This window comes from Danio aesculapii, chromosome 19 (assembly GCF_903798145.1).
Source record: "Danio aesculapii chromosome 19, fDanAes4.1, whole genome shotgun sequence".
In the NCBI taxonomy this organism is placed as follows: domain Eukaryota; kingdom Metazoa; phylum Chordata; class Actinopteri; order Cypriniformes; family Danionidae; genus Danio; species Danio aesculapii.
The window spans coordinates 40,883,777-40,955,865 of record NC_079453.1 but is presented as its reverse complement, the minus strand read 5'-3'; positions in this window follow the sequence as shown (position 1 = coordinate 40,955,865).

Here is a 72,089-nt window from a genome sequence, read left to right as displayed (position 1 = left end):
ATGTTTGGCACTTCTTTTGTGTGTAGGGGTGGGACAACTACATAATTGAGGATGATTAGTGATTAATCACATCTAAAAAAAAAGCAGTAAGTTTTGATATATCTATGTGTATTATAGACAAAACATACATTAATAATTTTTTACATATATATTTATATTAATATATAATTTGTATCATATACAAATATATTTTAGATCTTAAAATAATTATGCATTTGCTCAAATATTTGCATCCATGTGTGTATTTGTACATACATAATGAATATACACAGCATACAGAATATAAAAACAAACTTTTATTTTGGATGTGATTAATCGTGATGAATCTTTTCCCAGCACTACTATTTACTTTTTTAAGTAACATGGCCAGCTCTGTGTGTGTGTTTATGTATAACCTACTTTAAGTGCTAAGCTTGAGCTAACATTTTGAACACTATGTAATTAAAACTGATTTACTGCAGTAGGCTGTAAGAACCTGATGCTTCGACAAATAAGAGCTACAACTACAGTATTTGTTTCTCATTACTTTAAGCCCTCACACTCAATTCTTAGGTCCAAATGACAAAGCGTTTACATGATTTGCATTTTTAGTATTATGTCGGGGTGGGGAGGAATTGCTTAGAAAATGTGTTTGGCTAATTATGAGTGCGAGGGGACAGTTAAAATGAAACGTCTCCATTTAATGGAGTTGCTCCCAGTGTTAAAAGATCTGCGAGTGAGGGCGAACTCTGCTAATATGACTGCGTTTAATGACTGTTGCTTCATTATCTGTTCAAGAAGCAATTAAAAATAACTTCAAAGTGCATTTTCTTTTAAATTGGGAAAAAAACGAGAGAAAATGAAAAATGTTCACGAGGATAAAGTGGTATAAAACGAATCCCACATTACGCAGATTGCATCCAGGAATACAGCCCTGTGTAGATGCACATACCAGAATGAGGAATATTCTGTATAATTTTCCTCATTATAGTGTCTCTTCTCCAAAATAGATCTAAAGTTAAGCCCGATAAATTATAAGCAAGCTAATTTTCCTTTGCATCTGGCATTGCTGGTGCTTGATTGCTTTGTGAGCGCTGTTAATTGGCAATTAGGAAAGACCTAGTGCACCAATCACAACTGAGAGAAAATGACTCTCCAGTAGTAAACAAAAGCACACCGCAAGGACAAAATAAACAGAGACAGATCGACAGTGCAGATCACATTTGACAGTTCAGCCTAAAGAAACAGCACCACATTACTTACTACAGCGGTCAAACTGGAGGTAATGAATTTAACATTGCATCAATCACATCCTACATTATAGTTTTATGGTAATGTCTGCATACAGATATATTTAGCTTTTTCTTTACAAAAACATTCAATTAAATTAAATGATTTAAATAAATTATTAAAGTTGCATTAAATGAAATTAAAATAAAATAAATTTAAATAAAATAAAATTTAAATTAGATTATTATTTAAATTAAATTATTTAATTATTTAAATTAAAACAAAATAAAATGAAATACTAAGTTCTTTAAATTAAACTACTAAATTATTAAAATATTTCAATTAAAATAAAATAAAATAAAAATATTTAAATTCTAATATTAAAATAAATCAATTAAAATAAAACTAAATAAAATGAAATTATTTACATTAAATTAATAAATTATTTAAACTAAATTAAATTCAAATAAAATAAATTTAAAATAAATTAATTAATTACTAAATTATTTAGATTAAATTAGTGAATTGTTAAATTGTTTGAATTAAAATAAGACAAATTAAATAAATATTTAAATAAATTAATTAAATTAAATTAGTAAATTATTTGTTTAATTAAAATAAAATAAAATGCAAAAGTATTTAAATTAAATTTCTAAATTGTTTAAATTTAAATAAAACAAATTTAAATTCAATTAATTTATTGAGATTTAAATAAAAAAATATTTAAATTTAATAAATAAATTATCTCAATTAAAACAAAATTAAATCAAATTATTTAAATGAAATGTCTAAATTATAAAAAAATTAATTAAAGTATAAATAAAACATAAATTTCAAATAAAACTAATTTAATTTAATTACTAAACTATTTAAATTAACTTACTAAAAATAAATTATTTGAAATAAAATTAGCCAAAAAAAAAATAAAGTTTAAATTTATTTATTTCAATTAAATTACTAAAGTATTTATTTATTTATTTATTTTAAATATTTAAATATTTAAATAAAATAAAATAAAATAAAATAAAATAAAATAAAATAAAATAAAATAAAATAGTATTTAAATTAAATTAATTTACAAAATTATAAAACTTTAACTAAAACAAATTTAAATGAAAATTTAATTTATTTAAATTAAATTATTTAAACTTAAAACTAAATTAAATTAAATTAGGCTTCACATTTGCTCAACTGTTTACACCATCTTTTATAGATTTAAAAAACTTCAGAACCCAGTCCTAAGATTCATTTCCACTATATGTATTGATTTGGAGTATGGATGTGTTTGGCTTGTTTCCAAAGTCAGAATTGTCTTGTCAACACTCTACCATCAAATAACAACAAACAAAATCCTTTAAACTATATCAACGTTGTCAATAACGTATTGATTTGCTACCTTTTACCTAATACGCTTAGATACACATTCAATTCAAGTGAACAAATGACATTACTCTAAACTCCTCAGAGAAATACACTAACACTTAGAAGTGTGCAGATTTACCAGCATGTGTTCGTTGATTTCCCTCTCCACCAATCACTGTCAGCTTTCCTGTAGCATAGACCTGCTCTCATTCACTTTCATTCATTTCTGACTATGTGTCAGCTCTGCTACAGGTCTGAGGATCTTTAGGTACGAGAATAATAACAGTGTTGATGAATGTTTTATATTTACACTGTAAAAAAGCGATTAGTTAACATTTAATTTAATTATCTGCATTATGGTCCAGATGTACTAACAGCTTACATAAAAAAAGGTGATGCAAAGGCATTTAGGCAGTTATTTTTAGACACTAATTGAATATGTATTTGTAGGAGTTTTCTTTCACCATGCAGTATTTATGGGTGGAGAACGTTTAAATTATTCAAATGAGATTTACTAATGTTCACAGTAATTAATGTTGTTGTATTTGCATAATTATTTATTGTCCCCCCAAAAAACAGAATGCCCCATCTTTCATCTGTGTTGTTAGTAAATTACTCACATTATCATTGGATCTGCTTATTTTTGACACTGTGTTAATTTGCAAAAGAGCACCTCTGCTGTAGATGATCAACGCCCACTTTTACATCATTGACTCTTTAGCCCCACCCACTAGTTTGTGCATGTAGTTGGAGATAAATATGAGAGAGAGACATACAAACTCAGGATTATAAACAGAACCCACTGATAGAGATGCCTCTGAGGATCACAACACACTGTGCAGGGCAGCGTTGTGGAAAAATACAGTCTTTAAATCGATGCGTTGATGCGTCACATCACATCCAGCTGCACTACAGAAGGAGTTTCCTTTACTAGAAGTAACAAAGTGAGCATTGCAAATCAATTGCCTCATGTCAGAGGTAGTATATAAAATATATTAATTTATTATTTTATTTTATAATTAAGAAAATATTTTATATATTTTAATAATTAAATTTTATATTGTTTTTAACGGTACATTCCAACATTTTTATTTTTAATTTATTTTAATTTAGTTATTTTTATTTTATAATTAATTAGCTTGTGTTTTTATTTTATTTTATTTTATTTTATTTTATTTTATTTTATTTTATTTTATTTTATTTTATTTTATTTTATTTTATTTTATTTTATTTTATTTTATTTTATATCTGTCTGTTTTTTGTTTGTTCGTTTATTATACTATTATTTTTTATTTTATTTTTATTTTTTTGAATTAATTAAATTTAATTTAGTTTTTTTATGGCATATTCCAACATTTTATTTAATATTTTAATTTTATTTATTTTTTTTTTTTTGTATATTTTTAATTAATGAAATAAAAGTTTATTAGTTAATTAAATTTTATGTTTTTATTATTTTTATTTATGATTAAAAAGCTTGTATACGTTTGTTTGCTTATTTATTATTTATTTATTTTATTTTATGCTATTTTATTATATACTATTATTTTTTATTTTATATATTTTTATTTACATTAAATTGAGTTTTTTATGGCATACTCCAATATTTTTTATTTTATTTTATTTTATTTTATTTATGATACATTCATCATTATTATTATTATTTTTTTATTTTATGATTAATTAGTTTCTGTGTTTATTTGTTTGTTCATTTATTATTTATTTTATTTATTTTATTAAAAATTATTTTATTATATACTATTATTTTTTATTTGAACATTTTAATTAATTAAATTTAATTTGAAAATAATGTAACGGTATATTCCAAAATTTTTATTTTATTTTATTATTATTTCATTATTTTATATATTTTTTAATGAATTAAATGTAATTGAGTTTTTTCAAAGGCATATTCCAATATTTTTATTTTTATTTATTTTATTTATTTATTTTTATTTATGGTACATTTCATCACTATTTTTTTATGATTAATACGTTTGTGTTTTGTTTGTTTGTTTGTTTGTTTGCTTATTTATCATTTATTTATTTTATTTTATGTTATTTTATTTTATATTATTATTTTTGTATTATTTTATTTATCTTTAATTAATTTATTAAATTATTTTTTTGTTTATTTTGTTTTATTTATTTATTTATTTATTTTTATTTATGGTAAATTCATCATTTTTTTTTATTTTAGAAATAATTGGTTTGTGTGTATGTTTGCTTATTTATTATTTATTTTATTTATTTGTTTTATTTTATACACTATTATTTTTCTATTTTATGTATTTTAATTAATTTAATTTAATTTAATTTTAATTATATATTCCATAATGCTTATTTTATTTTGTATTATTATTATAATTATTATGATTTATTATTTTATCTATTTTTAATTAATTAAATTTTATTTTGTTTTTTAATGGTATATCCCAACATTTATTTTATTTTTAATCTTTCATTGCAACATTATTTATTTAATTAAACTTTATTTATTTTATTTTATTATTAGTTAGTGTGTGTTTATTATATTGTATTATCTATCTTTAATCCCATAGTTCAGCATATACAGTTAAAGAGTGACTTTTTTTAATGAATCTTTATTTATTTATTTATTTATTTATTTTTACAGTGCATGTTTGCAGCATCATAGATCATGTTCACAATCATTTAACATTACTTCCCAGAAGAAAGCTTTAAATACGATAGTATACTTCCACCTGTCAAACGTTCTGCCCTCATCGCTACATCCCGTAATCCGTGCATCACTTTTGCCAAGCCACAGACACTAGTGGAGATCTCTCTGGAGAAAATATATTGCACAAAGTCTGGAGACACTGTTATTTTTTTTTCTTTCTCGACACTCCTCCAGCTCACAAGGGACTGAAGCTTTGGTAGAAAAGCTCATGTGGGAGGTTAGAAATATGATAAAAACGACAGATCAAGAAAGCTGAAAGATGGCTCTCGGAATCTGCTGATATATTTTTAATAACATTAATAGACTGCTGGCTTTGAGGATGATGACCCAGAATGAGGCCAAATGAAGGATGTGTGTGTGTGTGTGAGAGAGAGAAAGAGAGACGGAGTGTATAAGACAACAGCAAGCTTTGACAAGAAGAAGGAAGAGTGTATTGGAGTGTGTTAGAGCTTGCTTGTGTACTCTAGGAGAATGAATGGATGACCGAGTGGACTTGCAGAGCGTGAATGAAGCCAGAAAAAAAGAGACGTTTGTGGCATCTAACTAAACCATCTCAACTGCAGGATTCACGCCGGACGCATTTTAATCGCAGTCCGCCAGAAAAGAGCTGAATATTACATGAGCACGCACATTCGCACACAGAGAGCTTCTACTCAAATTTGAGGGGAAATGTTTCACCCCGGTTCAGTTCATTAAACAGATCCTTTTATGATCTGTGAGTCTGTGATGACTGACCACAGACAGCCTGCAGCCAAATGAGCTTGTCGCTCTCCTTCTGAGTGCTTAATTCTTCACAAAGTTTTCTTGTAAAAGACAATGGCAAGCGTATTTTTTTGCTCTGTAGGGATTTCACAAATGTTCATTAAATCTATGTGGCTTGCGTATACTTGTATTACTGAAATGTACAGCTATTCATTAAGTAAAATGATTTAATTAGAAACATGACAAAGGTTTAAAGGTGCAATTAGTCTATTTATCTCATTAAAAAGTTGATTAGAATGCTGTAAAAGTGTTCAAAAGTTTTCTCTGAAGAAAAGAATAATCAACACAATCTCACGGCAATTCGTAACTTTTTGCTTTAGTGGCTAATTCGTACGAATTTGTACGATCTAATTCGTACAATTTAGTACGATTTGCTCATTCGCCAATGACGGTTGGGTTTAGGGGTGGGGTTAGGTGCCACACCTCCTTTTTAAAATCGTACAATTTTGTACGACTGAATTCGTACGAATTCGTACGAATTAGCCACTAAACTGTCAAAACGTAAAATACTTACGTTTTCTCGTGAGATCAGGCTGGAATAATATACTACAGTGTTTTCTCTAGGATTTTTTCCAGCTGTGACGGCAGGCCTTTTTTACACAGATCTACTAACTACCTACGGCGTTATTTCAATGACAAATGTCGTGAGGGCAGTATTACGAGTTGAAATCACATTCGTGTAATAGCCTACAGCATGTGAATCTCTTTGCTTGCGCGCGATTTCCTCTGCTCGTGCACAAAGCTTCTTGCGCGCCCTCAAATACGCGCTGCTCAAGCGCAGACAGTGTTGCTAGATTGGGCGGTTTTGAATTTATTTTTGCGGGTAAAAAGTGACATAGGCGGGAAGTGAAAATTTGGGCGGTTTTGTGAAAATTTGCCCCGGTCTGCCCTCATAAACCTGTTTTAATCTCCCAAAGAGATGGCGTAGCCCCCATTCTTTGCATACATATGCTTAGAGCAGTGTATAAATGCTTGTGATCTCAACAGCTTTTGGGCTGGAAACAGCATCTGGAAACACTGAGCGCAGATCTTCTTGTGCGCTCTCAAATAAACGCTGCTGAAGTGTGATTTAGTGCGTTTATGTAACGAGTAGGTCTCCAACATTTATTAGATTTGCTAGGAATATTTATGAATGTCTCCAATAGACCTACAGAGCGGTATTAATGCATCCTGAAGTCAATTAAAACAGCTATAGGTCTTAATAAAATGAAAAAATCTTAATAAAATGTTGATGAACTCATTAAACTTCGACAATAGACAGCTGTAGACAGACAAATTAATAAAAACTGTGTTCTGTTGTCGCTGGTTAGGACAAAATGTTGTATCAAAAATCGATGTTTTATTGCATTTCACGATGTAAGATAAGGTGTTCAAGACTTATTATGCTGTTTTTGTAATGTTATACTATATTTACATATTGAATAGATGTTAGAGCATTACATTATGAAAAAACTCTGCTTTATGGTTTAAGGGGGTTTTCCATTTATTTACAATTTCCGATTGCATTATGGGACATATATGGTATAAATTTAAAAGTTGACACTAGAGATTGAGATTTTAGTGCAATTCAAAGGCATAAATAATCAGAAAATACACTTGAATCACAAGCTACTCTATTAATTAACATATTTTTCTTGTCTTACAACATCTTGTTTAGACCATATCTTTCTAAGAATGCAGCTCTCGAATTTAAAGAACATCAATGTGTACTGTAGCTAAAACAGTTTACTTCATTTAAAGAGTTCACACTTAGCTATTGCTTGATACTAATTGCAGGTTTGGCAGTCTCAGTAGAGAACCCTGAGCTCAGAGATAGCCTATTAGCATGAAAGGGGGTCCAAGATCAGGAAGGTCTCAAAAGCTCCACCTGGTAAAGGAAGAAAAAGGGGAGATGGGGTGGACGGGAGATTCTTCAGAAAATGAAGATAAGGAAAGAAAGACGAAATGGGCATTGTAGGCTTGGATTCATCTGATTGGTTAGTCGATGATTGCAAATGAGAGACCAGCCGGAGACCATCAATCGTAGCATGTGCTCTTAAAATTAGTTTATAAAACTTCACTTCATTAATACATTTCAATTTCTTCTTGGTAACATTGAGTTGTTTGACAGTCACAGCTGAAAACAAATAAACAAAAACAACATGCTGGTTGGCTAGTTTTTACTGATTTCCTGCAGGCTAGTCTATTGACTGGTTTTAAAGTTGAGCCCTGAAAAGCTGAAGACCAGCCAGGGAATAAAATAAAAAAAGCTTAATAAAAACCAGCATTTACATGTCATTTTAATCACTTTATTCATATGCTTCTGTTAAATCACTGATGACAGGCACACAATAATTGCTGAGTGAGTTCTTCCCACAGGAGCAACCAGTAAAGTCTTACAACTTTAGTTCAAATAGGACTTCGCATATTAAAGTCACAGTTTATCTTTGTTTTAGAAATAATGATCAATAATAATATGCAAATGGAAATGGAAAATGCAAACATGAGTGGGATTTGATGCCAGATACTTTTTACTCTGTGGTGAAAGAGTCAACTGCACCTTTGATCCTTAGAAACGGAGAAAAAGCAATTAGTCAGAGAAAGTGTTGCACGATGATCAACTGCTGTGTGAAATGACCCATTGATCACAATGAGGGTGTAATGTTCCGTCAGTTCCCAAAGGACCTGAGAAATGCAGAAACTGTACTTTACAGATATGATTTCTTCTTTCTTTTTGTAATCTTTCCATATACACTGCAAAAAAAAAAAAAAAAAGTGTGTATATTAAGGAAGTTTTCTTACTTAAAGTTTTAAGTTGTTTCGGGTCCAAATATCAAAAAGTTAAAGAGCATTGTTATCAAAAAGCATTTTCTTGACAAGAAAAAAAAAAGTCTTGTCAAAATCTGATTTAGAAGCGAAATCAAGATTATTTTACTCACCCCACTGGCCGATTATTTTTCTTGTTTTGAAGAAAAACTCAATTAATTTTGTATTATTTCTAAAAACAAGACAATATTATGTTGACTTGTCTAGACAATGCTTCCCAGCGATGGCTTGCAGCTGGAATGGCATCCGCTGCGTAAAAACGTGCTGGATAAGTTAGCGGTTCATTCCGCTGTGGCGACCCCGGATTAATAAAGGGACCAAGCCGAAAAGAAAATGAATGAATGAATGAAAGTGCATCTTGATTTTAGAATTAGTAGTTACCTGGACTAGAAATGACAGAAAAGCATTTTCGTACTGTGCAATTATAAAAAAAATTCTGCTAAATTATTCTTTTTATTTATAGTGTGCTACTACTTTCTTTTCTGTTTTGATATAAAGATAGGTCTAATTCCTTGGTCTTTTCTTGATTTTGGTAAAATTCTCTTTTTTTACATAAATATCATAAAAACTAACCTAGAAATTAAACCTAATGAGCTAGCTATTGATGCCATATTCAATGTGATTTTAAAGTGATGCCTACTAATGTTCTTTTAAATGGCACAATTTGTAAAAAAGGACATTTTATGTACTGCTTCTGTGAATTGGTAATGTTTTGAGTAAATCAATATTGACTTACAATATACTCTCAGCCTAATTTGCTCTTCACAGAGCCATGAACTGATCAGATTATTTTAGCCCAGATGGTGAGGATAAACCTCACAAACAACCAAACACTCACACTTCCAATCATTCACAGCTTCTCGCAGACAAACAACTGAACACATACAGTGACATGCAGCTCATTATATAAAACTGTACACACAGAACACCCCCCAACAAAATACAATTCTCCTACAATGGTGAAAAGAACTTTCTGGCCCAAATAAAAAGAAAATGACTCTAAAAAAAATTAAATTCACTCCCCAAAATAAATAAATCCCCCAAGACAGTCAAAAAAAGTTCCCCTTTAAACAGAGAAAATAATAATTGCCCCCAAAATAAAGATACATGTCACCCTAAAATAGAGAAGACATTTTTTCAATTGTCAAAGAAAATCCCCCATTTGCTTTCCAAAACAAAAATGTATTTCACCCAACAACAGAAAACAGAAAATCCACCTTCAACAAATAAAATAATAGTTTTTAAATCAAACAAACTCAAAAAAGAAATAAAATTTCCCCCTAAAAATAGAGATAATAAAAGTACCCCTTAAACTAGTGGTTTCTAAAGTGGGGGTCGGGACCCCCCAGATGGTTGCTGGACAATGATCAAAAATCAATAATTTATTCATTCATTTTCTTTTTGCCTTAGTCTTTTTATTAATCCGAGGTCGCCACAGTGGAATGAACCGCCAACTTATCCAGGACATGTTTTATGCAGTGTATGCCCTTCCAGCTGCAACCCATCTCTGGGAAACATCCATACACACTCAGTCACACTCATACACTACGATGAATTTAGCCTACCCAATTCACCTGTACTGCATTTCTTTGGACTTTGGGGGAAACCGGAGCACCCGGAGGAAACTCCACACAGAAATGCCAACTGACAAAGTCAAGGCTTGAACTAGCAACCTTCTTGCTGTGAGATGACAGCACTACCTACTGCGCCACTGCGTCGCCTGATCAAAAATCAAATAAATTTGATTAAACTATTAGAATTACCATATTTTATTCATAACCTACTGATGCACAAAATAGTAGTTAATACACTGAAAATAAATTGTTCAAAGATGATTCCTTGGATTTACTCAATTTTTTTACATTTAGTGGTTGTAAACTATTTATTTGGGCTGAATTTAAACAAACAAAATAAGTTGAACATTATTATATTTAATTTGTTTGTTTAAATTCAACAAATTTTTCTTTACTTTTTTTTTTGCAACCTCTGGGGTGATTACGTTATATTAAAGACAGCAATAACATCAGATGCAGAAGATTGATTTTATGGCACCAGGTTAAACTTTCTAACACCTTAACGGAACATACATTAAAAATAAATACATTTTGTGCGTTTCATTTTTAATTTGTGGAAACTGCAGTTTGGTACTTTCATTCAGGAACACTTCATGCGTGCCCTCCATGATAAACGAGGTATTAGATGCAAGTATGAACTCCTGGAAGAGTGTTGTTGTAATGGAATTTGATACAGCATGTCGTATGGGAAAAAAATCCCACCGCATTTCGCGATGCAGGTGTCTGTGGTCCTTCCCTGACTCGGTAGGTCCAAAACATACTGTCAAACAGCCGTGTGTGTAAAGACCAGGGCTATTCAATTAGTTTGTCATGGGGGCCAGTTCATAAAAAGCATCCCAAACGGGGGAGAGATATGACTTGCAATAAAAGTGATGACACAACAGCAATATAAGAGCCCATATGCTGTATTTGTGCTCATAAAGACACCCACATTGACTTTTTCTACATTAAAATGTTAATATGTTGAATTTTGAAACTGCATAACATCACTGCATTGTACAATGTGGCTCTTTTTACAAGCATATCCAAATGTTGTATTTCGAGGCTTTTACATTCAGTAGGCTTCTACATTCAGACACATGCATATGTTATGTTTTAAACTGCGTAACAATTAAGGATGCAACGATTATAGATTTTGGTTGTACGATTATATAATCATGATTTCACAGTTATCACCATTATTATGCATTTATTAAATTCAAAACACTACTAGTTTAGAAAATAACAAGAAAACTGCTTATGTTTTAAAGTGTTGTTTATTGCTGCTCAGTAACCAAATACAGCACATAATATTAATAATAAAATGAACAATAGTCCATTTCTCTCTTTGGACTTAAAAATAAATGAAAAAGTTTGAAAACGGCTTGCTGCTATAGTTATTGCGTGCATATTGGCATAACTTTGTTTAGTTGCAGCAGCTTTTTTCTCAGTTGAACAGAAATGTGGCGTTGAGAAGCCTTTAATGAGTAAAAGCGAGGTTAATAGTGAAATTGGCTAATCATTGCATCCCTATTAACGATATCAGTGCATTGTACAAAAGGCCTTTTCTACAAACATATCCAAATGTTTTCGGCTGCTCGTACCACTCGCTTAATGTCAGGTGACTCACTCTCTGCGCAGCCTTCAACTGAAGCTTGTGCTGTACTGAACAGACGCACGTCGCTTCATAACTATAGCGACCGTTTTTTTGACTGAACTAAATTTATTTTTGATGTCTTGGTCGCACTATTTGGAGGGCCGGAACAAATTGCCTTGGGGGCCGGGTATGGCCCACGAGCTGCCAGTTGAATAGCCCTGGTGTAGACTATCCTGTCGCAAAACACATGACAGTAATAGTTTGATTAAGGTTTTACATGTCTGTACTGCACTTCAATAATGCGACTAAAATCGGCATACTCCACTTCTTAATTTGATTGATGTTTAGCTCTATTATGACCTTAATTAAATGAATCAAAATTGCTGTTTAGACTCATCAGAGTATTGTCTTAATTGGATTAAAATCAGATCAGACTCAGTGTCAAAGAGGTTTAATATGTATTAATTAGATTAAAAGACTTTACCATTTCATAGTGTATTGGCTGATATTTAAATGTTTCTGTCATGTCACATCATTTTTGATCCAGACAGACACATTTCTTGTCACTTGAATCTTGTCACATCATTTTCAGGAAAGAGATTTTTTCATTTTTCAGGAAAAAAAAAGGGAGTGAGCAGGTATGGAATAGGTTGTGTTTTGGGTGAGCTCTGCTAAATTTGGTTAACTTTGCATCGCAACTGTATTTTGAGCCTCTTTTGTTTGAAATCCGCGTTAAAACATCATTTAATACTTTGTTTACATAACTTTTCTTTCTGTTTTGGTTACGGTGATACGTAAATGGTGAAAAGTCTGCGACAATATACCTTCATCGGAAAGACTATTGCGAGTAGACCTGGCGCCTCGTGTACTGATCAGAAATCGCCAGAGAAGCTAACTGAGATGGCGGATACAAAAGCTGAAATCCTGTCGCTCTTGAAAAATTACATCCCCACGCTGCTTAGGGTCGAACTGAAAGCTGTTCTTTCTGACGCATTTAACAACATGAAATCGGAACTACAGGCTGTCAAAACTGAAGTTGTCTGCAACATCACCCTGCTGCGATCGGACCTTGAAACTATGAAAAAGACGGTAACTGAAATGGAACATGGGCTGTCTACATGTTCGGATGATGTGACTTCATTACAAAGGTCAGTGAGCAAACTTGAAACGGCTGTTTCGGCGTTGCAGGAGAAATGCACAGATATGGAGGGTAGGATGAGGAGGTCGAACAAACGTATACTGAACGTGGCGGAAGGACCAGGCTCCAGCTCTCCAGATTCAGTCTCTAAATTGTTAAAGGAGGTCCTAGAAATTAACAGAGAGATACTCGTGGATCGCTCGCACCGTGGCCTCCAGCCAAAACAGCCTGGTGGCAAACCTCGGGTAATTGTGGCCAAACTACACTACTACAGGGACTGTGTGGAGATTCTCCGCAGAGCTAGAGAGACGGGACCCCTCAGATTTAAAGAATCTACAATCCTCATATTTCCTGACTACCCTCCAAGCGTGGCTCGCATACGATCAGCGTTTAATGATGTCAAGATGTTGCTTCGAGGACGAGGCGGAGTGCGCTATGGTATTCTCCACCCAGCAAAACTCAGGATCACTTACAATGGCAACGAGAAGGATTTCTGTGACCCATTAGAAGCCATGACGTTTGTGAAGAGAAACAGGAAAAAAAGAGGACATTTGCCACACAAAAATAAAATAAAATTCCCTCAAAACAGGAATTCTTTTTGAAGAGAGAAAAACTTATTTGCCCCCCAAAACAACTGGAAAGTCCCCTTTAGACAGAGAAATAACAAATAAAAATTTTCCCCTGAAGAAGAAACGCAGATAATTGAAAAGTGGGTCACAACACGTTTGCATCGGAATCTGTAATTTATAGTGGTGAAAAAGGTCTGCGCTGAACAACTGCGTGTTACTGACTCATGAGCTCCACACTCAGCAGGAGGAGGGATGTAAATCACGCACATTAGCATGCCATGCCGGACGTGTAAATTATTTTTCCTGTGAAAGTGTGAGTAATACTATACGACTGCCTACCTGATTACGTCCTCGCAGCGCTCTGGCACTGTCATTGCGCTTAACTTATTCATCACAGACCAAGTAAAAAGGAGCCGTTGAGCTATAACCAAACCGAAAAAAAAATATGAAGAAAAAATATGCAGGCCACCCATTGTAAGAGAGACTCACAGAGTATAAGAATGTACGCATGGACATGTATTATTTAAGGTGTAATTATATGCAGGGTCGCTGTGTCAGCCTTGCTACTGTGACTGAGACTTTTCATTAGGTTGGCTTGTCATACACTCCAGGCCTCGGGCCCGTCAAACGGGCTCCATCCAAGCCGATTCGCTCCGAAATGTGAGTCCTAATGAAAAGAGTCTGCTGCGGATGAAAGGGAAAGAGCGTTATCCTCCTTTCAGTGGCTTTTCCACAGTTCTCTCTCTCGTCTTTTTCCTCTGAGACTCGATTTTAATGTCAAATGATTCTGATTGGATTTTAGCGGAATTAAATTAGTGGAGGAATGGAGGGAAGGAAGTTGGAGGGGAATGACATTAAGGCGGAAAGACACACGTATAGACCTCTTTTAATTCATTTTCCTCCACCAGGCCTGGGAGCTACTTTTCATTCAGTCACATTCAGCCGCTAATTTATCGATGGAGCCAGAACCTGGAGGCCAAATCTGAGGGAATTCCCCCTTTTTGAGCTCATCATTATTTTGTGTCGGAGTGATTAGTGGCCATAAAGCTCAATTCAATTAATCCACCAAACTCAATTCATTACACATCAAACCTTTCCGGGCCTTTCTAGGAGAAAAAAAAAGAAGCCTTAAAGAGAAGTCAGTCCATCAGTTGGGTTTGCTTCATTTGCGACAAAATCATCCCCGATCGCTGGGAAGTTTTCATTTTACATGTCTCCTCTTCTCAAATTAGCCCCCTGTAGTCCATTCAGTCCATTTTTTTTTTTTTTTTGCTGTGAGTAGCGTTTAAATAATGACTTGTCTTAAGTGAGGGGATAATTATTGAGGGGAGGTTAAGTGGTTTACTCAAAGGCACAAAAAGGCCAATCCCCAACAGAGATTCTCCAATGAATTTGACTGAATTTTTCGCAAAACTGTAGGGAAGCATGAATGAACCATCAGCTGAAAGAATCAAGTCTTTATTTTATGTGATCCTGGACCACAAAATGAGTTTTAAGCTGCACAGATATACATATACAGTTAAAGTCAGAATTATTACCCCCCCTTTGAATTTTTCTTCTGGTGAAAGTCATAATTGTTTTATTTTGGCTAGAATAAAAGCAGTTTTTAATTTTTTAAAATCCATTTTAAGGTCAAAATTATTAGCCCCTTTAAGTTATATTTTTTTCGATAGTCTACAGAACAAACCATTGTTATACAATAACTTGCCTAATTACCCTAACTTGCCTAGTTAACCTAATTAACCTAGTTAAGAATTTAAATGTCACTTTAAGCTGTATAGAAGTGTCATGGCAAAGTTAAAAGAAATTAGTTATTAGAAATTAGTTATTAAAACTATTATGTTTAGAAATGTGTTGAAAAAAATCTTCGCTCTGTTAAACAAAAATTGGGGAAAAATAAACGGGGGCTAATATTTCAGGGGGGATAATAATTCTGACTTCAAATATATATATATAAATATATATATATATATATATATATATATATATATATATATATATATATATATATATATATATATATATATATATATATATATATAAAAGCTATTTTTGATTTTAAAATCGAAGCAACTTAAATCCAAGTCAATCATATATTATTTATCAATAAAACTGTCAATAAAACTGTTATCAATTATTTACTGCAAATAATATGCTGTACCAAACAGAAACAAATTATATTATATAACAGCAAAAACAAAAAAAAATCCAACAAAACCTGGTGTTACACTTTTAAAGTACTTTAGTAATTTATAGTAAAGGGAAATATTTATGAATAAGCATTATATTTTATATTTTTTTACAACTTTCATTAATAAATTACACTACATAATGTAGTATCATTAGTAACTATTATGAACTGATAGTAATTACCATAGTATACTTTAGCCTTTACTACAGTAAACTGTACAGTACTATATTACTGTAAACTGTAATTATATATATCTTCTTCCTCAGTCATCTTTCCACCAAGCAAATTTCCCGTGGTAGCCTAATTGGTTGGTGACGTCACCGACCAGAGTGAGAGGTGGCAGTAACAAACCAAAAAGTTTGTTGTCGACCACCAAAAAACAGGAAGAAACAAATAAGGTTCTCGCCTTTATTTGGATTTACTTTCATTGGCTAGACACTGTTCTCACAGCTCCGTGAATTTCGGTGCCGTCACTTATTGATTGTGTTGACGCTACTGCGCTACTTCTAATAAAATTGCTTCGCTACTGAAAAGCTATTTAATTTAATTTAATTTAATTTAATTTAATTTAATTTAATTTAATTTAATTTAATTTAATTTAATTTAATTTAATTTAATTTAATTTAATTTAATTTAATTTAATTTAATTATTGGTAGGGTCAAAATAAATAGCAAAAAATATATAATTTTTCTTTCATGAAATCTTATACTTTCTCACTTTCCTTCGGCTTATTCCCTGATTTATCAGGGGCCGCCACAACAGAATGAACCGGCAATTACTCTGGCATATTTTTTATGCGGCGGACTATATATATACAGGCACATCAAAAAAATACAAGCAGTTTAGCGCTTGTGTTCCTATGCAGTCTTATATCACACTTTATATAGCACTACTGGGTTGTCTAATGCTTGATTCTGATTGGTTGATGAATGTTCTAAGGTGTTGCCAGATAAACACAATCAAATCTAAGCATGTCTTGACCACAGTGCAGTTCCATAAACCGACACTGAATAATGTTATTTCTCTAATAATTGCTAGTTTCACAGCTACACTGACAATAATCAAAACAAAATGGATGAGATATTCATTTCTGCAATATGGTTTACTATTGACACAGTAACCTCTGATAGCTACTTAACTTAATTTTAAAGTACAATCATGCTTTCTATATATTTTGTTCATTTTTTTCTGTAAATATATCAAAAGTTAAATATAGATTAGTAATATGCATTTTAGGCAGCTTTAAAGGTGATTTTGGCCATGCCCTTAATAATACATTTTTGTTTATAAACACATATTTTTCTCTTCATTTTGGCCTTTCGTCCACAGTAAGTATGTTAACATGGACACCAATAATCTGATTATAATGCAATTAAGACAATACTCTGATTAAGAGTCTACCATGTAAACAGCGATTTTTGATTACCTTAATCCAATTAAGGTCATAATCTAACTAAATAGAAATTAACACATGTGGGCTATGCTGATTTTAGTGGCATTATTGAAGTGGAGTACAGACGTAACACCGCAATCCAACTATTACCATCATGTAGGATTTTTGCTGCATTTTGTGACAGGATAGTTCATATACACAGTCTTTGCACCTACGAGTCAGAGAAGGATCACAGACACCTGCACCATGAAATGCTGAGGGTTTTCTTTCCACATACGGCCTGCGGTATCACATTCCATTAAAACAACACTCGTCCAGCAGTTCATACTCGCATACAATAACTCGTTTCTCACAGGGGCATGCATGAAGTGTTCCTGAATGAAAGTGAAAGTGCCAAACTGCAGTTAAAGTCCGGAGGAAATGGGGATGGCGTGGTGACAATGACGTTAATCAAATTATGTGCTATAACATGTAAAACGGGACCATGAAAGGAACATTCTAAAAGTAACTCATGTAAACTCCTTAATCATATTATTGTCTTAATCAGATTAATGCAAATAATGAATACTGATGTCCATGTAAACGTGGTCACTGAGATGACATTTTAGGAAACCAAAATGTGTCTTTTTGAAAATGCTGTCCAAAGGGGATCAATTTGAAAAGCGTTGTTTCCATCTTGCGGTGTTAACTTTGAATGCAGAGACTTTCGAAAACAATGATGCACCAAAAATAAAGAAAACCTCAGATTCCACATTTCAAGTTGTTTCTTAGACAAGTATTGTCATGATGAACAATACATCTGTGAAAAACTTATGTATTCAGCTGTCAGATTATGTATAAATCTCAATTATTAATTCAGTAGTCATATGACATATAGGGGAAAATAGGCTCTATTGCAATAGTTTGGAGCACTTATTTTGGAAAACAACAACAGCAACAACATACTTTGTTTTGCAATACATTGATTCAAAGTGTCTCCAAAGCATTTATGAAGTTAGTAAAATATTTCTATTTCAAATAAATGGTGTCATTTTGGGTTTTTTATTAATAACAACATCCTCGGAATTGTGTTTTACAGCTATTTATGACTTTGAAAATGATAGGAAATCAACACATTAGGGTGATTACTAAAGGATCATGTGACACTTAAGACTGGAAAATTCCTATATAATCTCACGGCAATTTGTAACTGTTTGATGTAGGGATTAATATAAATTTGTATGATCTCATTGATACGTTTTAGTATTTGCTCACCCCCAATGATGGTCGAGGTTAGAGAGGTGTGCTTTGGGTACATTCTTCCGTTTAAAAAAAATCCTAGGTATCCATGCAAATGAAACTGCATGAATTGATTACAATTAGCCACTTTTCTGACAATTTGTTACATTTCCCCTTATGAAATTGGGCTGGCCAATTCAGTTTTGCTCTTACAGAAATAAATGACATTTTAAAATATATCAAACAGTAAATGACAATAGTGATTCACAATGGCACTGTAATTTTTGATAGGGGAAATGTACAGTTTTGACATATTGAGTCTTTTAAAACGAAACATTATTATATATAGGCAACGCAGTGGCAAAGTAGGTAGTGCTGTCACCTCACAGCAAGAAGGTCGCTGGTTCGAGCTTCAGTTGGGTGAGTTGGCGTTTCTGGGTGCATGGGTTTCCTCCGGGTGCTCTGGTTTCCCCCAAAGTCCAAACACATTTGGTACAGGTGAATTGGGTAGGCTAAATTGTCCGTAGTGTATGAGTGTGAATGAGTGTGTGTGGATGTTTCCCAGGGATGGGTTGCAGCTGGAAGGGCATCCGCTTCGTAGAACATATGCTGGATAAGTTGGCGGTTCATTCCGCTGTGGTGAACCCATATTGATAAAGGGACTAAGCCGAAAAGAAAATGAGTTAATTATAGTATATTTTTTGAAAAAATTTGAGATTTGGATTTTTACATCCATAACCCTATACTACAAACCTAAACCAATGGTAATTGGTTAAACCAATGGTTAAAGGGATTAAGGCAAGTTATTTCTTTCAGCAGTCATCTTTGAAACGCCTCTCAGGCAGTATTCTCGGGCATTCTGTCTAAATGGGGAAACCTCAAATTTTCCAAAATTACTTGCCAAGCTTACGAATGGTAAGTGTAATGGTAAAATTACCATTAAAACAATAACTGTGTTTTTAGTTTAATTTCTAAAGTTTATTTTCTAAACATTTAAATCACACAGAATTTGCAAAAATTCACATCTGGTCCCCCTGGGAATTCTCAGTTTATTTCGATTGATAATTAGCTCCCATACTAGTTGGCTAGAACCAAAGACTAGAATACACAAGACGTGTCAGTTGTAAAGTTTTAAATGGGGAAAAGTGTAACAGTCAATATTGCGAATGAAGCCCCGCCTTCTAGTACAAAAGCCAATCAGCGATTTCTAGACTGATGATTCTCCGGGGGAGGGGCTGGGCCCGGATGTGAATTTCTGCAGATTTTGTGTGACTCAAACGTTTAGAAATGATTTATGTTTAGGTTTTAGTGAGACAACTGACTCCAAACTGAGTCAGTTGTCTCACTTACAACTCTAAAGCCAACTATAACCATTAGTTAAAAAAAGTAGATGAAACAACATGACACACAAGAGCAACCACAATTATATACTGCACAAAATTTGGTGCCAAAAATAGTCTACATGATAACATTCTTTGTTAAATATTTGCTGTTATATCTTTATATGTTATATAACAGTTATATAGCTGATGCAGTATATAGTGAAACATCTTGAACCTTGATTCTGCATAAACAGCACAGAGCTGCATAAAAACAACCGTGTGTCCCTGTCAGAAGTGTTGGAGTACATCTTTTCATCTTCTAGTGTCTTCTTTTTGGTCAGTGTCCACTTGAGACACATGAAGTGGCTGATGTACAGCTATAGTTTCATGGCCTGCGGGTTAAACAGTGACCATAGGGATTCAACTCACATGGTTATACCGGCATGTCAGTTTCAATGAGATGCTTTTACCTGTGGTTATTACTTCAGGGCATTTTATAGACATCCAAAGTGACAGTCGTACTTCAGATAGCATTACGATCACAGATGAGCTGTGGTAATTATTACATGACCTGACCTACACATATAAAACTAATCCCATCTGAATGCGACTTCAGAGAACGCAGGATTGTGGACTCTTGTGACTGGTTGTGTTTGCTTTTTTAGTAAATCCAGAGACAGATTATATCATTGACATGCCCTGGGCACTGATGTCTCATGGGCTCTTTGTACAGGACGCGTTCTTGCATAAAAATATGTCAAGAGTGAGTGAAATAAAACTGAACAGAAGGTGTTTATGTGTGTGTTAACATCCAAACACTGACACTGAATGCATATTTTGGACATTATCATTGAACCGCTTTTAAACTCAAGTAAAAAATTTAATAAATAAATAAAATAACTTTGATTTTGTATCCATCAAGTGATTTTTATCTACATTGAAAAGCATATTAATTAAAAAGTCTTTTTCTATGCTTCAGATATCATTGCTATTTCCAAAATTCCAAAATACGAGTAAATTAATTTATACCTTTATGTAAAAAAAAAACTGACACTTTATTCTGACATAAAAGTAAATAAGAAATTGTACCAAATCTTCTTCTTATAAATTATTAAACACTTCTTGCTCTCAAATCATTCTGAAAACGCACCCCTATAAAAATTTCTGGAGAGGGCCAAATACGTGCTAGGAGCTCAGTTTTTTTTTTTTTTTGCAGTTTTTGTTTTTGTGAATCCACCAGAGGCTGCTGTGTACGTTTTTTCAGATCTCAAATTTCTTTCGCGAGTGCCATTCGGGAGTTTTAGTTCATATGGTGGCAGAATTGTAGTCCGAGAGAAAGTGAATGTTCTCCAGCAATCTATGAGGGTTAGATCGCTGGTGATTGTGACAATTTCTAAAGCGTTTTACAATGTAGATTGTGTCAAAATAGCTTAGAATAGAGGTTCTAGTAAATTGAAACTGCGTCAGTCCAGTTTTCAGAATTTCAAGTTCAGTTTAGTTCAGTTCAGTTCAGTGTGGTTAAAATTTCACTGCTGAAAGTCCAAACTCTCAAGAGCACCCACCGAAGTCCCAAACCAAGCAAGCCAGTGGTGACAGTGGTAAAGAACAAACTTCACGAAAGTGAAGGATGAAACCTTGAGAGAAACCAGGCTCAGTTGGGAACAACCATTTCTCCTCTGGTCAAACTTCTTGTGCAGAGCTGTAAACAAAAAGTGGGTAGTGTGTGTGGCTGTCTAAGCCACCAAAGCCAAAATTGACCTCCATTTGGTAGGGTGGTGGGCGTTAATGTCAAGCCCTGGCCCAGGCTCATTCTGATTATGTACCCCTATATGCATCTCTGGATAGAGCAAAATACTTCCCAGGAGCTACGATTTTTTGTAGCTTTTGTTCTCACGTAAATCCACCAGAGGTTACTACATTCTGACCCTGTTATTTACTTGTTTTTTACGTGTTTTTTTACTTGTTTACTTGTTTTTACCTGCTTTCTAAAACCTTTCTTCACCGAACTCGTTGCGGTCAACTCCGCTCTGCATCTCAAGTCTGCAGACGTATGTGTCAAGCTACCGGACAAACTAGTAACAGCGTCCACATGCATGTAAGCGGTCAGCTGGTAAGCGAGAATACGAATGGCATCATACCGCCCCGTAGCCTTTTTATTTTGAAAAGCACCTATTGACCCACTCACCCCTTTCCCTAAACCCAACCGACAGTGTTTTCGTAAGCAATCCAGAAAAAGAAAAGCATACGTAGCTCTAGCTACATAATTTGCCATCTCCAGAAACGTATATAGCGCTATGTTTTTTAGAACGAGCCTATGTTAAGCCTATGAGCTCAGCTTCGTCACCTAAACAAAGAAGTGTGGCACGATAAAAAGAGCAGTAAGAAAAGAGCAGATGAATCCCATCTCGTCAAAAGATTTGTTATTTTATTTTACCTCTGAAAGACGGGAGATACAAGCAACATATAATGTGTTTAAACAAGAAAGATTCTCTCGGCTGTGCTAATGAGGGCACCCATCGCTCTCTCCGAAAGTTTTAAAGCCAGACGCCGACATTAAATAAAAAGAGAAGGTAAGCGTCATTAAAGAGGTGTGATGTTTTCTGTAAGCGTGTTGTTTCTTCCCTCGCTCTCTCATGTAAGCAAATCCATTATGCATCCGCTCCTATTAAGCCAATACTGCATGCATATAAAGAATCATTTAAATAATAACAACAACAAAAAAACTGATTTATTTCATTAATAACAGTAAAGCGAAGAAGCCTGCAGGTACATTGTGTTGTTAATGAACACTGTGTTCGGGGAGAATAAATAGCGGGTTTCATTAAAAGCGAACGTGGAGTGAATCAGCAGACATCAAACCAAAGGAATCATCTTGATTCGTATTAGCAGACTCTTAATGTTGTGGATCTAATTAGAGCGCTGCTGATGACAGGGAGAGATGATGGGGTTACGTCAGGTCTGTGTTCACAGGCCAGCTTTTGACAGATGTAAATTAGCCTTCTCTCTCATGATCTTAGCAGATACAAAACACACACGCAGCCCTTCTCACTCAATTAGTGGCCTCTCTATGCTAAAACAAAGGCGTCCGCCTCAGGATACGAGGATTTGGTTGTTGTTGTTTTTTTTCGCAAAGACGACCAGACAAAACAGATGGAGGAAAGCCAACATGCTATTAACACATGCAGCGGTTGTGGATATGAAACATCAATAGGGTCATCGATGTGCTGTGCATTTTTAAGCCCACACTGTAATCTGAATATACTGTGTTAAATATTTAGCATATCATATTTTTGCATTTGCATCTGTGTGTTTAGCGGGAGCTTTTTAGCCAGTGCTGCTTAGTTGCAATATAGGAACATTAGCAATTTGTCAGAGAGCAAGTAATATTCATGGCGTACAGTGGCAGGTTTATTAGAAAGCTAGATTATGGGAGAAGGCAGAGCGGTGGGGAAAAGCATTAAGGCAGATTCTTGATGATTTCACCATCCAGAAGGATTCTGGAGGTTGTTTTTTGGTTTGATCTAAAAAATATATTGAGTTTAATATTATTGTTAAAATCTGATTTTTACAGTAATACTATTATTGAAATCAAAATATTATCAACAGTGCTACATTACATAAAATTCTGATTGTTTTAATATGGAATTTGGAGAAATTGGATAAAGATTTGCTTATGTCCTTATTTGATCCAAATTTGAGTTCATAAATATACAGTTGAAGTCAGAATTATTAGCCCCCCTTTAATTTTTATTTTTTATTTTTAAATATTTCCCAAGTGATGTTTAACAGAGCAAGGAAATTTTCACAGCATGTCTGATAATATTTTTTCTTCTGGAGAAAGTCTTATTTGTTTTATTCCGGCTAGATTAAAAGCAGTTTTTAATTTAAAAAAAATCCATTTTGAGGTCAAAATTATTAGCCCCTTCAAGCAAATTTTACGAAACAAACCATTGTTATACAATAGCTTGCCTACTTAACTTAACCTGCCTAGTTAACTCAATGAACCAAGTTAAGCCTTCAAATGTCACTTTAAATTGTATAGAAGTGTATTGAAAAATATCTAGTCAAATATTATTTACTGTCATCATGGCAAAGATAAAATAATTCAGTTATTAGAAATGAGTTATTAAAACTATTATGTTTAGAAATGTGTTGAAAAAAAATCTTCTCTCTGTTAAACAGTAAATGGGGGAAAAAAAAATTCAGGGGGGCTAATAATTCTGACCTCTCTCTCTCTCTCTCTCTCTCTCTCTCTCTCTCTCTCTCTCTCTCTCTCTCTCTCTCTCTCTCTCTCTCTCTCTCTCTATATATATATATATATATATATATATATATATATATATATATATATATATATATATATATATATATATATATATATATATGTTGCTCTTACAATCTTACAATAGCTCTTACTGGGATCGACGACAAGACTTTTGTCAGGTAGTTTACTGTGTAATGTAATTTTATTTATTATCAATACCAATTGTAATATTTTAACTTCAAAAATTTCAGAATCAACCCAGAATGTCAATCACATGAGAAAAATTGTTGTCATGTTCTGCCTCAAAAGAGTTCTGAATGGCATTTGTATTTAATATTTCTAGGAACGTTCTACTCAAACACAAATCTAATAAATCCAGAGAAACTCAGAATTTTCAAGATGTCAGATCACATAAACAGAAAATTTGATTGATGCATTTTAAACCTACAGATCTGCAAAATGTACGAGAACTGACCAAACATCCACATCCACACCCTAAACCAATAGCAAAGAATCCAGAGATGTCTGTGTTGTAAAGCTCTTTGTGAGCATTGAGAAGATGAGCTCGATCCACGCCTCCATTCTGCTCCAGCTTTCAGATGAAGGAGCTGATGTCTGCTTTCCATTATGGCTGCGATAAGAGCTCTTTGACTGACACCGGGTATTAAAGTGCCACCTGTAGTGAACGCTTTGGCGATAAGAAGTGCATGCCGTGTCTGTTTCTTTGTGTGTGTGTGTGTTTGTGAGGTTCATTAGGGTTCAATTCAAAGGGGTTGGAGTTTGTCACATTCAGTGACACTCAGTGTCAACACCTAAATAAATGCACTTTCATTCACAGTTGCTTAGCTATGCGGGAATGGACAACATAAATGGCCCTCTGTGTGGCAGAAAGCTCATTTATGTGATCTTTAAAAGAGCCATGAATCGAAAAATCTAATTTAGCTTTTTTTTTTGACAGGAAGTAATTTTACCATAAAAGCACCCTGTAAGTTTCACAACTCAAAATTACCTTGTTAGTCTTAAAAGTGCTTCAAAACCACCCAGCAGGCACCAGACGTCACACAAACGTAAAATTAACAGTTAGGCTTACTGCAAATTTTGGTTGTATATGAAAAACGGGTTCACGTCAGAACCCAGCATCAGTTTGAGGTCAGACTTCAATGTCAAGAGGAATTTTAGATGGAGATAAAATCAACCAACGATCTAATGATGGTAGCTTTTGACATTGTATGGACGTCACATCATTACTTTAAAGTGACATTGAATTTTAGTTAGGCGATTCATTCATTCATTCATTTTCTTTTCGGCTTAGTCCTTTTATTAATCTGGGGTCGCCACAGCGGAATGAACCGACAACTTATCCAGCACATGTTTTATGCAGCGGATGCCCTTTCAGCTGCAACCCATCACCAGGAAACATCCATACACTCATTTACACTCATACACTATGGCCAATTTAGCCTACCCAATTCACCTATACCACATTTCCTTGTACTTGTGAGGGAAAGTACACAGCCTAAATCCAACCAAACAACACCAGATGACGTCGGTATTAGATGTCAGCTGACGTCAGTATTGGACAGCAAATTGGCATTAAATTTTGGTCATTTGATTTCGGAACTAAGGATCAACGTCATATGAAATTGTGTGCCTGCTGGGCAAGCTGCCAAAATGCTATTTTTTGGTCTCAATGCAGCATAATAGAGCAAGAAAAAACACCTTTTCTTATTTACTTTTTGTTTTCTTAAACAACTGATTCATCAATCATTATAACCATTTACCAGAAAGGTTATTTATAGATATAGAAATGTTTCATCTAAATAGTTACACTACCTGACTAAAGTCTTGTCACCTATCCAAGTTTTAGGAACATCAAATAATAACTTCACTTCTAGTTGATCATTTGGTTTCAGAAGTCACTTAGATGAAAGGCAAAGGTGTCTAGATTACGCTTATTTTACCAAAATAAAATATGATCATGCCTTGATTTTTAATTATTTAATGAGGACAGTAAGGTCTGACTTTGCTTAGACAAAAGTCTTGTCACTTAACAGAAATAATGTACAGTATAGAATATAAAGTCATGGTGCAGTGGAAAAGATATTAATATTGTGTATGACTCCCATGAGCTTGGAGGACTGCATCCATACATCTCTGCAATGACTCAAATAACTTATTAATAAAGTCATCTGGAATGACAAAGAAAGTTTTATTGCAGGACTCCCAGAGTTCATCAAGATTCTTTGGATTCATCTTTCAGTGCCTCCTCCACCTTACCCTAGACATGCTCAATAATGTCCATTTCTGTTGACTGGGCTGGCCAATCCTGGGGCACCTTGACCTTCTTTGCTTTCAGGAACTTTGATGTGGAGGCTGAAGTATGAGAAGGAGTGCTATCCTGCTGAAGAATTTGCCCTCTCTTGTGGTTTGTAATGTAATGGCAACACAATATGTCTTGATACCTCAGGCTGTTGATGTTGCCATCTACTCTGCAGATCTCTCGCACACCCCCATACTAAATGTAACCCCAAACCATGTTTTTTCCTTCACCAAACTTGACTGATTTATGTTAGAATCTTGGGTCTGTGCAAGTTCCAACAGGTCTTCTGCAGTATTTGTGATGATTGGGATGCAGATCAACAGACGATTCTTGAGAAAAAATCTACCTTCTGCCACTTTTCCAGAAGTCTTTTTCTAGACTTCAAGTTATTAGTTATTATTTGTCAAGTTGTCAAGAAGTCAAGTTATTATTTGTTGCTCTTACAACAAGGATCAATGACAAGACTTTTGCCAGGTAGTGTACATTAATTTAAGTACTACATTAACAAAACATTAAATACAATACATTTAAAAAAAAAAAAAACTTGACAGGTCTTTGGGTGATTTTATTTGTCTTTTTCTTTCTCTCCATTTCAAAGGTTTAAAAGGATGAAAAGACAATAGTTCAATTGTTTTAATGAATGTTTTTCAATGAAAGTTTTTATTTGTGGGTTTAAGTATTCAACAAGTCAAAAGTATTAGTGTCAATTGTTTCATTTTATTATAAGACATGATAATTTATACTACATAAAAGGAAAAATAATTATCATGGCTTATGTAAAAATGTATATGTAGTATTTAAGAATTCTATTGAATCCAGAATTTGAATAAACTTTATTATAAAGTTATGAAGAATATTTTTAGATTATTGAGGATAAACTGTGTTTTCAATATTAAAGATTGTGCATAATTTTCTGTAGTATAATAATTGTGTAAATGTGTAACTGAAGTATATTGTAATAAACATGATTTGAATTTCTCTCTCTCTTGTATACTATTCATTAGTGTATCTGGCAACACTGACCGCCATTTTCTCATTGTAATGTTGTGGTGTGTGTTTGTCTGTGATACCTGCTTCTTTGGTAACATTTGTATTTGCAGACTTCAAAACCCTGTTTTTAGTATTAAAATGAACCATAGTCCATTAGTAATGTCAAGTATGAGCTGCACGTTGGTTCAGTGGTTAGCACTGTTGCCTCACTGCAGCAAGTACTTTTTGATTGAAAGCTTTTTAAAAGCCCGAACCCGTTTACAGCCTGACATTATTCAAATGCGCACATACACACAGCTCTTTTGCCTGTTTTCAAGAATGAGTCGTTTATTTGTGTTTTAACATAATTTATTCATAACAACCGTATAGGCCACTTAGACGTTAGAACAAAAAAATTTAATACTGTAAGTCCTCTGTAACATCGTAACATCTCAGCATTCTAAATAGGCCTAGGTACATACACTTAGCCTTTAAATTAGCCAACACACCAATAAAAAAATTCTTTATTGACAAATTAAATTAAAACAAATGATGAATTATGATGGGTATTTGTCAATAACAAAATTAAGATAAAGGCTCTGTGATGGGATTTGCTTCGCCACTCCTCTTCACAATCCGACCTTAATGCGACTGCAGCTGAATAATTAAAGAATAATGCTAACATTAGCCTATATACTCAAATTATTTAGTTAGAATTTGAAAATCCTTTACTCACCAAGATTAAGCTTTGTAAACGTGTTTTTGTGGAGGAACATCATTGAATCCACTGTAGATGGCTTTAGTGCGGTCCTGTGCTCACTGATGATACATCCAGCAACACTGAACACCCCTTCACTGCTGCTGCTGGCCGAGATGCATAGTACTACTGATCTGGCTAATTTTACAAGTTTTGGGTTGGATTGTTTGTTCATTTTCCACCTGCCAAGAACATCCATTTCATTTTTCATGACAGCGGTTTCAATGTAGCGAGTGACCTCGTCATTTTCCCTGTCAGCTTGCTGTACATTTTCCCACTCTGCAAAATTCACTCTTTTTTGACTTCTCTGTCTTCATTTGTTGCAGGGATAGGTTTTGATGTTGTAAACAATGATTTAATTATGTTCTCGCATTAATCGGAATGCATCACATGACCGTTCATATACAGCGCAAGCCAGAACCCGGCCTGACCCCGTCCAAAATGATAGAAATTAAGCCCAAACCCATCAGGTCCCGTCGGGTTCCTTCAGGTTCGGGCAAAGATCTTCTGCTGTACTTCACTATTTAAGTGAAATAAACTTTTTAAGTTTAAGGCAGCACGAACACTTACTTTAAGTTGAAACAACTATTTTTATAGTGTATATTGAACATAAAACAATTAAGTTGTCCCCAATAAACCTCAAGAATTGTGTAGTTTGAGCTCAATTTAAATAGGTAGTTTGAACAAACAGCCTTTGAGTGTATCTTAAGGTAAAATGGAGTAATTGAAATGGTAATTCTTCAAAATGCATTGAGCTTAACTCGGATTAACCCCTGAATGTCCGTTTAAGGTCATTTGGACCCTTTTTTGCCATTCCTTTACACTTAAGAAAAAAAATGTAAACACCGAGAACCAGTTCACTGAAAGATTTCCTTACAGTTTGCACTGAAGGGTCAAGAACAATGAATTTCAATAATGATTAAATGACAACTAAATTTTCACTTTTGGTTGAACTATCCCTTTAGCGTTAGTGCTTTTAGAAAATATAATTCAAATAAAAATCGACCCCATTTATCTTCATACACTGTAAAAAAATGCAGGGTTCCACACAAATTCATTTATGTTGTTCCAACACAAATCCATTAACACAACAAATTTAAGTGGATTGAACATAAAACAATTAAGTTGTCCCAAAAAAAACTCAAGAATTGTGCCATTTCAGCTCATTTTAAGTAAGTAGTTTGAACAAGCAGACATTGAGTGCACTTTAAGGTAAAATGTAGGAGACACTGAAGTTATATTTCTTGTATTGAGAAATAAATGTATTGAGCTTAACTCGGATCAACACCTGAATGTCCGTTTAAGGTCATGTGTACCTTTTTTACCATTCCTTTACACTTAAGAAAAAAAATTGAACACCGAGAACCAATTCACTAAAAGATTTCCTTACATTTTGAACTGAAAGGTCAAGAACAGTGAATTTCAATAGCATGCGGAGTCATCTTTATCGGCATTTCAGTTTATCTGCTTCTCACTGAGCTCCACTAAGCCACGGAGGCCAGCAGGAAATGACTTTTTTCCCCATTTGGCACCAGTCGTCTACTGTAAGCACTGTATACTAACCCTCTGAACATCTTGCCTCGCTCTCCTCAATGAAAAGAATCCCATACAGATTTGTCGTACGAAGGCACCACATTATGTTTATAGATGTGGCTCAAGACGCACGAAGCAGGTCTGACTGGAAACCCCTCGCTCCCACTTCCAGGTGTTTCAGATCGATAAAAGCCTGCTGTTTTTCAACAAACAGGAGTAAAGCGTTCACAGGTGATTTGGATGGAGAGGGACTTCCGTCGGCATTCCCGTTCTTACAGCCGTGCGATCTGGGAAAGTGCATACGCTCTGTGGAAATTGACATCGTGCGCAATTCCCCCCTGGCTCACTTCACGTTGCATTGTTCCAGCCGTGTTATGGGATTTGGTTTCAAGCTCTTCTCCTCTCACCATGCTCCAGTTCACTCCTGTTCCTGATTCCCTCATGCTCGCTGCTGCTGCCTCTTCTCCATCTGTTTCTGCTCTCCTAACGGGCCCATAATGAAGCACCTCTTTTTTTGACCTTGATTTTTTTTTTAAATGAAATTTAGAAGATAGTCCATTGTGGACATTGTGAGCCAATCAGAGGTATGATCTTCTGCACCCCTGAATAAAATTTGTATATGATTCAATTTAATTCAAAATAAAATAAAATAAAATGTAAATAAAACAAAAAAAATCAATTCAATTAAAACAAATAAAAAAACTGAATTAAATTAAAGATTCAATTAAATAAAACTAAACTAAACTAAATTCAGTAAAATTTAAAGTTAAACTTAATCTAAAATAAAATAATACTGAATTAAAAATTCAATTCAATTCAGGTCAATTAATATCAAATAAAATGTCATTAAAAGTTAAATAAAACTAAAAAAATAAATTTATTTATTAAAGAATAAATTACATTTAATTAATTAAATAAAAATTCAATTAAAAGTAAAATTATATTTTATTAAAAATAAAATTAAACTAAATTCAACTCAAGTAAAAAAAATAAAACAAATAAACTATTATATTAAATTAAGAATAAAATAAAATGGAGTTAAAAATAAAATACAAATAAATTTAATTCAATTCAATTAAAATAAAACAAAAGTAAAACAATTAAATTAAAGTAAGAATAAAATAAAATTGAACTAAAAATAAAATAAAACTAAATTTAATTCAATTAAAAATAAAATTCAATCTAAAGTGAAATAAAACAAAAAAAATATCACAAAAATGAAATAAAATTCATAAATCATTAAAGTCATATATCAGTGTGCGGACATTTTTATTTCTTATTTTGTTTAGATTTACCATATCATCCTGGACCTGCGTTACATGTTAATTGGATGTGCTTTTAAATTTATTATTATTTTTTTTGTGATTGGGAAAGCAATCTCTGTGAACCCATTCACCAGGCTTTATCGAAGTATTTGTTTTTCTAATGCAGAATTTTGTGCATGTTGGTTTCTCTAAATTGCACATCGATTGCATACTGTAGAATTCAACACAACATTTCTATACAACATTCTTCTGAGACTTCTCACCATAGCTGTTATGTTCAGAAAAGATGTCGAAAATAGTAGATCTTTATTTGTGTGTAATTCCAGGAACTGACTGCTTTATTATACTTTTTTATTATACATCTTCATGTGCAAAACCAATAGAAAGATGTACACAAAACAAATATGTTAAACTCTTTATTAAGCATTTATTATCATTGATAAAAGTTGTATTCAGTCTTTCAAAAAATGAATGTAAATGATAAATGAACCATGGTTAAATATGTTAATTATATTCTGGTTTCTTCCAAAAAACAAACAAACAACAACAAGAAAACCAAACTACAATTGTGAAAATACAAAATCATTCTGGGAAGAGCAAGCAAGAGCATGCATCCTTCTACAAAAATTAGGCACAAGTGCTTGCTTATTTACAAAATCATTAGCATACTTATGCTAATACCACAATAATGTTTTTTTAAAAACATTTCTAAGGACTTTTCCAGCAGTAGTGCAGTGAATGGTCATAAAACAATAGAGGGCATTGTTAAAACCACATATGTATGCTCATATTTGCTTTGGTATCTGATTCAAGTGCTAATTAAAGCATTCTATGTACACACTATTTAGTTTCAACACAATTTAGAGCTTAACAGATAGCAAAGATAACACTTAACTTCACTTAAAGCGGAGCTATTATACAAAAAAAGCACTTTTATAAGGGGTTTAAGTGATTTTTTTGTAAACAAAGCTGTCTTACCTGCAGCATCTTACGACTTTAGCATCCCTCCACCACCCTGAAACCTCACCTCTTAAGCATTCTGTGGCCGGGCTAGATACTTCGCTCGAATCCCAACTCCTCTCTGTTTCCTGATAAGGGGTATAACTCGAGTTGGGGTGTCTCCCCAAGCTCAGAGCCCTCTCCCTGGACAGCACGCCAAATACGCCTTATTCTTAAACGATTGCAAGTGTGAACTCGTGAAACACAGTTGTCAAAATTTATTAATTCTATTATTTTTATTTCATAATCACACTTCCTAAAAACAGTCTGCAGAAACAATTTGATTGACATTTTCCCTTTGTACATGTCATATGAGAGGGAAAGCCCCGCCCACTTGTGACAATCTCTCCCTCATTAGCATAGACAGCCCTGAGCAAGAAGCAGCCATCCACCATTAGAGATTTTGAGCCATATCTTCTGAAGATAATGCCATTATAAATGTTTTTAAGAGTTTAAGATGTTTTAGGAGTTTTAAGATGCACAAATGAACACCGTCTTCTTCTGAGAGACTTTTTCAGTTTTTACTCAGAGATCCATTAGTTATGTTTTGTATATTGCTGATGTATAGTGGATGTAGCTCCGCCTTCTTTTGAAAATAGGGTTGAGAGCAATTGTAAAAATCAAAACTCAAAATCTCATTCGAATTTAAAGCGACAGTCACCAAAAACGGCACAACTTAGATCGAAGTTGCTTCAAAGAGTTATAAAACATTATTTGTGGGCAGTGTTCGAACTATACCATGGCCTTTGGGGGAGCCCACTTTGTTTTGTAAGGGGGGGGGTCGCTTTGATCTTGAGAGTACCTTGCCACAATGATGTATATTATTTGAAACACAGGATCCCTGTCCTTATAAGGCAAGGCAAGGCAAGTTTATTTATATAGCACATTTCATACACAGTGGCAATTCAAAGTGCTTTACATAAACAGGAATAAAAGAAACAAGAATAAGAGAAATAAAAACAAATAATAGAAATGGTAAAAATAAAAATAAAATAAAATAAAAGCTGATCAAATGTGTTATAAAAGAATTAAAAAGAAGAGAAAAACATATTATACAGCAATATATAAACAAAAAAAATCTATAAATATAAAACTAATATTTATATAATTTCAATTTTACAAAGTAATTCAGTTTACTTTCTCGCTACAAAGCGCCTGTTTTTCAATCAATAATATTCTTTGACCTTTGAATATATCTTTTGAGGGATTTATTTTTACATGCACAAGCAACAGCAGTCTAAACAACAGAACATCTGTGTCTAATTTGACCTGCAGTGCTTCTGTGAGAGGATATAAATATATGAAATCAACAAACATGAATATGTTAACAACAAAAATAAATAAATAACCTCGTCATGTAGGCTGTCATTTTTCTATTCGCTCTTTAAGTTCAACATGATGGCATTAAGGACAGCATATGCTTTTTATTTAACATATGGCTGTAGAATGTCATCTGATCTCACTTTCAATCTGGTAAATCCTAATCGCGAATTGGAAAATTAAAGAAATGCCATTGAATGGGTTCCGGTTTTGTCAAGTTTACCTTCTGTCAGCTTAATTGTCCAACATGTTTACAGCAATGTCACTGTGTTTAAAAAAGAGAACATTGTATTGGCCCACTGTCTGAAGCAAATAAAACAAAACACAACGTCACATTATTTGTTTTGGAATATTAATAAGCAGTGTCTCAACGTCCATATGAAAGCATCTTTGACATGAGTGGACTTTGCTCCTCAGTGCCCTCACACCTCATGACAGGAATAGCTTGTAGTTAGTTTGTAGCTTGTAGTGAATGAATGATATTTTTGCACTTTTACACATGATCACATTACACAACACTGAAACCGCACGTCAAAATAACACATTGTCAGTATCTTTTAAGACCCCCCTAAAATTTCACAAATCATGTTTTCAGGGGAGCCCTTGCCTTAAATAGGGGAGCCGAGGTCCCCCTAGCTCCCCCGTAGTTCACACCCTGTTTGTGGGGTGTTTTGAGCTGAAACTCACATACTCACATACACACTCTAAGCATACCCCCTAGTTTTTCACGATTTTACGATTGGTGAATTTAACGCAAAATTAACAAAAAGTCGCAATTTTTGCAATCCTGCAAAATTCTTAATTATATTCAAAATAATAATTTTTAAAAAAATATTCTCATACAACATCCAATTCCAAATCATATAATCAAATTATATTTATTTCAGTTTAGAATTAATTGTTTTGCATCCCGAGGCCCCTAGAGACTATGTGGCGCCACTGATGTCCAACTTCTCCAGCCTCCGGTGCCTAGACTTCAGCTCTGCACAAGATGTTTGGCCATAGGAGAAATGGTCGTACCCAACTGAGCCTGGTTTCTCTCGAGGTTTTTAATTCTTTACTTTCGTCAATTGGTGAATTTTTTTCCTCGCCACTGTTGCCACTGGCTTGCATGGTTCGGGATCTGTAGAGCTGCGCATCGATGGATTTGCTCCTCAGTGTTTGGACTCTCAGTAGTGAATATTAAATCACACTGAACTAAGCTAAACCTAACTAAACTTAAACTCTGAAAACTGGACTGAAACTGGATGTGCAGCCTGTGCAGTAAGCAGACGCGGATGAATGTGAGTGATTTACATGTGAAGTCAATGCAAAGATGCGATTAGACATCCTGTGGCGCAAGTGAATGACAGGGTACGAATTGGGCATTTTGTGCATTTGACGTGCTTCAGACAGCTAAAGAAAGTGTGAGCAAACATCTAACAACAAACGGAGCAATGGAACAGACAAAAAAAGCAAACAACTTACAATGATGGAGGTTGGTTCAAGGATGATGGCCGCTAGAAGTGACTTGAAGGACATTATTTGTGCTTTACATATAACTGTGGTCAAATCAATAAATAATTTCACTTAAATTTTTCACTGCTGTTGATGAGAGAAAATGCTTTCCTGTTATTGCCAAGTTTTACGGCAATCCGTGTTTTTGGTCTATTAAGCCTGGTTTATAGTTCTGCGTCAAGTGATCGACGTGACCTACAGCGCAAGCTTTGCACGTAGCTGTTCATTTATACTTCTGCGCACTGTTTCTGTTGCTCTGCAATACACTTCTGAAACGCTAGCTGGCAGTAGTTGTCTATGTTTCTCTGTGTCGAGTTTCTTCATTGGAGTTTTATTTTTTCTGAACGCTTCCTTAATGTACAAGTGGCTCAAATTCGCTCATTTTGAGGTGGGAACCGGCGGACGTGCAACAACTTTAATCATAAGGTAAACACAAAACAGCAGTCTCCATCTGGAGCTCCATCACGGGACTCCACACTTGTAAACACCTGCTGTATCACGCTCACGCGGCTCTCACCTCCTTCCACACTAGTCAGCGCTACCAAGCTGACCAATCACAGAGCTTGCGCTATGCGTACGCGTTAAATTTTTTAAGAGGTGCACGTCAGCAACGCCGATGGCCACGGTGCTTGACGCAGAAGTATAAATCAGCCTTTAAGGTAGGGGAAGCCCTAACAGATGTCTTGAGTGAGATACATGATGTCAGATGCTCCAGGGAATGAAATCTGAGAGAAAGTAAGATTGTGGATAAAAATAATGGTTATACAACCTTCATTTGGCTTAATCTCTACCATTTTACATCTGTTTTAGATCTTTTCTCAACAAGAGACCAAAATAAAGAAGCTTTATTTTATGATTTGTGTCATTGTGTCAGATTGCACACATAGTAGGCTATCTAATATGGTAAATAAGATATATATTATTTAATCGCAAAATTGTCCGCAGATTTCTAGGAATTACCAAAAAAAAAAAAAAAAAGAAACGTGACAAACTAGTGGGTCTGTCTAGGGACATCATAAACTTAACTTGTAAAAAAGGGCATAATAGTTCCCCTTTAAGTTCACTGTTGGCTTGCAAAACTCAAAAAACATGCTTTTAATTATTCATTCATTCATTTTCTTTTCGGCTTAGTTCCTTTATTAATCCGGGGTCACCACAGCGAAATGAACCACCAACTTATCCAGCCTATGTTTTATGCAGCGGATGCCCTTCCAGCTGCAACCCATCTCTGGGAAACATGCTTTTATTATAATATAGAAAAAATATAGATGAATAATCTAAGCTAGAAGCTAGTAACACATATTACAGGAACTCTTTTTATTAGTATTTCATTTCATTTGAAAGGCCAGTTTATCTGTATTTGCTCCAGCAGGAGTACTGTAAATGTGCATTTTTAAGTCCCTGGCCTACAGAGTTTGTAAAAGGACAACACTTATTCTCCCACTGAACACACTGCTGGTATAAATACACTCAACGCTGGTTATAATACACTTTAGCAAACCCTGGATGAATAATTGCATTTATTGTGAATAGCAGAATCTTAGAACACTTTCCAAGCAGGATTTTGATTAAGGCTTGATTAGGGTATGCAAGAAAAAAAAAGTCTGTTCAGCGTAAAATAAAAAATGAGCATATTTATATTCATTCAGCAGCTGGGCTTGAAAAAGTTGGCTCTGTGTTCACTTATTGACTTGAGGATGGAGCTGACACTGTATGATGTGGGTAAGTCAGGTCAGTCTGGTCACAAGGACTCCGTCAAAGCTTAATACTCAATCTAAACATCAATGAGGACACGGAGCTGAGGGCGTTTTCATGTTTAATGTCACTTCAAATGCGCGTTGAGATTAAAAGTTATTAGGTATATTGAAAGAAAGGTTGCTGTGGAAAAACGCTGAATCAATAATTTAATGGAAATTAAGAGTCCACAACTTTGCTCAAAGGTAGACTTTACAATTTGTCACACCGGATGTACTTGAGGCCAAAATTTATCATTTTTGTTTTGAATACATCTTTAAGAGATATATGAGGATGAAATATTGACTATATATATATATATAAATGCAATATATAGCATACCTGCCAACAATCGGATCTTAAAATCCGGGAGATTTTATCCTGGCGTGCGCGCAATGTGAAGAGCAGGGTGGGGGTTGGGGGGTAAACATGGTTGCGCGTTAGTGCGCATGGGGACTGAACCAAAAAGCTGAGGAGCGGGTAGGGAGTTGGTGGGGGATGGGGGAATTCTGGGAGTTTTCCGAGAGACAGAACAATATGGGAGGTGGGAGGGAGATAGGTCTGAAATATGGGAGACTCCCAGGAAAAACGGGAGTGTTGGCAGGTATGAATATATAGTGGTTTGCTGCGTATGTCAGAGGTTTTGAGACGCAGAGCAGAGTTGACCATGATGACGGGGTTTGATTATGGTGAAGAATGGTTCCAAAAAGCAGGTAAGAGAAAAACAAAAGCCACAAAATAAAACAAACAAGTAAGTAACAGGGTGAGAATGTGGTAAAAGCAGAAATCGTGGTAAAAATCAGGCAAGGGCTTTTCTTTTACGGGATTGCTTTTGAAAACACTGTCGGTTGGGTTTAGGGAGGGGGTGATTGGGTCAATCTGTGCTTTTGAAAGCACTATCGGTTGGGTTTAGGGAGGAATGTGGGTGGGGTTATTGGTCGGTCGGTCAGTCAGTCGACAGCGGCCTCTGGTGGATTTAGGCGAGAACAGCAGGCACGAATGGCACGCGTGAGAAAAATTTGAGATCTAAAAAAGCATACACAGTGGCCTCTGGTGGATTTGTGAAAACAAAAACGGCAAAGAAAAAAAACACCTCCTGGGACGTATTTGTCACTCTCCACAAATGTATATAGGGGTATGTTATCAGAATGAGCCTGGGTTGTATATACAACATAAAAGTAAACTTAAAGGGATAAGTAAACCAAAATGGAAATTCTGTAATCATTTACTCATCCTTTTACTTGTTTCAAACCTGTATGAGTTTTATTCTGCTGTTGAACACAAAACGAAAGTTCTGTCATCATTTACTCAGTCTTTACTTGTTCCCAACCAGTTTAAGATTTTTTTGTTCTGTTGAACACAAAAGAAGACACATTGAACAATGCTGAAAACCTGTTGTCATGGTTGTGGGTGCTTGCGCTCTTCCTGTGGTGTTCTGTGTTTTTTGCTTTATTCCACAATCTCACGGTAACTTTTGATTTAGTGGCTAATTTGAATAAATTTGTTCTCATTCGTACAAGTTAGAACGATTTCCTTATCCCCCAATGACGGTTGGGTTTAGGGGCGAGGTTGGGTGCCATGCCTTCTTTTTAAAATCATACATTTTTGTACGACTGAATACGTTTCCTTCTAAGATCAGGCTGGATCAGCCGCTTCAGTTGTAGTTAATTTCCGTGCCTATATCTGAGCGGCAACCCTTTGCTTTACTGTCAGTTCATTATTGTTTGTTCATGGTGTCTCTGTGTTTCATCAGGACTCTCGTTGGCATTTTGTTGGACTATCCAGACCCTACCCGGTCTCGGCAGTCTTTTGGAAGTTATTTCGAGTCATGTCCTGCTTTGGTGTTTGGGTTGCTTGTTAATTCTTTATTTTTGTCTTTTTTTGTCTTGTTTATTTTGACTGTTTTGCACCTTTTGATCTATGACCTTTGGTCATAATAAAGACACTTGAACCTGATTTCTTCTTTGTTTGTTTTTGTTTAATTTTAGCATGACATCAGAACCATGAGCTTCTATATTTGTTTTTTTCTACTCTGTAAGTCAGTGGTTTTAGTATTCTTCAGTGTATATTCTTTGGTAAAGGATAAGTAAATTATAAATGTACATTTTTGAGTGAACTATCTCTTTATGTTATATGAGCAACCTCTAGTATATGCATTAACATGAGATTTATTTATAGGTTTTAAAGGGATAATTCACTTAGAATTGAACATTTGTTGTTCATTTACTCCTCCTCAGCCCATTCAAGATTTACATCATGTCATTTTTTTTTCTTAAGTAAAATATTAACGATGTGAATTGACAAAGACAGGCATGTGGCACGAAATCTAGGATGGCCTGAGTATAGGTAAATTAATATTCAATTCAATTCAATTCAATTGATCTTTATTTCTATAGCGCTTTTACAATGTAGATTGTGTCAAAGCAGCTTAACATAAAAGTTTAAGTAAATTGAAACTGTGTCAGTCCAGTTTTCAGAGTTGTAGTTTAGTTTAGTTCAGTTCAGTGTGGTTTAATTTTCACTGCAGAAAGTCCAAACACTGAAGAGCAAATCCATCGATGCGCAGCGCCACAAGTCCTAAACCTAAGCAAGCCAGTGGCTACAGTGGTGAGGAACAAACTTCAACAATTGACAAAAGTGAAGGAAAAAAACCTCAAGAGAAACCAGGCTCAGTTGGGCACGACTATTTCTCCTCTGGCCAAACTTCTTGTGCAGAGCTGCAGTCTAGGCACCGGAGGCTGGAGAACGCTGGACGTCCTTCGTAGAGAAGTTGCAGGTGTGGGTAGGTCACTGGCAGGAGACAGGCTGGCCGACAAGATCAATTTGAAAACTGTTTTTCACTGGGGTCCTTTAAGGAATCAGTTTCATGCTCTCCACTCCTCCTTGACCACCACAACATCTGCTCAGGATACGGCCTGGTCCAGGAATATGGAGACCTCGGGATAATGAAAAACAGACTAACACAAGCGCAGATGCCATTCAAATTCTAATGTCTTTTGGGAAGTGTTCCCGGCTCCGGTTGCCCTAATTCAGTCTAACAATCCTTAAGGTATAGCGAATTATATTTTTTAATTGGTGAACTACCCCTTTAACAGTAGGATGGAGCATGTGTCCATTGTATGAGTACATTGTAAAAACAAATGCTGGGTTCCACACAATTCCTTCATGTTGTTCCATCACAAATCTCTTAAGATCACAAATCTCTTAACTTAATAATTTCTTACAAATTTAAGTAGATTGAACAAAAAAAATTAAGTTGTCCCTCCAAAAAATCTAAGAATTGTATTGTTTCAACTCATTTTTAATACATAGTTTGAACAAGTAATTTTTTGAGTGTACTGACGGCTAAACCTATCTCTTCTCTCACACTGTTAGCACACGTCATTAAATGGCACCATGTTGAACATCCACCATTATAAGAGTAACAGGGCTCGTACAACTGCTCGTTCCACCTTCTGACATCAAACAAACTCTCACACACACACACAAACCTTCCATAAGGACAGCTCTGCGTGACCTACTGTCGCCTGACTGTCACAGAAGCAGAGCTGTTCTCTGTGTGAGATAAAGAACAGAGGTAAGCCTCCAGGGTACAGACTTGCTGTTTTCGCACTGTTTGTTCAAATCATTCTCACACTTGACCCCTAACCCACCGCATGCTAAAGGTCACTCTGTGTATGAACAAGAGTCGTGAGAGACTTCAGAGGAGACTTCAGCTACAGTTAATCACCTAGAGACTGAAATCATGCTAGAAACTATGGCTAGCTGTTGCGATGGATGACAATAGATATGTCTCACCAATAGTAATTGATTTTGCCAGTGATGGGAATAACGGTACTATAAATAACCAACGTTACTAACAGCGATACTTTTTTTCAGTAACGAGTAATCAAATAAATTGATTGTTTCCCAATTACAACGTTGTTGCCATTACTGACAATAAAATGCATGTTATTATAATTAAGAACACTGAATCAGTTTTTATGCGAGCAGCATCTCTCTCAGTCATATGACCTCTCTTTCATTGGGGTGAATGTGTGGGTGTCCGGGGCTGAGGTGGGACACATGACCAACCAGCGATGGTGATTGGTGTGTCTGTGAACGTGGTGTAACTGAGAACATGATGATTGGTTTAGATAGAGTACATTTCCATCATTTGCCAATCAGAGGCAGAGTAGTGCAGGTGTTCACACACAAGCACACGCAGTCTGTGGCACCTACCAATGACTAGTCAGAACGATGGCAAATATAACAAGTTCAAGGGATTTCAAATTGGAAATATACAGTAAGCACTACTTTTCCCTCGTTGAGGTAAAAGGCAATAATTTTTCTGTTAATATTTATAATGATATGTTGAATTTGATGGTTGGCTCTCACATTGTCCCACAACAACATTAAAATAGTGTAGATTAGTGTATAATGTTTTATATTTATTTGATAGTGATTTGACAAATACAGGGCTCGAAATTAACCTTTTTGCTTGGTAGCACTGTTGCTCGTAACTTAAAAAATTTAGGCGCCCCAGCCAAAATTTAGTCGCACCCACCTATTATGAGCACCGTTCCTAAGTTTTATATAAACAGATTTATTGCATTTGAAATAGACACTAATCAGAACTAACAAATAAAAAAAAATTTATATGCTTGCGTGATGAAAATATGTCTCAACGAAATCCAGTTATTACAAGAAAACACATTTTTATAACATATTTGAGTGACCAAAAGATACACGGATGCACCGCTCACCAGCCCTGCACACATTGCTTGCAGCTTGACATGAATGAATCTGTTAACAATAACTGTGCTGTTCTCACGGGTGCTGTCTGATATTGCACAGATGCTTTTGCCATATACCTTAATATTTGCATTTTAATAGCAATAACGCTCTTTTCATGAGCTGCAATATTAGTTTCATCTTAGTCAGTGCAAGCCCTTTTGCGATGGTGTACCTGGTGTTAACTTTTACATATAGCTGCACGGCTGACAGCATCTGGCGATTAAATGAAGATCAAATCTACTCACACTTTATTCATTCATTCATTTTCCTTCAGCTTAGTCCCTGATTATCAGGGGTCGCCACAGTGGAATGAACCGCCAACTATTCTGGCATATGTTTTACGCAACGGATGCCCTTCAAGCTGCAACCCAGTACTGGGAAACACCCATACACACTCACATTCTTACACACACTCATACACTATGGCCATTCAATTCACCTATAGCGCATGTCTTTGGACTGTGGGGGAAACCCACGCCAACACGGGGAGAACATAAACACACAGAAATGCCAACTGGTCCAGCTGGTACTCGAACCAGTGACTTCTGAGCCACCGTGCCACCCCCAATTAATCTTGTAAAAACTAATACGTTAACTTCCTACGTTAACTAATCCCTCATGTTGTCACAACACAAAACGATTTTGCGGAAACAACATTTTTTTTTTACAGTGAAGTACCATCTGAAAATTTCTTCTAAAATAAACATTTTTCTCAGACTCCTATGTGTAGGTACAGTAATTTCGCTTTTATGGCAAAGAATATGTCATTTTCATGGCACTTAATGTGAAATAACTGAACATAGACATATAAGAAGACTGAGCAAAATGCTAATTTTTGAAGGAAATTTCGTGTGGCACTTACAGAAGTTTTTGCATCTGAACTCTTCAATTGTGCTTCCAAATATTATCTGTTTAATTTAGACAAAATCTAGCATCATTCATTCATTCATTTTCCTTCAGCTTAGTCTGTATTTCAGAGGTCAGAAATTCCACAGCGGAATGAACCGCCAACTATTCCAGAATATGTTTTAAACATCTGATGCCTTTCCAGTTGCAACCCAGTATTGGCAAACACCCACCCACCCACACACACACACACACACACACTATAGCAGATGTCTTTGGATTGTGGGGGAAACCGGAACACCCGGAGGAGAACACATAGGGAGAACATGCAACCCAGCCGTGACTCGAACCGGCGACCTTCTTGCTGTGAGTGCTAACCACTGAGCCACTGTGCCACCCAAATCTAGCATCTATCAATTATATAAATACACATTTAATAATGTATTTAACCTTTAAATTTCCAATAAAAACTATTTGTTGTCATCATATCCACTGCTTCTCATGCTCGCCTCATACAATTCAAAGTAGATTGTGAGTACTATACTGTATTTGTTAGTGACTTGGTCGTGGTCTTCTAACATCTGCGAACACGCTGCCTCCTTGGCTTATTCAAACTCACTCGCTGGCTGAGGGGTAAGCCAGAGTGGATTTAACATTGGCTTTAGGTGACCCAGATAAAGCTACATCCATCCAGCAGAGTCTGAGCCTCAGATAAAACCTCTTTTCCTCCGCGCACTTGATTAGCATGCCATTTGCCTGCGCCTTTTGACCTGCATCAGTTTCAAAGCCATAAAATGCACACGTTTCAAAGTCGACTTTTTTAACATTCTGAATCAATGATTGTGAACCCATCACTGCAGAGGTTGCACTGAAGAAGTCCCTTTTATCTTTTCATGGCTTCACACACACACACCAGCACATCCATCATACAATATCTGATAATATTCTTGCTATCAGTGAACTGACAAAGAATACACGCGCACACACATACACACATAATAGTATGCAGACACACACGCCAATCCATGGACAATAGATACTTATTAAAGCTCTATCAAATTTGTTACACCTGGGTGAGCACCGGCTGTCAATCATCTCTTTAATTCAGATTAAAGTGTGATCTTACTGTGTTTTTCTCTACAGTATTCATCAAATTCACTCAAAGAAAACTAAAAAGCTTCAAATTCCTTTACTAGGCCAGTTTACCAGGGTGGGTGAGGTTATTCATTATATAAAAACAGCACTTTGGGGGCCTGTGTACCAACATTTGTAAAAGCAGGGATCAAGTAAATCAGCATATTATGTCTTTGGATGGTATATGTGTCTCAGAGGGACATAAGTGATTTTGGCATCACTGTGGTGCAGTGGGTAGCACGATCGCCTCACAGCAAGAAAGTCACTGGTTCGAGCCCCAGCTGAACCAATTGACATTTCTGTGTGTAGTTTTTGCATGTTCTCCCCATGTTTGCATGGGTTTTCTCTGGGTGCTCTGGTTTCCCCCATAGTCCAAAGATATTCGCTATAGGTGAATTGAATATGTTGAATTAACCGTAGTGTATGTGTGTGAACGAGAGTGTATGGGTGTTTCCCAGTGATGGGTTGAGCCGGAAGGGCATCCGCTGCATAAAACATATGCTGTATAAGTTGGTGGTTCATTCTGCTGTGGCGACCCCTGATTAATAAAGGGACTGGACTAAGCCCAAATGAATGAATGAACATAGATGATTTTCACCATTTACAAGAGGTGGTTGGTGACTGTACACTACTCTGAATCCAGAATATCAGTGTTTTTGTCTCACAAGTCACATTAAAATCCCTGGTTGTATTACCTACTGTTTTTTTTTTTGGTCATGTGGTGATAAAATTTTTAGATTTTAAAACTTTTAAAGAGTTTCTAAGTACATTTGAATGGGGAAGAAAGGTGATTTAAGTGACTTTGAACGTGGCATGGTTATTGGTGCCAGACGAGCTGGTCTGAGTATTTCAGAAACTGCTGATTTACTGGCATTTTCACGCACAACCATCTCTAGGCTTTACAGAGAATGGTCCGAAAAAGAGAAAATATCCAGTGAGCGGGAGTTTTGTGGGCGCAAATGCCTTGTTGATGCATCAAGAGAATGGCCAGACTGGTTCCAGCTGATAGAGAGGCAACAGTAACTCAAATAACCACTCAAACAACCGAGGTATGCAGATGAGCATCTCTGAACGCACAACACGTCCAACCTTGAGGCAGATGGGCTACAGAAGAGCCCATGAGCAGCAGAAGATCACACTGGGTGCCATTCCTGCCAGCTAAAAACAGGAAACTGAGGCTACAATTCGCACAGACTCACCAGAATTGGACAATAGAAGATTGGAACAACGTTGCCTGCTCTGATGAGTCTCAATTTCTGTTGCAACATTCAGAGGGTAGGGTCAGAATTTGGCATCAACAGCATGAAAGCATGGATCCATCCTGCCTTGTATCAATGGTTCAGGCTGCTGGTGGTGGTGTAATGGTGTGGGGCATATTTTCTGGGCACACTTTGAGCCCATTAGTACCAATTGAACATTGTGTCAACACCACATCTTACCTGAGTATTGTTGCTGACTATGTCCTTTCCTTCATGTCCACATTGTACCCATCTTCTGATGGCTACTTCCAGCAGGATAATGCGCCTTGTCATGAAGCGTGATTCATCTCAGACTGGTTTATTAAACATGACAATGAGTTCACTAAACTCAAATGGCCTCCACAGTCACCAGTACTCAATCCAACACCTTTGGCATGTGGTGGAATGGGATATTTGCATCATGGACGACCAAAACCTCTTAGGAATATTTCCAGCACCTTGTTGAATCTGTGCCACGAAGGATTAAGGCAGTTCTGAAGGCAAAAAGGGGTCCAACCCGGTACTAGTAAGGTGTACCTAATAAAGTGGCCGAACCATGAATAAACTTATTATGATATCATTCATTCATTTATTTTCTTTTCGGCTTAGTCTCTTTATTAATCCGGGGTGGCCACAGTGGAATGAACCACCAACTTGTCCAACATATTTTTACACAGAGGATGCCCTTTCAGCTGCAACCCATCTCTGGGAAAATTATGATATCATGTAACCAATTAATTTCTTTCTTTAATTTTTTTATTTATATTTTTATCAATCAGCAAAGCACAAACAGAATGGCATCCCTTCCAGAACCATAGATTGCCCAAATTTACTCACTTGTTTTTCATCCAATCCTTTAAGTGGACTATATTAGTGGACTTGTGTTAGGGGGAAATAGTGAATTATTGTATAAGGGCGGTGTCGGATTCAGCCCTAATCTCTGTGTACTCTGTTTATTATTGACTAGCGGTCAAAAGTGGTGTTTTCATAAGTTTGGCCAGAGGAGGAATGGTCATGCCCAACTGAGCCTGGTTTATCTCAAGGTTGTTTTTTTTTTTCTCCTTCACTTCGTCAATTGGTGATGTTTTGTTCCTTGCCACTGTCACCACTGGCTTGCTTGGTTTAGGACTTGTGGAGCTGAGCATCCATGGATTTGCTCTTCAGTGTTTGGACTTTCAGCAGTGAAAACTAAATTACACTGAACTGAACTAAACTGAATTTTAACTCTCACTGGACTCAAACTATTTCAATTTACTAGAACTTCTATATGTGAAGCTGCTTTGACACAATCTACATTGTAAAAGCACAATAGAAATAAACATGAATTGAATTAAATTGTTGCAGTCCAATAGCATTGGCTATTGTCATAATGACTGTGCCAGCGTTGATGCACTGAAGCTAGCATGAGTTTGAACATGGTTAGAGCTAAACTATGCAGGAAAGTGGATCTCATTGGCTATATTTGAGGATCTTACAAATAAACACTAGCATCTGAGCATGTGAATGATCGTGTGAGACATAGTTCTAGGATCATAAGATTATAATCTCAGATGTCAGCTGCAAAATTATCTTCAGCCGACGGCACGTTTAATCACTCAGAATTTATGAAGATATTTGGTAACACTTTATTTTTATGATCCATTTGAGTATTGGTAGACTGTCTGCTTAATATCTGTTGATACTGCTGCTAAACAGACATTTAACTGACTATAAGACACTTTGCAAGTACATGTCAACTTACACTAACCCAACCTAACAGTCCACTTATAATCTAATGAGAATTAGTTGTCATGTAGATGAAATGTAACTTAAATTCAACAAACGGACCATCAAAATAAAGCGTGACCAGATATTTCTTTTACAGACGTCCTCATGAGAAACATTTGCCATCCGAATAGGGTTTTAGAATGATTTCTGACAGTTTATGTGACACTGAAGACTTGAGTAAGAGTAATAATGACAAGTCAGATGCTAATATTCAAGTGTGTTTTAGGAAAAGCTAAACGTAAATATCAATCACATGAGAGTTGAAGACTCCTATCAGTTTTTTAGAACAAGATGTTTTATTCTACGAATGGCAGGTGGCCCGTTCAATTGCTACCCAATTCATCTTTGAAACCTTGAGAGAATATAACACTTTGTTGCATAAGAAATGAATCATGGATGACAAATACGCCTGCGAATTGGGTATTTCTAAAATGCCATTGGTTATAGTTTTATAAAGCCTTTGAGTGTTGCTACAGTGCTGTACATACAGTACACTACATGCCAATAGTTGTCAGCTTAAAGCCCAAGATCACTCAATATCAATATTTCAAGAAGATGAATATTTCCAGCCATACAAGAATACAGGATCTAGCTTGAATGAAGAAAGTCCAAAACAGTCTGCAGATTTTTGTATTATTCCTGTTAATCTTGACTCTTTTGCTTATTTTATTAAAAGACTGGTAAATTATGCTTCTCTCAAATGTTCACAGTAATTCTGAAGAACATTACAATTAATAATAACAATAATTCAGTTCCAAATAAATTATAGTCAAATCTTTCAAATAAATCAACAATAAATATTTTGTACTGTTGCATAAGTGCAGTTTGGCGTCCATGGTTGCTAAAATTTGGGTTTGTTATAATTTGTCATTGAGATGGTTTGATGGCAGGTTTAGTCACAGCAAACAGCAGGTGAAGGAATGCTGGCAGCGGGCTTTATTACACTTTCATTTGAGCAGAATATATTAATGGAGATAAACACCATTACATGTTTATCATCGTTTTTAGAACATGCAGTGCTTTTTCTGCAGTTTAGAGAAAGTGTGTGTGTGTACACTTGCCACATTGTGAAGACAAAGTTAAACACAGGTAAAGAATCTAACCTAGGATCCGAGAATCCTTGTAGCAAACTTATGGGTTGTTTCATGAAAGAAAACATTCATTTGTGTTGTGTTTTATTTTTATTTGTTTTTATTCATTTATTCTTCATTTATTTTATTCAATCATATAATGATTAATCATTTATATAATGATGCTGCGGTCACACTAGAGTTTGAGCTTGCGAAATTCTGTCGCCGGAGTTGCGAAAAGGGGCGGGATTAAACAAGATGTTGACATTTAAAAAAGCATGTGATTGGTCCATGTTTTAAATTTCCACCCAGAGAGGTCATATTTTGATCTTCGATTGGTCTCACACAGTCAAATGATGTGATTTCGCAAGTCAGAGTTCACTAAGCTTGAACTTTGCAACACAGCAAACTGAACTTGCGTTTTCGGTCTAACCCATTTGCGTGCCTATGAATGGAAGTCTGTGGGGAGAAAAGTCCAGTGTGACCGCAGCTTTGTCATTATATCTGTTGGAGCCATTTATGAGTTGTAATTTTCTTTCACGCCACTAGATGGTGTACAAGGTATTTATGCTCTCCTAGCGATGACCTGGGGGTGTATAAGAAGGTCAAACAAACTTTTTTGGCCCTATCATACACCAGGCGTGTTTCCACTGGCATGTTTCCACAACATGTTACTATTTTCAGACCAACGCAACCTTAATTTTTCTGTTTTCCGCCACGTTGTTTAAAATGCAAATCCATTTGCGCCATTATGTGGACTCATGGGTGTTTCAGTCTAGAAAAGAGGTGTGTTAACGTGTACTGTTGGCACGTTGCTATTTTGAGGAACTAAAATAGACTGTGCAATAGACCAGCTAAAAGCAGGTCTCAAGACCAGCGCAGATCGTGTTAGTTGTGCGCCTCGCTTAAACATTGCTCAAACAATAGGTGATTGGCGGCGGCTGAGGCAGAGGCGGAATGTTGAAGATGTATAGATCTCTTTCCTGGCTGCTGCATGAAGGGCGCCATAGCGACCAGCGTCTTCTGGTAGAATGCTAAGAACTTCCGTTTACAGTGTTTACAACCGGTACTTTGTGCTCCGAAAATGGGTTTCAATAGCGTTTTGAGCCACAAACGCAATACTATAATCACTGCACTGTAGAGCAAACTTACTGACATGAAACTTAACAAGTATGTATGTCATGCAATTTACAAAGATGACCAATAAAAGTCTGTTACTGATACTCTGCTGGCTGATTTGCATGTTCATTCTAATCGCAAGCCGTTTATATTTCATTTAGGGTGTTGTATTTACCACAGTTTGTGTTTTTCTGTCATTTTAAAATGTCAATTTATTTTCACTTTGTCGCAGTTATTAAATCAGTGTGCTAGTAGGACAGTACAGGTGACTTTAGCGATGACGAGGCTTCATTTAAACAGCAGAAGATGCCGTCTGACAACTAAGGGCAAATGCCTCACAGCAGTTGTTTTCCAACTTATTAGATCACATTTTTTAAAATGATCAGTCCAGGAGGTGGTGCTGATCGACAACAGTATCAGTTTAAAGAAGAGAAATGCAAGTAAAATAGATTAAAACTATCGTTTCAAAGCTGTGCAAATGTGACGTTTTACACGCATCAGCTACCGACCGGAAGTTCTTAGCATTCTCCTTGCGCATACACACAAAACATAATGGGTAATTTTGCGTCTATAGGTTCCATGCTGGGAGTGCGCCAACTGAAGACCTTGGGGGTGGGGGGTATATTCCACACCTATATATAGCGCATGTGTTTGGACTGTGGGGGAAATCGAAGCACCTGAAGGAAACCCACGCGAACACGGAAAGAACATGCAAGCTTAGTGTGAACGCAGCCATTTAGTGTTTCTTTACTGCTATCTATTAGCCTTTCATGCATAATAATGTGCTTTATTTTAATTTTATTTTCACATATCTATACTTTTTACTACTATGTTGTCCGTTCACAAAACTTTTTCTTCAGCTTAGTCTCTGATTTATCAGAGGTTACCACAGCAGAATGAACCATTAACTATTCCAGAATATGTTTATCTAGCGGATGCCCTTTCAGTCACAACCCAGTACTGGGAAAAGACCCATAAAGTTTCCATTCACACACACACCACGGTCAATTTAGTTAATCTAATTCACCTATACTGCATGTCTTTGAACTGTGGGGGAAACTGGAGCACCCGGAGGAAACCCATGTCAACACGGGGAGAACATGCAATCTCCACACAGAAATTTCTACTGACCCAGCCACGACTCAAACCAGCGACCTTTTTTGCTGCCAGGCGACAGTGCTAACCGCTGAGCCACCATGCCACCCCTATTTACAAAACTTCAAATAACAATTCAAAGAAAAGTCATTACAATATTGTCATGGGAAAAAAATTATAAAATGAACCCTGATATGTATGAAAGAGTGCAACAGCAACCAATAGCTCCCCTAAGTGCAGTGGGAAGAAATACACGATAACAGAGTTCCTGCTCCAGGACCACCTCAGGGCACACGAGCACCAGTCGGGGACACGAGCAGCGGTGCATTGATTTTAATCAGTGATGTCACAGAATCAATGCAACCTTATAAGCCTCAGGTGAAAAGTGCTAATGAGTCGCGGCCTCACGAGAGCCACGTTTTATTGGGTGGGAGACAAGCAGGACATCTTGCCCTGTCTTTAGCTAAAAAAAAAATATTCCCCTGATAACTTGGTAATTGTGAAGACCACGACGCTAGTATTTCAGTGGGCGTACACCATTCTGACCCGTTCACCAAAGCAGAACATCTTGCCCAGCCAAAGGGAAATGATTTCAGGCTGCAACTCAGCCAAGCGAAATAAATGTGATGAGGTAACTTCACAAAGCATCTGCTCCCACAGTATTGTGGATAAATAAAAGGCACTGCGAGTTTACACAGTAAATTAGCATTATGAAACCTTCTTTTAACAAACATCTCAGCCAGGCAGCAGGTCACAGCGCTGCCGCACGGGAGATATCGACTCCAATGATCTGCCGTTTTTAAGTGACGCTATTAATCATTTGCTTTGGTCACCATTATCACAGTGTGATTAATTGCAGGTTGGTAATAAATCTATCTGAGTAAATTCGTCTGACAAATAAGACTAAAGAAAGGCCCTTTTTTCCCCGGAGTTTACACTCGGCTCTTGAAACACATGGCTGGTGATGTACGAGCAGAGCCTGATTCTGTTCGCATGAACCCGAGATGCTGATTACAAACAATTATTCATTGTAACTTACTATAATAAAGGGATAATCGGAGCTCATAAATTTATCCCCTATGCTTCGACCAGCTTTCCTGTTAACATGCTGAGCGCGAACATATACGCGATTGACATGGAAACCTCTGTAATGCCGAGGGTGAAAGCGCGTGTTGTTTTTGATCAGACATGGATCGGATCAATACGGCCTTTCTTCTCACTCATGCGTTTATCAATAATTGATTGAGTCATGTCAATGCATCAGACGAGACTATTAAGTCTCAATTGTAAGGCACTTTCACCCATGAAAACTTGTTATAATGCAGTAAATATACTTTTTTTTTTTTTTTGCTGATTCACTTGTGGGCGTCACGGTGGCACAGTGGGTAGCATAATCGCCTCACAGCAAGATTCGAGGCCCGGCTGGGCTAATTGGCATTTCTATGTGAAGTTTGCATGTTCTCCCCGTGTTGGCGAGGGTTTCCTCCTGATGCTTCGGTTTCCCCTACAGTCCAAAGATATGCGCTATAGGGGAATTACCAACCTAAGTCACACATGACGTCACCAGATTCAACTGCACATACTGGTTGCAAAATAGACCGGTTGCAATAGCAAATATGTTGTGTTGTGCGGTAGGATGCCAAAATCAAAAGTCCAAAATTAGAAAATTTCAATTTTACCGTACACCACACTGCTTTTAATGCCAACCGCAGATGTCTTTGGCTAACAGCCATCAGAAGAGCTGAATGGAGTGAGGACATAATTAAAAATGCTCGACTCTGCAGTTCTCATGTTATATCAGGTAAGTTCACGCTATGCTGAAACATACTCATTACTCGTTTTTGATTGCAGCAATGATTTCAGCAGTAACATATGGTGAATTAAACTGCGGACACTAAATGCTAAGAATGAAATGTAAAAATGTAAGTTCACATACCCTGCTGTACAGGTGCAGATTGCTGTCAGAATGCAGTAGTTTTGCTTGTTCATGATTACCCAGGCCGTGTATAGCGTCGTCATCTTTCCTTGTCTTTGGCTAGGCAGAACCTCAGTTTTTAGCACTACAAAGTTTTTAATCTGATAATCATGGAACATTATTTCTTGCACATGACCACACAGAATAAATTGTAGGCATCCAAAGACTTGTAGGCCTTTAACTTCTGTCTTGTAAAATCACTTGGAGTTTCACTAAGATGTGAGTTGTATATTTGGGGCTGGATGCTTGGCCATTTCTTCTTATCCAATATCCATTGAGAGGGTACTATCGCAAATGGACCTGTCAGACGAACGCTGCTCACTTTAACGTTAATTTTGCAAATAACTGTGCTTATCACTGGGTGACATGCTGCTATAATACGCTGAAAGCATTATGTAAATAATATATATATATATATATATATATATATATATATATATATATATATATATATATATATATATATATATATATATATATATATATATATATAATATGTAATCAACATAACTTATCTCTAATACAACAACAAACTCTGTATCGCAGCGGATGTCATTCCCTCATTGTAAATATTAGCGCTCCTGTTTTTTTTCTGCAACCTTACTGCGCGTGCATCATGAATGTTTACAAACTGGTAATTCTTCTATAGGTGAATTGAATAAGATTCCCAGTGATGGGTTGCAACTAAAAGGGCATCCGCTGCATAAAACATATGCTGAATAAGTTGGCGGTTCACTCCGCTGTGGCGACCCCTGATTAATAAACGGACTAAGTTGAAAAGAAAATGAATGAATGAATGAATGATTCACACATGCTACAGCTTTCAATCTTTGTCCATATATGTCATGTCAGCAATAGAAAATGTGTAAAGCAAACACTTTTTTTGGAAAATATGTTAATTTTACAACTCCTCTAGAGTTAAACGTTTAATTTTACTGTTTACAGATACTTGACTTTTATCAGATCAAATAGGATGTTAAAAGACAAGCACTTAAAAAAAAAAAAAAACTTCCCTATAGAGTTAAGCAGTTGAGTTTAACCATTTTTTAAATCTATTCAGCTGATCTCTGAGCCTGGTGGAAGCACTTTTAGCTTAGCTTAGCATAAATCATTGAATCGAATGAGACCATTAGCATCTCATTCAAAAATGTTTAATCATTTAAGCTTGACTTTTCAGTACTTTCATCATGTACTAAGACTGACAGAAAATAAAAAGGTGCCATTTTCTAGGATTATATGGCTAGAATATTGTAAATCATTGCGCCTGCTGCAGCAATGGTACTGCAGCAAACGTCTTTGATTATTACGCCAAAATGAGAGTATAGTTCATATACTTATCTTTGGTCTTAGTCCATGATATAACTACAGAAAAGTCAAGCTTTACACAAGAAAGTTATTGAAACTTTATTCATGTTTGGGCAAGATGCTAATGGTCTAATCTGATTCAATGGTCTATGCTAAGCTAAGCTAAAAGTGCTCCCACCAAACCCAAAGATCTACGGTGGCCGAGAGACATTAACGTGCTTCAATTTAAGAAGCAACATGCAATTACAAAAAACGCCATCAAATGGATAAAAGATCTTCATTTGTTTGACAGCACACGTACTACAAATCCTCACAACACAAACACATTTAAAAAATCACTCTGTATTTTCTCACAATGCAAACTAATTAATAAAACACACTGCATTTTCTCACAACGCAACCAATTTACGAAAACGCACTGCATTTCCTCACAACACTTTCAAATAGCACAGAACACAACAGAAATGTTTCAAGGAGACCCTAAAATGTGACAGACCCAGCTATTTAGATTAAGGTTATTTAGGCTAATAAAATACAAAAGACAAGGGAATCAGGATGTTAAAATAAACAAACAAAAACTCACCTTTTAAACATCACCTACAACTTCATTGAGCAATAGTCACATCATAGCAGCGTCCGTCACGTGTTTGGGTCCCCTTGAAACATTTGAGTTGTGTTCCGTTGTTTTTGAAAGTGTTGTGAGAAAATGCAGTGTGTTTTCATAAATTGTTTGCGTTGTGAGAAAATGCAGCTCGTTTTTTTTAACATCTATGCACTGTGAGGATTTGCTGCACATGCGCTGTCAAATGGATGAAGATCATTTCTTAATTTGCTGGCATTTTTTGTAATTGGACTTGTTTTCTTAAATTGCAGCGCGTTAAGCTTTCAAAAGCTATACCATAAAGATCAGCTGAATAGATTAAAAATTGGCAAAACTCAGCTGTCCAACTCTATAGGGGAGTTATTTTCTTCTTTTAACATCCTATTTGCTCAGATAGAAGTCAATGGTGTAAATGGAAAAAATGAAACGTGGCAGGCTTCAGATTCATTGTTTAGCCAATCAGAAGTCTATTGGGGTGATTTCCGTCTGTCTGTCATTTTGTGCATTCATAGTAGGGAGTCCTTGTATGTATATAGGATTCAGAGGGTGTGAAAGATGTCAAAACATCCTTAAAGCAATAAGAGGGTACAGCAAAATAAATAAATAAAAAAGCAAGATGAGAGAGCAAGAGCAAGCTTTTCATTGCTGGCGGAAGCGGAAAGCTTCAAAACAGATGCCAATCTTCCATTGCTTCTGACTGACAGGTAAATATATTGCTATAGAAAAAGAGTTCATTTCTGGTGGAGGATAAGAATACTAACATCACTTATAGCGCATTGCCTAAAAGGAAGAGTAAACACCAAACTAAGATATTCATTGAAAAAATAAAAATAAAAACAGAGAGTGGCTCTGTGGTTAGCACTGTTGCCTTACTGCAAGATGGTCGCTGGTTCGAGTGCCATTTCTGTGCGGAATTTGCATGTTTTTCTCGTGTTTACATGGGTTTCCTCTGGGTGCTTCATTTTCCCACACTGTCTAAAAACGTGCGGTGAATTGAATAAACTACCCAGCTGGCACATGACATCAACATGATATTAGATTAACGTTGTACCCCAATGTCATGACGTTGCATTTTGTTTGGGAATGAAAATCGGGTTGATGTCAGAGTCCAGCTTCAAGCCGATGTCCAACATCGAACAGAGGTTGCAGTTTGGTTACTTTCCAACTACAAAATAACAAAATATCAACAACTAATGATGTTACAGCTTGACGTTGTGTGGATGTTACCACTATGATGTCTATAAAACATTTGATTTTGTTGACCATGCTTACTTATTCCCAGGGCCTTTAATATCAAAGTTGATATTTAGCTGCACCTTGTTGGTGTTTCATAACGTCTAGTTTTTATGAGGTGGGTCGATAGCCCAACGCGCAGCTCCCACCCTGGAGGACCAGGACATACACACATACGCTATGGACAGTTTTAGCTTACCCAATTCACCTATAGCGCATGTCTTTGGATTTGTAGGGGAAACCAGAGCACCCGGAGTAAACATGCGAACATGTTCTTCGGTGGCCATACCTGACAAATAAATGTCAGTATTTGACGTCAATATAATGTTGATTTAAGACGTTGGATTGACAGTGGATTTAGGTTACTTTCCAACACAAAAAATTGACAAAATCTCAATGTAATTTCACGTCATTATTGGACGGCAAAATAACAGTGTCCTTAAATCTGGGACCTAAATCTAACCTAACATTAACGTCTTACGACAATGTGTGTCTGATGGGTAAATTGGCCATATGTGTATGAGTGTGTGAATAAGTGTTATGGGTGTTTCCCAGTACTGGGTAGCGGCTTGAAGTGCATCTGCTGCGTAAAACATTCATTCCGCAGTGACGACCTCTGAAATAGAGACTAAGTTGAAGGAAAATGAACGAATGAATGATTGAATGAATGAAAAAAAAATAATATATAAAATAAACATCCAAAATGCATTTAATGCATAGCAATAAAAAATAAGAGACCTTTATTTATTACACTGTAAAACCCAATAGTCAGCTTCACCAAATGAAATGAGTGTAGGTAACTCAGAATTTACTGAAAGTTAACTCTACTCATTTGAAAAGAGTTTTGAACTCAGTGTTGAAGGTAATGAGTTGATTAAATACCTTATTACTTAAATGGAGTAAGTTCACAGTACTCAAATAGATTAGGTTTTTTAACTTGATTTGTAGCAATCGGTTTCCTCAAACGATTTGAGTTGCCTTAACTTACTGGGTTTTACAGTACTCAATTGGTTTGAGTTCTCTTCATTTATTAAATTTTATTCATTCATTCATTTTCATTTTCGGCTTAGTCCGTTTATTAATCTGGGGTTGCCACAGCGGAATGAACCGCCAAGTTATCCAGCATATGTATTACACAGCAGATGCGGCTTTCAGCCGCAACCAATCACTGTGAAACATCCATACATACATACATACATACATACACACACACACACACACACACACGCACACACACACACACACACACACACACACACACACACACACACACACACACACACACACACACACACACACACACACACACACACTCATTCACCACGGTCAATTTTAGTATACCAAATTCACCTGTACCACATGTCTTTGGACTTGGAGCACCCGGAGGAAACCCATGTCAACTCAGGGAGAACATGCATACTCCACACAGAAATGCTAACTGACCCAACCGAGGCTCGAACCTGCAACCTTCTTGCTGTGAGGCGAACGTGCTATCCACAGCGCCCACAGCATCGCCTTATTCGGTTTTCCTGTGCTCAAATTGCTTCGTTTACTCAAATGGAATAAGTTCACAGTACTCATTAGGATTAGTTTTTGAACTTAAATGGTTTGTTGCAATCCGTTTCCTTAAATGGTTTGAGTTACCATAACTTGTTGGGTTTTACAGTGTATTATTACACTTATATATATAAAAAAACCAAAATAATACAATTTTACTCAGATCCATAACTAAACAATTCAGTAAGTACAAAAACTTTTCGATTTACAAAAACTTATTAAAATAGTAGTTTTTTTCTTTGCATTTGGTAGTTCATTTATAAGACAAAAGTGTAAAAATAAATAAATAAATAAAACACATTTATAAAATTTTAATTGATATTAAAAAGAAAGCAGGAACTTTTTTAAATCATAATTTCCAAAAAAATTAAACTCACTTTCATGACTCATTTCAAACATAACTTTTTTTTTTGCAATGGTGCTCAATTATTCACAAAACTCACAGCTTTTGGATGTTTTGAGCCGAAAACAAAAACAATGTGTTTTGGAAAGATAATTTGTCACTTGAACAACTTTCATGTTTTTAAACATCAGTAAAAACCATTGAACACACTTTACTTCACATCCAAAAATGCCAAAAACAAAAAAAAATTGCTACCCTGACTCAGATCTGTTCATTACAATCACAAACAAATAATTAAATCGGTACTTTTGAATACACAAATTTTACTTTTAAATGAACTTTTCCTTTCTATTACCCAACATTTTGTTAAATTCACTGTAAACCCCATACTTTACGTACGTTTGGAAGCACTTCAAGGTCATCTCGAATCATTGAAGCGTACAAAAGTAATCTGTTATAAACAAACATTCAATGCATGAGTTAAAAAGAAAGATTTGCACTCAGCATGCCTTTTCCCTCTTACTTTATTTCCCTTGTCCAATTCCAGATCTCACCCGGTCCAAAGTGTGAGAGAGAGAGAGAAGGTTACCATGACTGTGCGGTTGGTGGCCTCGTTGATATTCTCCTCCTCATCCTCCTCTCTGCCTGACCCCTTTTGTTAGCTAAATTACATAAGCTAGTGGAACAGTGGCGGAATGAAGCGCAGGGGTCCGGAGATACAAAAACAACAGCTCATGTATACATTATTCCACTAATCCCCCCCGTAAAACACTTATTATGCTGCAATGAAAAGCAGAGATAAAATGATTAGCCTGATGTTGGGGAAGACTCTGCCCATTTCCTCTTACCCTCTCCAACACGACTGCCAACTGATGCTTAGCATTGCAAATGACCTGCCAGAGCGCTAAAAGAAGAGAGCGAGAGAGAGAGAGAGAGAGAGAGAGAGAGAGAGAGAAAGAAGGAGAAGAAGGCGGAGGGAGTTTAGGGGTTCAGACTGTGGAGGATGTATCTGGGGAAGGGGAGGAGGTGTGGGTGTGTTTCACTATTTATAAAGGCAAACTCATTCTGTATGAGCTCTTTGATGGAGCGCAAATCCATGGCTCCAAGGACAAGAGAGAGGCCGGTAATGTGATAAGTGGCCCGGCTGATTTGATTCCGTTCCAAGTCAAACACGTGTTTTATTCTGCTCCGTTTCATGCCGGAGACACTAACCTGACTACCTGACCGGATCCAGACAAAAGTGCGGCGATGAGAACACCAAAGTAAACTAATGAAATCGCAAAATAGATGTAGCAATTGGGTTCTTTTTGAAGGTAGTCTGCAAGTCAATCCATTCTTTGGGCTGTTGCATAAACTGCTTAGACGAGCCGTAAAATTTTAATCTTTTTATTTCAGCCTAGGATCGTTGGAAATTAATGTCTCAAGCCACATTTTCACTGCACACGACAAGCGACAGACCGGAAGTTATTAACTTCTAATTGAGAGTAGTCCGGCAGCTACGTGGAGTTTCGATCATCTCCGTATGTAGAAAGTTCAGATCCAATTTGAGGTGCAGATACGTTGAAATATTTAAACTCTTACGATTGTATGCGACCGGCTGACCGGATGTGATGTATTCCAGTGTTGTCCATGCAGGTTCTTGCGTGCGAGATGAGAAATAGGATTTTTTTTGCAATTTTTTTTATTGAAGTAATTTTTATATTTAAAAAATCTAAAAAATATATTTTCTATATAAAAATTATTTCTATTCATAGATGAGTAATAAAAAATATAGTTTTTTATGTTGTCTCCACATTGCCTCCAAAATGTTTAGCTTGCTATGAGTTTCTAGTATTCATTCATTCAACCATGGTGAATACACGGTGAATAAAGGCTCTTTTTGCACTGCCACAAGGGGGCGTATTCTGACAGTCGTGCCTGAAAATTATGTGCAGTGGAAAGGCGTTAATGGAAGATTGAGAAGATCCAATGGAAGTCAGTGGTTACAGGTTTCTATTTCTTTTTCAAAATCTCATATTTTGTGAAAAGTCAAATTCAAAGATTTGGAACGACTTTAAAGTGAGTAAATGGTGAATTACAAAAGTACATTTCCTTATAGTATAAATATATGCTTAGTGTGTATTATAGTATGGATATACGATTAGTATGATGAATATATGAGTAGTATGAATGGAATTCGGACATACTACATCCACCAGTTTTTCATCATCACATGACCTACCCACATCAGTTTAGTTGCTTCCTTCCTATTAATAATTTCTCTCTCATGGCTTCATGGGATACTATAGTGAGTGTAACTGAGGCGAAGTACTATGCAGGTAACCCTCACTCCTCTGACCACAAAAGGTGCTCTAGCGACAGATGCTAGAGGCCATGGTCTTTAGCATCCTTGTTAGAGCAACCGACACCCATATAAAGAATCGCCGGCTCGATCCCAGCTCAGACTGGGTTGGCTGCAGTAGGACCGGTGGGTTACATGTGGGGACTCGTCCGGGATGGGAGTAAGGTTTAGGGAGGTGAGTGTAACAAAGGCCAGTTAGCGAAGTGCTATGCAGGTAAACCTCACTCCTCTGACCTCATAAGGTGCTCTAGTGGCAGACGCTAAAGGCCATGGTTTTTAGCCTCCCTGTTAGAGCAACCAACTCCCATACAAAGAATCACAGATTCGATCCCAGCTCAGATCGGGTTGGGTGCAGTAGGACCGGTGGGTTAAATAAGTATTGTTGCATTCTTAGAACAGATTTTTATTTGATAGTAGCTACTGTTTTATTTATAGATGTTACTTTCATACTTTGGCCATCATACAGTAGGTCTATTTTGTACTAACTGGACTGCCAGACCACAGAATCTAAAATATAAATCTGATTTCAATTGAAATCTTAAACAGAAAAATTACACAATGAGCTTCAAGTGCAATCACATTAAAATCTCTTGCAAAAAATGCTTTTGGAACATTTCAAACAAGCACTTTCTTCACATAGAAACATTAAAAGAACAAATATTTCATATGTGTTTTACATACAGTGCTCAGCATAACTGAGTACACCCCATTTTGAAAATGAATATTTTTATCCATTTCTAAGTGAATAGGTAATGTATTTTGGTGCATTTAAACAAAACAGATTTATTAAACAGATATATTTGTTAAAATAATATTTTAGTCACCAAACATATTTAAAAATTGAAAGATAATACAATTAAATTCAAGCAAAATATTGCAAAAAAAAAAAAATAATAATACAACCTACATATTTTCAACAAAATTTTTCAATTTGTTTTGCTTCTCCTGATTTTTCCTCTTTTTTAAATTTGTATTTAATATTTTTCTATAACACATAAATATGGGTGTACTAGTTTTTGGATGGTTATCGTAGTTTTTTTTTTTGTTAGATAAGCTGCAGATTTGGCTTCAGTACTGACTAATCTGATGTATATGCACAATTATAATATGAATTTAAAAGATAGATTTGTGAAGGGTGTACTCATGTATGCTGAGTGTTGTATGTTTGCTCTCTAAGGGGAGACTTGGTCTTTACTGACTGATGGCTTGTTAGGAAACAGTATTTTAGAAGTTGTTTTCTGTACCTTTTAATTGAAATTGTTTGAGCATGATGCTGTTTCACATATAACTAAAGCCAAATTTCATTTAGATAACAGTTAAAAAGTGTCTGATGGCCTGAACCTGTATTGTTCCACCCTCTAATCTGACATTTAGGGGACGTGATGTGAGGCTGAATACAGATGGAGGTTGGTGAAAGACACCTTTTTTCCCCCTTTCTTTTCTCTTGGTAGAGTAGCTAGGCATGGAAGCTGGAGCTTTTATTGGATGTGACAGTTACGTTTGACGGTCTGTACAGGTTTTCTAACTTCCTCGTCTCAATCTTCTTGGATCTGGAGCAGGTGTGTCCAGAGAGACAACGTTTGCTCCAAGGTCTGCTTAGTCTGAAGTCTGTCTTGCTGGTCTGGTGGAGGAAAAATAAAGCTGGGCAGCACCAGTGCAAAGATGTGTTTATCTGGTGTTTCCAGATTTTCTTTTCAGACATATAAAAGACTTCTGATGGGACCTGTCCCCTTTACCAAGATCTTCAGTGACTCCTTTTCTATTTATTTTCTTTATTTTCTTTTATTTATTTTTCACAACAAGCGATGGTGTGCATTCCCCAAGAATGAAAATGTACCCAAATTAGCCCAAAGACCAAGTTTTTATTGGCAGACTCTTTGCCAAATGTTAAAGGCTATGGCAATAAAAATACAAATTTAAACTATAAACAATACTCAAATGAACGACAAAAACAAGATTCTTTGGATTCATCTTCAATGATTCTTCAATCATCTTACCCCAGACATGCTCAATAATGTTCATGTCTGGTGATTGGGCTGGTCAATCCTGGAGCACCTAAGACTTCTTTGCTTTCAGGAACTTTGATGTGGACGCTTAAGTATGAGGAGCACTATCTTGCTGAAGAATTTGCCCTCTCCTGTGGTTTGTAAAGTAATGGGCAGCACAAATGTCTTGAGACCTCAGGCTGTTGATCTTATAATCCACTCTGCAGATCTCTCAAACGCCCCCATACTGAATGTAACCCCAAACCATGATTTTTCCTTCACTAAACTTGACTGATTTCTGTGAGAATCTTGGGTCCATGTGGGTTCCAGTAGATCTTCTGCAGTATTTGTGATGATTGGGATGCCGTTCAACAGATGATTCATCAAAAAATCTACCTTCTGCCACTTTTCCAAATGATCAACTAGAAGTCAAGTTATTATTTGTTGCTCCTACAACTGGGTTCGACAAGTTTTGTCAGGTAGTGTATATGATTTAAAAGATACACATTCTCAGATTGTGGTATTAAATTCCATGACGCTCTAAAAGAAAAACAAGCTTGACCAAAATAAGTTTTTTTCTTTGTCTAAGGGTGCTCATATGATTCATTCATTCATTTATCCATCCATCCATCCATCCATCCATCCATTCATTCATTCATTTTGTGGGCCTGAAAATGCAAATAGGTTTCAACTTTTCAAAGTGCACTTTTCTAATAGCGACACCATTTGTCTCAATGTAAACTAAAAAGATGTGAATTTTGCAGTGATGGTTGTTTTCAAAGCACTGCTTCATGAAGCTTCGAAATCTTAACAGATCTTTTGTTTCGAATCAGTTGTTAGCAACTCTTATCAAATTATCAAGGCCACGTGATTTCAGTAAAAGGGACTTTATGAAGTGAATGTTACAAAACATTTTAAAAAATCAATTGTTCTCCATTGGTGGGTGATCAAATCACTCATATTTGAATCAATGAACATGTTTCATTATGTTTTACCTGACCTTGGTTCATTGTTACGAGTAGATATGTTAGTCAGGCATTTGTAAAATGTAAATGAATAATAGTATTAGGTAATAGTCTCTTGTTGGCCTGTTTAGTAGAGTATATTATGGAACAAACAATATATAAGAATTGAAAATGTACATACACTGACTATTTAATGATATTAGATGTTAATCCAAGTGCTTTTTACAGTAAGTTACACCTTAAATTCCAAATTTGCAACATGTTTGAAAAAAGAAAAGAAGAAAATCTATTTGAATGCATAGTTTTTGTTCCATTTACATAGTTTTGACCAGCAGATTGTCAAGGGAATTCATTCAATTGTTTTGAAGCTTTGTTTCTCCCATCACTACACTGTAAAAAAGATGATCAATTAGTCCTGACAGCATATGTTTTTGTAACTTATTAAACTAACCTAACCATGTTCTTACTTAATTTTGCAAGTTACAGAAGCAGTTTTAGGTCAGTTTAACATAATATCAGTTCAATGGACTCATGACGTTAATTTGATTCAGCTTAAAAATTTAAGGCAACTAGGATTTTTTACAGTGTTGGATTTAGCGAAAATGGTGTCATTATGTGTATTACGTGTACAGTGTTCACAACCACAACAACATGGTGTACTATACACTTTAAAAAATATATAACAAAAAGACATGACTACCAATGTTTTTAAGTTACTTTAAAAATAAATTAGTTAATCTAAAGTTAATCAGATGTCAGCTACATTTTATATGTTATGCAAAAACAGTTTGATTGATATAAATTGAGATGACTAGAAAAGTTCATTTGATTCAACTAAACAAAAAAATAATAATAAGGCATCAATAGATTTACAGTGTATGTACACTACCTGACAAAAGTCTTGTCATCAATTCCAGTTGTAAGAGCAACAGATAATAATGTGACTTCTAGTAGACCGTTTGGCAAAGATTTTTCTGATGAATTATCTGTTGAACTGCATCCCAATCATCACAAAATACTGCAGAAGACCTATTGGAACCCGCATGGACCCAAGATTCCCACAGAAATTAGTCAAGTTTGGTGAAGGAAAAATCATGGTTTGGGGTTACATTCAGTATGGGGGCATTTGAGAGATATGCAGAGTGGACAGCAACATCAACAGCCTGAGCGCTCCTTCTCATACTTCAGCCTCCACATCAAAGTTCCTGAAAGCAAAGAAGGTCAAGGTGGACATGCACTATTGAGCATGTCTGGGGTAAGATGAAGATGGAGGCATTGAAGATGAATCCAAAGAATCTTGATGAACTCTGGGAGTCCTGCAAGAACGCTTTCTTTGCCATTCCAGATGACTTTATTAATAAGTGATTTGAGTCATTGCAGAGATGTATGGATGCAGTCCTCCAAGCTCATGCGAGTCAAAAACAATATTAATTCTTTTCCCACTGCACCATGACTTTGTATTCTATACTGTACATTATTTCTGTTAAGTGACAAGACTTTTGTCTAAGCAAAGTCAGACCTTACTGTCCTAATTAAATAATTAAAAATCAAGGCATGATCATATTTTATTTTGGTTAAATAAGCGTAATCTAGACGCCTTTGCCATTCGTATAATCCACTTCTGATACCAAATGATCAACTAGAAGTCAAGATATTATTTGTTGTTCCTAAAATTTGGATAGGCAACAAGACTTTTGTCAGGTAGTGTATATCAAGTATAAACTATATATACTTTATATACTATAAACAATTTTAATTTTCATTATTGAAAGAGTTAGCACATGTCTACTGTAGCAGTGTTGTCAAAATGATCCCCAAAAACTACTAACAATAGTTTATTATGCATATCAAGCAATTTCCCTTTTGAAAGAAACATGACACACTGCACACACAGAGTTCGGTTCTCTAGTCTCATTTCCAAATCCATTTCAAAAGTTCGCATTTTTAGGTCTTCATGCCATCGTAAATAAATATCCACAACATGTAAACAAGTGTACACTTTTAGTCAAAACATTACCATTAACTCTAACGTGCATTTCCGGTGTTGCAAATGGCCATGTTTTCTGTTGCAATTCAGGTGCAAAAGTCACAGTATATAATTCAAAACCCCAGGCAAAGTGTTTACAGTCATTATAACCTTTCTTTTGATGTACTTTGTCACCAGGATTTAGGCAATCAGTCCTCCCCATGTTCTCAAATGAAGCTGGTAATTACAAACAGCTTGACACAAGGGTAATCGCGCCTCCTATGTGGAAAAGGCCTTGCACGTCGTTTACTGTGCGTGGCGTGAGTGCAACACACAGCAACGCTGACAATTTGGACAAACTTAAATATGCATAAAGTTGAAAATGCCCTCAGTTTCTTCCCTTCTGTCTTTGTGTTTGCTCACCAGTGCATTGCAGCAGTGATTTATGGCTCTTGCAGAAAGGGTCAGAATGTTGAGGGCGACTTTATTTACTCAGGTAGCCATTAAGATGACTTCACCTCCCTTCAGTGAATGAAATCATGCTGCAAGGGAAAATCATCATAATTGTCGTTTGTAATCAGTGTTGTACTCTAGATAACCCACGGGCTGCTGCTCCAACAAAGCATTCGGATGGATTGTATTTGTATGCATGAATGAGGGAAATAAACAGAGAAACGCAGATTGAAAAAAAAGCTCAGCACAACACGGCGAGGTGAGACCAAGTCGTGAATAAGTGGCATTTTTGTAATGGCTTATGATTTTTCCACTAGGAGGCCATTTTTCATTTTCACATTTAGTCACAACCCACCACCTGGACAAAATTCTGACATTTCTAAATTAAAAAAGAAAGAGCACCAAATTGTAGGTTGGGAAGGAATGCTCAGGGAGAGACGTGTGAAATGAGAAAAAACGCACTGATAAAATAGTAAGTAAAAAATGTGAACAGATGTGAGATGAAAAGCATGCGAGTTCAACTTGCTGCGCTGTTTTAAAAGCTTGGTTTATCACGTCAGCATTTATTAAAGTGTGTCACAGATGTGTGCTTCTGCGAGCGTGCAAGGGGAGATTGGGGGAGCAGTGTTTAAAGAGAATTACTTTATAAATATGAATTATAGACTTTAAAGACAGCTATTTTTAAAAGTTTGTTACTGTATGTATGTTATTAAATGTGTGGCGATATACTTTGAAATAATATTGTAAAACTTATTAAATACAAAATTTCTAAAAGTAAAAAATCCTTAATATTTTATCCACAAGCCCAATTTAATACATACAATCAAAAATTAACACCAAAACCAAATATACAGTTATAATCAGAATTATTAGCTCCTCTAAATTATTAGACCCTCATATATATATATATATATATATATATACTACATACTGTATACACACAGTTCTGTCTGGTTCTCAAACCTGATTGGTTGATAGATGTGTGATATTCTGCAATACCAGCACTCATACAGCCTGCTCATCCTTGTGTATTACTCCACCCACATAGAGTGACAGCAGATTAATAGACTCACTACAGTTTGACAAATATTGCAGCTGTTGAACAACGTAATGTACTTTTGATGCTTTTTCAGGTGAGAATATAGTTGTTTAGATAATAAACTATCCAGTTTATTTATAAGGATAGTACCTATTTTAAATATTTATAATTTCTGAGACAGCGTTGGCATCAATCAGCCTGTCATACTGAGCAGAGCAAAGACGGTTGGCGTTCTGCCGCATAATAAGCTCTTAAAGGAGAAAAACTTAACATAATTTCAAACTACAACTGAACAAATCATAGTCAGGTAGTGTTTCTGGTAATGTTTGCTTTGCTTTGGCTTTTTCAAGGTAAATTATTTTGATCTCCCGATTGCAACAGAGAACGACCAGGAAACCTCTGTAGACTGATGGCATTTCATGCTGTTCAGCCTTATAATCTTAAAATGTGAGCAAAATCACCTGTTTTGTCAATACTTTAGACGTTTATCTAGAGACTTATTCAAACACTAGCTCTAGAGTGACATTGGTGAAGTAGCAGCAGTTTCTGCTGATCTGACCGTCAGCTACAGATGTACATACAGTACATACAGTACAGTAATCTAACTGAGTGCTCATAAAAGCATGGATTACTGTCTCAAAATGTTAAGATTTAATTTAAATGACTTTCTGTAAAAAAAAAAAATAAATAAATTTCCAAAGCAAAAATGATTCTAATTTATTTATTTGAATGCAGTATTATTAATGTGATTTTATAGTTTCTTTACCTAGATTTTTGAATAAAAGTGACAATATTTTATCAGTGAGATGATCTAGCCACAAGGGTAATTAAAATCAGAATCAGAATCAGTTTTATTGCCAAGTGTGCTTCACACACACAAGGAATTTGTTTTGGCTACAGAAGCTTCCAGTGTACATAAAGTGACAAGTGACAACACAAAATAAATATGAAAAAAAAAAAAAATAATAATAATAAAAAATAAAATAAAATAAAAATGATGAACATTAAACAGATGCGGTTAGTCAAGAAACCTGGATGTTGAGTAGTATGTACAGATTGTTATAAATATGCAGGTTATAAGGTGCTGTGTACAAGTGCGAATGTAGAAAGTATTGCATTGTATATTGATATAAGGTGCTGTGTACAAGTGCGTATGAGAAAGTATTGCACATATTTATTGCACAGTAGGGGGATATTTAACTGTTCATAAGGTAGACAGCCGTGTGTAGGTAATGTAGGTAATTAAAATGTAAATTTGATGTAAATGTAAATTTGAAAAACAAATGTGCACAATTAAATATTGACTGGTAAATGTATAACTGAAATAAAACTAAATAAAATATAGAACAATGGAATAATAAAATAATGCATTCATCTTGGAATTTCCACTTACAAACTAGTAACTGCCAATTTACGTCTTGCAATTCTTGCAAAAAAAAAAATTGAAATGTGAAATATGAACTGCATGCAATTGTGAGAAATGAAGAGGCAAGTATTTTTTACTCACATTGTCAAATGGGCTTCCACACAAAACACATCAGCTCTACCAATATGGACCCTAGATATAGTATGCATCCTTATTTGTAAGCATACCAACCACTGTTTAGTGGCTAATTACAAAAAAAATTAATTAGTAAAGCTTTTTGTAAAATTCACATGGCAGACATGTCAAATTACAGCGAGCAAAGGAGAATTACCACAGTGTCAATTAAAGAAACAACTGTATTTATGTCTCGTTCCATCAGTCCATTAATCGGTGCTTTGTGTTCTCAGTCCTCTGTTCTTCTCCCTGGCACAAAACAGAAGCAAACAGAATAGTTAAGGCCAGGGAGAAATCTCGCTTTTCATGCACCAGAAGGTTCGCTTGCTCACATCAACTGTGCTTATTGTGAACTCCAAACAAGAAGCCTCTTAAGTGATTTACATAGTAACATCAAGTTGTCAGATGCTACAGATCTCGAACAGAGTGCTGTGACAAGAGAAACATAAACAATAAGTCATTTTTACATTTTAGAAACACATAAGGGACATTAATGCTGGTGTAGACTGTGCGGCCCTTTTTAAAGAATCAGAAATGTGCCTGTGCAGTGGATTCTAGTTAAAATTAGGAACATACTGTGATTTAAGTGTCAGTGTCTTTCTTAATTAAAATACTAGTAGACATGATGTTATGCTCATTTGGATTTTTTTATACATAAAGTATAAAAGCTGAGATCGGTGGTTACTACTGTAAAAATATGTACACCTATGTATGTGTTTTTAGTAGGTTTGCAGAATTCTGGAAATTGTCATAGGTGGAAACTTTTCATCGGAATTAACAGGAATTAATAGGAGTATTCTGCGAAATTAAAATAATTTAGATTAGCCATGGAATGTATTTCTATATAATTAGGTTAAATCTGTGTTTTACCAACCATATTTGAAGCAATTTCAGTCTACTCTGAAAATCTGAAGCCACGTTTCTGCATTTGTGTCCAAAAAAATACAACCATTCAAGTAGGTTTTGATATTACTTGGGTAAATATATTTGATAAATATTGTTAGTTCAAGCAAATACCAAAACGTATTCTCACAAAACGACACATACTTTAGCAATGGCAAAATTGTAAAAGTATTTCACAATATTACTGTTTTTCCCCCTTCTTTAATTTTGAGCATAAGAGATTTCTTTTTTAAAACATTGAAACAAAAGTACACTCACTGGCCACTTTATTAGGTACACCTGTCCAACTGCTCGTTAATTCAAAGGTCTAATCAGCCAATCACATGGCAGCAACTCAATGCACTTAGGTATGTAGACATTGTCAAGCTGAACTGCTGCAGTTAAAACCTAGCATCAGAATGGGGAAGAAAGGTGATTTAAGTGACTTTGAACGTGGCATGGTTGTTGGTGCTAGATGGGCTGGTCTGAGTATTTCAGAAACCGCTAATATACTGGGATTTTCAAACGCAACTATCTTTAGGGTTTAGAGAGAATACTCCAAAATAGAGAAAATATCCAGTGAGTGGCAGTTCTGTGGGCACAAATGGCTTGTTGATGCTAGAGGTCAGAGTAGATAGATTGGTTTGAGCTGACAGAAAGGCAACAGTAGCTCACTTTGCGCCCATTAGTACCTATTAAGCACCATGTCAACACCACAGCCTACCTGAGTATTGTTGTTGATTATGTCCATCTCTTTATGACCACAGTGTACACATCTTCTGATGGCTACTTCCAGCAGGATAACACGCCAGGTCATAAAATGTAAATCATCTCAGACTGGTTTCTCGAACATGACAATGAGTTCACTGTACTCAACTGGCCTCCACACTTACCAGATCTCAATCCAATAGAGCACTTTTGGGATGTGGAGAAACAGGAGATTCACATCACGGCTGTGCAGCCAAAAAATCTGCAGCAACTGCATGATGCTATCATGTCAAAATGGACCAAAATCTATTAGGAATATTTCCAGTACCTTATTGAATCTGTGTCACAAAGGATTAAGGCAGTACTGAAGGTTTTGCCGGTCCAACCTACGGCCATTTTAGCTTACCCAAATAACCTACAGCACATGCCTTTGGACTTGTGGGGGAAACCGGAGCACCCGGAGTGAACCCACGCGAGCACGGGGAAAACATGCAAACTGACCCAGCTGGGGCTCGAACCAGGGACCTTCTTTCTGTGAGGTGATTATGCTACCCACTGTGCCACTGCGTCAGCCTCTATTTCAATTGTTTAAGATTTTATATATAATAAGTGTTTATAAGTTTTTAATCCTTTAATTCTTGTCTTGTTCAAAAGAACAGTGCCAACCATCTCATTAGTGGATACATTTCACCTCTGAAAGATTTCAAGTTCCACTTGCAATTAAATCAAAGTAAAAAAGTCATTTCTTTAGACTTGTAGTAGCTTGCATATATGTCAGCTTACAGATACAGACTTTTAAATCTGTTTAAGTTTGCATGCATGTCAGCTTATGACTACACCAAACAAAATGATTATGTTTATAAATGAGAACATTTATTAGCATTTTCCCTAACTTCTACTTAATTCCTGGTAACATTCCAAATTTGAAAATGTCCAAACAATCCCAGATGAAGATCCAGTAGAAACTTTCTTGAAATATTCCGGAAATATACTGAACATTTGCCATCCCTTCGCAACCATAGGTTTTAGTAATAATACTAATACTACTACTACTACTACTACTACTACTACTAATAATAATAATTCTATACATTTACATGGTGCTTTTCTGCACACTCAACGCGCTTTACCCATTTTTGGGGGGATTCTCCTCATCCAACACCAGTGTGCAACATCCACCTGGATGATGCGACGGTAGCCATATTGCACCAGACCACACATGGTTAGAAGGCCATAATGAACAGAGACAAGTGGGCAAATTTGGCCAGGATGCCAGGGTTAAACCCCTACTCTTTTTCAATGGACATCCTGGGCATTTTAAAGGACCTCGGTTTAACATCTCACCCGAAAGACAGCACTCACTGACCAATATATAGAGTCCCCATCAATATACTGTGGCAATAGGACCCACACAGACCGCAGGTTGAGCATCCCCTGCTGACCTCACTAACACCATTTCCAGCAGCAACCTAGCTTTCCCATGTGGTCTCCCATCCTGGTACTGACCAAGCGCAGCTTCAGTAGGCGACCCTGTGAGAGTTGCAGAAAGCTAGCTGCCAGCTAGCTTATAGAAACATATCTGCTAAGTTATATTTGGACAATCTTGATGAAATAGCATGTTCCATTAATGCTCTTAGTGCAAAGAAGCTTGCATAACCCCAGAAAATAAATTTAAACTCGACATAGTTCTCTGATTTCATAAGGGCCGCTAATGTGCAGAAGTATTGGCACCCTTCCAGTTGATCCACTTGTGTTATTTTTATTTTAAGGTATCCGAAGTTAATTCTCTGAACTTGTAAGGCCTTGATCTAAATCAGGTGATGACAGATCCAGAGCTTATATAATAATTCCCTGACTCTTCAAACCTCTCATGCAGAGTGTTTACATTCACCAGCCACGGTCTCCTTGAAGCAGCCGACTGAGAATCAGAAAATAAAGATAATTGAGTCTTATAAAGCAATGAAAGCTTATGAAAAGATATGAAAATGGTCACAGGCTGCAATATGCAATATGTGAGATTTGTATAATATACACTAAGAGTAAATGCAAAGAAAGATCAAGAAAAGTAAAACATAAATATCTATTTAAAGGTGATTGGAAGTGTTTCTTAGTTACACTTCAGGAAAGGCTTGAGCTTTAAGCTGGTGGCAGCATTTGGAAGCAATGGAACCATGTGCTTGTTAAACTGAATCCATTAAACATTTAACATCTGCTTTGGCTAAAATCACCAGTTACTCTTTATTTGCCTAATCAAATGAAATATAAAAGTAATACCAGGCACAGTGTGGGTAAGAGACAGATAAACTTTAGAAAAAAGAAAGAAACTGCAATGGAATAGGACAGTGAGTTCTTTTTACAACTTTAAGAGCCAATCATGTACATTTTTCTAAGTACACTACACTAGAGGACTAGAATTTGTTTGCTCTTTGCACATTTAAAGACTTACATTACTTTGGTGTTGTCATGTCATGTTGATGTTGGTGCACACATGCAGCTAATTGCCCAGCTAAAATATTACTTTCTCATATAGTCCTAAATAAATAACTAGCATCAGCCTTATGGTGTTTAAACAGCCTTAAAAAATAAGACACTATTTGAGTTAAACTTGCAGTAGGTGATAGTCTTCAGAAACAGGTTTTGTTGTGCTGGTTGAAAGTCTCTTCACATTCCAGTAGTACTGATTAAAGTAAATGATCTAAATGTATTTATATGTATTTTTATATTCTGGGTAAGGCATACAACTAAAAAAATTATATTATTGTCCAATTAAATATTGTCAGGCCGATAATTCCCATAATTCTAATAAGTAGCTCAAACTGTCTGTCAACAAATGTAAATTTAACCAACTATGCACCCGTTCACGCAGATCCGCCGATGCGTATTCACACAGGCCACTGTCACATGGACACGAGTGGCAGCGCTAAAAACAAATGCTGAATCAAAACTTTTTAAAATCCTGAATGAATATTAGAGTTACTTTTCCACTCTGGAGATAGGATGACACCATGGTTGAAGTATTTTACTGTCTTTTAGACAGGTAATGTTCTGTTTTAAAACTATTTTAGTCATGCAAAGCTGATGTAGATTGTGTTGTGCTACGAATGGGCTATATGCACAGAAGTGTTGTTCAGCCACTGAAATCTTCTGGCGATAGAATGATGTGATTATTTTCAGTTTTATAAGGGACCTTTTACAGCACTGATAATGTATTTTTTAATAGTTTTAAAAAATTTATTTAGTTTAACAACAAAACAAGTAAATATCGCTATTCCGCCTAGCCTGTTTTACTGAGGTGAAGTTGGTTTTATATTCACATTGGTTCATTTTTGAACAATGACAGCCTGCGCTCTCTATATTGTTTACCATGCTACTCTGAATATTCGGTTTGAAATAGCATGTTAGTATGGCTTAGTAATAAGTGTAATTCCAGCACGCCGCCGACCAACCACTAAGCATACAGTAGTCGCTTTACGACAAAGCGCGTGAGAGAGTGAGACTGATGAGAGAAGTGATGACAAGTTTTGTTTGCTACCTACACAACTGAAAACGTGCTAGATACAGTACAGTTTTTCGTTAGGAATTGTAGTATTTTAAAGTAACATAAAGTAACATAGTAACATAGTTTCTAACTGGTGAATGACATGAGCTAGTGGGTCTCTATCATCTTTAATG